This window comes from Echeneis naucrates, chromosome 10 (genome assembly GCF_900963305.1).
Source record: "Echeneis naucrates chromosome 10, fEcheNa1.1, whole genome shotgun sequence".
Lineage (NCBI taxonomy): Eukaryota > Metazoa > Chordata > Actinopteri > Carangiformes > Echeneidae > Echeneis > Echeneis naucrates.
The window spans coordinates 25811223-25883311 of record NC_042520.1 but is presented as its reverse complement, the minus strand read 5'-3'; the positions used below and the strand labels follow the sequence as shown (position 1 = coordinate 25883311).

Genomic DNA, 72089 nt, shown 5'->3' with positions numbered 1-72089 from the left:
GAGAGTTTTGTTTATGGCAATGAAGGTGCGTGGAACACAGTCACACTGATGTTTTCCTTGGCTGGCGGAGAGCAATCAGATCCACCAGACTGATATGCAACATTTTCATTAAAATATAAAACAACAACATCATGTTTAAGGCTCAAATGAAATGAATAAGATATTAATGATAAAAGTAAGACAGGGATAGAGACAAGCAGGATGCCATAGAGACAGGTAGAGAGAGAGACAGTTAAAGAGACACAGCCAGACAGTAGAGTGTAATGATTCCAGATGAGCTGAGTGCTCTGCCTGACAACTGAAATGAGCAGGAATCAATAGTGAGACCGTCTGTCTGGAGCAGATAAGACACACGCACACAATGTTGACTATTAAAGACGACAGCTTGAGATATTACACTATTAGTTATGCTATTTTTAATCAGCTATCATATTTAATTAATTCTTCGGGTCAGATGCTATCTGAGCGTTGAACTGTGGATATGTATTGCGGTGGGACTGTGTTTGTAGGTGGGTGGGTGGGTCAAGTGTGTGTGAGTGGAGGATGGGGGGCCATTACTTCTGTAATAGGAAAAGAAAAAACAGTAAAGCAGGAGGTGGAAGCAGAAACAGAAAAACTGAGCAATGCTGAATCACACTGGGATCATTCTGATTGATATAATTTTTTATAGCAATTATAATTTCCATATTATGCTTCAGACTATCTGAAAATTATAATGTGGTTTCTGCATGCTGCTTCTACCTCCATAGAACATAATCTATAGGCTGCAAGTCACTCTAGCAACACTATGTTATATTTATAAATTGTATGTTAATGTGACAGCTCCTGTGGTTTGCATTTTGTACTTGGTTGCATATGATTACATTTGAAAAGATTGTGTAGTTCTAAAACAATGTATTTAGATGAAAATACAGGCTGATGTGGGGAATTTTGCTGAGCAGAGCTTTTGTCACTGTTCAACTTTACTAACTACTTAACCTAAATACATTAGAAACCAGGTTTAGACTGCAATATGTTGAATTTCTGCGAACTGCAAGACAGGGATTGAAGCTGATTGTTGTGCCTCTCTTGCCGCTGTTTGACAATGACTGACATTATTGGAAGTAACTACTTGGAGCACTGGTGGTCGAGTGGATAAGAGCATGTGCCATGTAATCTTAATGTCCCTGGTTTGAATCCAGCCAAGGACCTATGCTGTAGGTCATTACTCTCTCTCTCCCCGTTTTTCTTCTTGGCCTCTCTACCAATTACTGATGAAAATGAAAGCTCAGAAATATATCTTTAAAAAACAAATAGAGAGCAACTTCCTGATAAGTGGGTGCCAGTGTTGAGCTCAGTATGAGATCATAGATTAATTTGATTTACAATAAGAACAGAATTTGTCTGGATTTTATTTCCACTATAATGCAAGCATTTTCAGTTATATATGACCAGTGTCAGCAAAAGTTATGTAAAATAAGAATAAATATACTAATACCACAAAGGAAGATACATGTGTGGACTGTGACTCAGAATGTATGATATCAATAGTAAAGTGTATCATATCAGAGGATGGCAGTGTGTGCAGACAGGTTTAGGTGTGAGGAAAGCCTCTGTATGGTCATCACCTCCCTTTGACCAGCCACCACAGAGACATCAGACAGCTCAAGCTGCTAATTATAGTAATTATGATTCATTACTGGCTGAGATTAATTTAATAAAGAGGAGGTTGAGCAGAGCTCGTTAACCTTCATTAGCATAATTATAGACACAAGCACACAGTGAGAAGGAGAACACACTGTGGAAACATGCACTGTGTGTGTGTGTGTGTGTGTGTGTGTGTGTGTGTGTGTGTGCGAAAGAGAGAGAGACAGTTTGAAGTATTAGAGGGTTTATGAGACTGATTTCGCATTTCCTCTCTCATCTCATATCTTAATTTTGGTTTAAAATACAACAATCTAACATACATATACATATGTTTTGTGTTTTTACCAATAATTATTATCAGTATTATTCTTTTGCTTTTGTTGCATTTTAGTGTCGTCATCATCATTATTAATTTATAGTTCATTAAATTGCTCTGTCTGTTTCAGGACACGTCATTGTGTGGCATTATTTAAGTGTTTCGTTGTTGTCTGTCTGTAATAAGAGACAAACCTGGGCAGTAGTCACCTCAGAGGACTCAGGTAGGGACTGACTGATGCCCCCCACCCCCCTCCACTCTATGTCCTTGTTTCATAGTTATTTAGTTCTGCTTCATAGTTTCCTCTACACTTCTTGAAATGATAATATTTCCCCTGGTGATGTGATGTTTAAAAAATTTGATCCACCTACTTTTTTAAAATAAAGTCATAAAGTCTCCAGCCAGAAAAGGGAAGTAGATCAAAGGGCCGATAATGGCCTCGGCTCTGTGATTGGCTAATCATGTCTCATTGTTTCAGTCATTATTTTGCTCAACTTTTAATTTTGCCGCCCTATGGATCATTGAGCAAGGCAATTACATGGAGCTGACCTTGTGTATCGGGGCGGGGGGGTGGGGGGGGGGGTTCTCCCGCAGCCTATCTCCCTATCTCTTCTAATTCCTTCCACAAAAGTGGCGTCAGTGCGTCATCACCTCCGTCTCTCCCTGCGCAGCACAACGAGAGGCAACGGAATATTAAGTCCTGGGCATTAGAATAAACACGTCGTGTGTTAAATCAAAATCCAATTCTGTGGTCTATTATTTTCTGGCATAGTAATGACTGCCAAGGATTAGGAATCAATATTTCACTGCAGCAGGGACATTACCGCCTTTATTCAGGCCGTAATTGAGTTTTGAGGAGGGCCTTGCAATGGAACCTGCATCCTAGATAAGAGTCAAATTCATTTGGATTCCTCCCGCACGAGCTTCCCATCAAGTCCACCTGAGCTCACCTGCCGCCGGCGCTCCACCCACGAAGGCAAATTTACGAACACAACAGAAAAAGAGTCAACTTGCACCCTCCCTTTTGGTTTCTTCTTCTCTGATAGGGAGTCGACCCAAAACGTTCCGCGCGCGCACCACAGATAATTGGCTATTAGTAAAAGTGGGATTAATTTGTTGCCCATTACAAGCTGCATAGTAGGACAGGAATGCATATATAGGGAAGGACACACACACACACACACACACGTGTGACAGACGTTGCTGGGGGGCCGGGTGAAGACCAAAAAAAGGAGTTGCGAGCTGCAAGACCCAGAGTAGAGAGAGCGAAAGAGAGAGGGGAATGGATTAACCATTTGAGACACGGATTCGTGCCCGTCCCGCCTTTAACTCCTGTCAGGCTCCCTGAGCGCGCACCCAGACAGAGCGCACGAGGAAGTCTGGACGTAGTTTGTGTGTGTTGTGTCACAGCTGGAAAGAGGCGCCGTCAAGCAGACTTACGGTAGATCCCTGGCGACTCTGCTGCGGTGGACGCCGAGGATGAACCGGAGAAAAGAAGTTTGAATTTTAACAGGACCGCATCCGGAGTCCAGCTACAGACGCATCAGTCCAGTGTAACCCATGGGGAAGTTGAGAAGCTGAAGCTGACCCGTCTGGATGCTGACCGGCCTGTGCTGTCAACTTCTGTCGCTAAAACACGCTTCACAAGGAAACTTTTCTGTTTACATGTCCCCTGCATTTTAATTTGGACCGTCAATTTATGGGAAAGACAGTTACGCGATGAACCGGGACAGAGCGGTACCGGGACCCGGAGCGGATGGGGCCCAGACCGTGATATGCCGGGACAGAGCCGTAGCAGGCCCCATGACGGACGTGGCCCATCCCGTGATGAGTCGTGAAAGAGCTCTAGCTGTACCCGACGGAGACGGGCTCCAGACTGTGGTGGGCCCGGACAGTGGAGACCTCCTGGATGGAGTTGCCGCCGGAGAGAAGCGGCTCTTCCCCAATGCAGTGAACGGAGACAGAGACGCTCAGGCAGTAGAGAATCATACTGAACCACCGCCTACGAACCCGGTGCTGGCGCCGCCACAGCAGGTAATGCATGGGGACAAAGTTGGGGGATTCTCTGTTGGGGCTGAACCTGCAGCAGCAAATGGAGCAGGCGTAAGATCCAGAGTGAAATGCTGATCCTGATTCTGCGTCTCAAAACCAGAAAATCCAGTTTCCGCACATGGGAGAGTTTAATGATGGTTATGGCAGTTTTTTAAACATTCCGCGGTCCTGTGTTGACCCCAATGCTGGCCCCCTGGGTCGGCCCCGTTTTGGCCCCCCAATGTTGGCCCTGTGTTGCGACTGATTATCAGTGAACTGAGCTTTTGTTTCTTCTCGGGTTGTGATAGAGATAATGTCAATTAACTCTGTCAATAAATTAATGCTTATTTTTCTCAGCGGCTAGACATATTTAGAAGTATGTTATTTAATATCGAATTTCTGTCATCGTAACTTAAAATTATGAATAATGCTATTCATACGAAAATTGCCTGAAGTTTTAGTTTGAGATATAATCTGAAGCCACCTCATGCATATGTCCAGAAATACTTAATTGCGAATTTCGTTTTATTGAAAGAGAGAATTGGATTATAATTATTATTTTAATCGGAGGATGAGTTTCTGAAAAAAAAAAAAAAGTGTAAAATGGGACTCTTTTGTGCCCATTGTGTAATGTGCCCATTTGACAATTAATGGGAAGATTCGTTTTTAATTAAGAAAAAATTGTATATTAATATTATAATTTACAAATGTTCTTCTTCTTCTTAATATTATTATTACTATCGTCGTCATCACCTATATGATTATAATTACTATAATTTTATGATTATCATCACATGACGAAAGAGAAGAACAAAAAATTTAATCATCTGAATGCATAGCAATGTCTGTAATATAATTATAAATATTGATAACAATTATAAAATAATAATTATAAAATTAAATATAAAATGATAATATTGGCTATTTAATCTTAAAACAGAAACCAGATCAAAAGGCTGAGTTCAGAATTACTGAACTCTGTATCTGGCGGGAAAAAAGAAATATAGGAAGCTCAAACTGAGCTATATTATTATGATGATGATTAGCATTGTTATGATATTATGTTACAATAATAATAATAATAATAATAATAGCCATAATAATCATAAAACTGTGACTCGCGTGTCGTTCGTCAGGGCCCCACTGGTCACCGGACCACCTCCTTCTCCGTGCTGGACATCCTGGACCCCAACAAGTTCACCAGCAGCCGACGACAGCAGCACGGGGGAAACCGGGTAGAGCGTGAGCTGAACGGAACTCTTTACGGAGCGGAAAACCGGAGAGGAGGCACGGGGGAGCGCGAACCCAGCCTAGAGCCCAGTAAAGGCTGCCGCGGTGCGGAGGAATGCCCAAGCAGTAAGTCCACGTGCATTCTCCCGCTCTTTTTAATCACTATTAACGTCATATTCGAATTTACTTTCACCAGGAGCCTCTCTCTCAAACCGAGACTTTTCATGGAAATATTCTATGTCGAAACAATGTATTATTGAATGACACAGTCGGTGCATTGCACTGCAATTTCTGACTATATAACAACAACAACAACAATAATAATAATAATAATAATTTAAATATATTTGTTAGCATATATTAAAATTATATTATTATTATTATTGTTGTTGTTATTTTTATTATTATATATTTAGGCCTGCTGGAGGTTTCCAGATCTAAATTTCCGGTTATTACCGCGTGCGAGTGGCGGTGTGGTTATGGGTGTGTGTGTGTATTTGTATCTAACTATAACGGAAGCTGACTGAAAAGAGGAAAGGAACGACATAATTTGTGAGTTCTGTGTTATTGATTGGTGAATGTACTTCAACCAGTAGTTCGTTTGTGTGTGTGTGTGTCTATGAGCATCAGCTGCTGTCACCTCTGTCTAATAAACATGTTTCGTGTCTTTTTTAATTAGAAAAAACGTTTGTTCAAAACATTAATACACAGCAGCAGTTTAACGTTCAACAAAGTCAGAAACAAGCGTTAACTTATTCAACAGGATTTTTAACCAAGACTAATTTGCAAAATGAAAACCCAGATTTTGCCGTTGGATCATGGAGAACAAATTTCAGAATATTTTTTAATTATGTGTATATATGGTATGATATGTCAGAAGATGAAAAAAATTATATGATATTATATAAACAGACTGATCAGCACATTGTAACATGAAGCACACTCTTAAGAGTAGAAACAGTGTGTGCATGTTTGTGGCTATATATGTGTTATAGTTCAAACGATGACATTTTTACACAGGTCCTGTCAACATGAACATTGGAAATTCTAATTATTTCATAAATTCAATGAGCTTGCTTTATTATATAAAACTGTATTATTTATTGTTGTAAAAAAATCTTAATGAAAACAACATGTCAACACTGTAAAAACATCAATATATGGAATACAAAGAAATGATAACCACTGATGATGGTGTATTTGGAGTTTTCCTCCATGTACCCTAAAAGTGCAGTATTAAAATTCAAAAAGATTATTCAATGATCTTCTGCCATACTTTCCACTTTTGTTGTGTCTGTCAGGTGAATATTGATCCTGTATTATCCATTTCGCAGTGTTTGCAACAGCCCTGAGTTTCCAGACCTCCTTGGCCCTCAAAGCCCCATTTTAGAATATTTAGAATTATGTTATTGTCAGCTGCAATAATCACAATCCTGAGCTCTCTCTGAACATTTTTTTAGACAGTGTCTTTGTTTGCTCACTTATGTCAAATGATTATAAGATATGTGGGGACTCACTGAAGCTCCACAGAGAAAGTCCTTGGTCTGTGCTCTTCATCAACATGGCTGTACTGAGCATCCTAGACTAAATGATGCTTAGGCACAGCTGAATTTATTAATTCCACCCACTGCCTTATTTACTCTTGTGTCTGTTTCTTTATAATTTAGTGTGTTTTTTTGTTTTTTTGCAAATTATTCATCCAGAGCCCTTAATTCACAGTAACTATGAAACAGATGTCTCATATACAGAAGGGTGGATAGTAATTAACATCCGTTGATGAATTAGTGTCTAAAACCTGTTTATATTCAGCGCTCTTCATCATTTACTAACTGCAACAAACCTGTACAGCCCGAGGTGTTTCTATGTGGTGAATCTCTGCCATCACAGACCATATCCTGGCTCAGGGTCAGGGTTTCAGTTATGTTTGTCGTACAGCAGCACTTAGTGGTCATGAGAGGAACTGCAGTTAATGGGCTCGTTTACTTACCTACTATTCACTTCATATAGAGCCACTCTCTGACTGGTGTTTGCTGTGTCTTTCCAGAGGAAGGCTTTGTGTACAGAAGCCACAATGAGGATGACTACCACAGATCTGGAACCCCAGATTCAGATGCACCAGATGGCCCTTACAGCAGTGAGGAAAGCAGCTCAGCCCTGCCCAATGGCAGTGAGAGGGACATGGGACAGCACAGCCAGCAGGACCCCTCCCGAGAGACCAAGAGCCCAGGAGTAGGGTCTGCAGGCCAGATCAGTAATGCTCAGACCAATGGGGCCCATGGTGCCAAACCCAAGAGGAAGCGCTCTGGCTCAGACTCCAAGTCAGGGAAGCCTCGTAGAGCCCGGACTGCTTTCACATATGAGCAGCTGGTGGCTCTGGAGAACAAGTTCAAGTCTACGCGCTACCTGTCAGTGTGTGAGCGCCTCAACCTGGCTCTGTCACTCTCTCTCACTGAGACCCAGGTCAAGATCTGGTTCCAGAACAGGCGGACCAAGTGGAAGAAACAGAACCCAGGCGCCGACACCTCTGCTCCCACAGGTGCAGGTGGAGCCGGAGGTACAGGGGGTGCAGGTGGAGGAGCAGGAGGGGGCCTGGGCAACCTCAGCCCTCTAAGTCCTTCCCCCCCAGTCAGCGGGCACCTGGCCATGCATGCTGGCTACGCCAGTCACCACCACCCCCCCACTGGCAGTCTGGTACAGCTGCCTTTCCTCACTGCTAGCCATGTTTTGTCCCCCTTCATGCTGGGAACACAGAGCTATGCTGCCCCCGCCTTCTACAGCACACATCTGTAGACAGATATGCCTGTCAGAGACGCTCTGACCCCAGAGTCCGTCAGACTGTGCTCTGCTCTTTTTACTACCAATGTTTGGAGACTTTGATTTCAGTGGATTATTTTGATAGAATGTGAATATCAACAGAACTGTACATAAATCTACTTCTAGCTCCTCTGAATGCTCTTTTAAACTATGTGTTAGACCGATAGCTGATTTCTTCGTTTTAAAAAAGTCTGTATGAATATTGAATGTTTATTTATGACTTAAGGAATGATTTCATCTATTGTCAGTACCTTGTAACTCCAGCCGTGGTCATTTTAATTTAGATGTTTTTTGTTACTTATTGAGTTTGTCGATGGTTTCCACAAAGTCCTTGGATGTATCAAATCCTCAGATCAACATGATATTGTCTTTGATATTAAAATTATAATACAATTAAACCCAGAAATCAGATGTCAACTCATTTTGATCTGTGGCTCAGAGCAGAAACATTCCTCCATGCAGTGACACGTCACCAAAGCTTTATGAAAAATCCATCTTTTATCATACCACTAACCCTGGTGGAAACACTTTCTGCATTTCTCTGTTACTCACAGAATGTCTAGTTGCTGATATGCATTCATAACATTGAAACACAACTACATTCCCTCACAATATTTATTTGATGGAAGTATTCAGATGTTGCAACTGGCATCAAGCCTGAGAACAGTTGCAACAAAAAAAAAATACATAAAATTTTTATAATATTTTTTTTTTTGTTTTTGTCTCAACAAACATACTTATCTGAAAATGTGGTTTTTACAATAATATTTTAGTGTTTTTTATTTACTTTTATTTTATTTATTTACTTGCTTATTTATTTTGATATATTCATTGAAGAATTTAGTTTTAAATGATAACACGATTGATCTTTTTTTAACTAATCAAAATCTAATTTAGAAAATGTTTTAAATAGTTTATTGATGCTTAAAAAAAATTTAAGAAAATTAAATGCTGCTTCCTGGCACAAAAGAAACATAAAATAAGCATACATTTTATATTTAGAACTAAAAATTATGGGGGGAAAAAAGAAAAGAAATACCACAGTGTAATGTCGTAGTTACATAGTAGTGTAGTAAAATAGTCAGCAGGGAGGTTATTCTAGGGAATTAAGGCTTTATATATCAACTCTGGGAACAAAGAGCAGGAAATAGAATGTAAGGTTGAAGGAGCTCAAATAGGTTTAAAGGAGAAACGCCATAGAACATAGAGCTTGATGCCATGAAAAAACTTTTAAGTCTGATCTGATGTGGAACTCGTGAAAAGGATATAAATTTCATGCAATTATTTAACATTATAGCTGCATTATCAAAACCAACTGAGGACATGTGAAACAAGATGTGACACCAAAAGTGTGAATTAAGATTTCAGCATGTGTCATGGACAATAAAGTCTGTATTTAAGCTCTGTTTCAGGTGAGAAAAGGTAATGTTAATGATACTTTTAATGCCTGGACAAAAGGGAGGATGGACTCAAATGGCACCCAGATTCTTGGTTGGCAGACTGGGAGAAGTAGGATAGTTGCCAAGAGTTACTGTCATCATCGAGCTGGTGTTTAAATCAGGTCAACCCAATCACCAGCATATAAATTTGATGTGAAATGGTGGAGCATATAATTCTCAGACACACAGATTTTCACAGCAAATAGACAGGCTTCTAAATAATTTACCTTAAGGGGCACATGAAAAAAGTTTTAATTTCTTTTTATTTATTTAATAATTACAAACTACAATGTATCCATAGCATCATGTCATGTTCAAAGTAATGGAGTGAGTCTGAGGAGTGTTTTTATTCCTGGATTGTCTCTAAACTTAGTTTTTGATACTGTGTCATCCACCTCTTAGGGGCCCTCATGTAGAAAAAGTTATACAGGCAGATACAGGCACAAAAATCATGTGGGATTGACTAAATTCTTGTATTATAGCCAATAATTCATTCATTCATCCTCTAACACTTATCCATTTCTGAGCAAATCCCCACTCACACTGGCCAGAGGACATGGTACGCCCTGGACAGGTTGCCAGTCTATTGTAGGATTGGAAAATCTGAGCAAGCATTGAGTGAAGTGATACTTTCTCCTTTTTTGTTTTACAATTTAACACCTGACATTCTGTGATTTTGTTCATCAAAGTGGCAAAGGTGTGAGTAAAAAATGGACAATGTAGAAAGCCTGAACAGATGTCTCCTCATCCGTTATACTTTTGCATTTCCTGCTGTGATGGTGTAAATCTGCACTGGTGCAGACTCTATCACTAACACTATCTGAGGGTTTAGCAGTCTACTTCCATTCTACCCTACTCGGTTTGACGTGGCTGCTCATGTGGTGGACCCTCCAGAGGCAAGTGGAAGGGTAGAGGGAGAGGAGAAAGGCAGGAGGGGGAGTGGGATAAGAGAGGGCTAGGGAGGAGGGAGGTGACAGTGAAAGAAGAGGGGGACAGGGAGAGGAGAGTGGGAGTGAGCAAATGTAAGGGAGGGGGGTGGTAGAGGAGAGAGCAAGGACAGATGGGAAGGGCAGGGGAGAGAGGGGAGGGGAGTAGGAGAGGTAGAAGAGAAAGGGAGAGAAGAGGGAGAGAAGAGGGACAACAGGGAGAGGGAAATGAGAGAGGGAGGAAATTAGAGCAGAAGTTTGGTTTTAAAAATTTATTTTATCAATCACTAACTGAAGGAAATAGATTGCTATCACATTTTGAACTTTTTTGAACCAAAAAACATTTCCCTCCCACCAAACAAACTCAGCTCAAGAGGGCTAGGGTTCAGACTAAAGTCATTGGGATTGTCTGTCATGTGAAAATAGGCATATTTGGCCCTCACAAGTTCCTTAAGAGCCCAAAATCTGGTTTTTACTGGTTAGCCATATGGCCAGTTTAGAAGAACCAGATCTGAAGTTCATGAAACTTCTTCATGGACAGTCTTCTTTGCACAGTACTTTAGACCATAAATAAATGAGGGAAAAGAGAAGACTTCTCCTAGTGCCTGAACTGTGAATTTAAAACCACAAACAAAGATCAAATCAAATCAAATCAAATCAGACTTATTTGTATAGTGCCAAATCATAACAAAGTTACATCAAGGCACTTTACATATAGAGCAGGTCTAGACCAAACTCTTAATAAATTTATTTAAAAAGACCCAACAGATCCCCCGATGAGCAAGCACTTGGCAACAGTGGCAAGGAAAAACTTCTTTATGATGGCATCTCCGGACAAATAAATGCATAAAGGGTTCATTAGAACAAAAAACGTACTCCCATCCTACTGCAGAGTCAATATGCCCTGTATCTGCTACTGCCCCATGCACAATCCTTCACTGGAGGTCTGCTGTTTGCTAGACAGCTTATACAGGCACCACCAGTTGTCTTTTGGGAAAAAGGCATGGCCAAAAAACTGTAAACCAGAACCAGAGACTCAGGTAAGAGCAGAGCTTGGGAGCTCTGTGTTTATGGGAACTACGAGTGGTAGCAGCAGGATCAATGACTCCCACTGTTCTCCTGACATAGAGGTTCTGGCAGTCTCGTGCAGACCTTTTTATCTCCCAAGTGAGTTCACGGTAGTCATTGTGTTTGCTGTTTACATCATACCCGATGGTAATGTTAGCACGGCCTTTAGCTTCCTGCTCGCCAGTGTAAACAAACACCAGCTGGCCCATCCGGATGGTGTCTGTATTGTTGCCGAGGACTTCAACCAAGCGTGTTTAAAGACTGGACTCCTTAAGTTCGTAGAGTACGTGAAGTGTGCCACCAGACGGGAGAATACTTTGGACCATGTTTATTCCAACACAAAACATGTGTACAGAGTCACTCCCCTCCCCCACCTTGCTGGATCAGACCATCTTTGCCTGTCCCTCACCCCCAACTACACCACCCTGCTGAGGAAGACAAAGCCACAAAAGAAGACAATTCAACCCTGGCCTGAGAGAGCCCCCTCTCAGCTGCAGGACTGCTTCCAGCAGACTGTATGGGATTTATTCTCCAGTCACAACCTGCTGGAGTACACCGACACCGTACTCTCCTACATCAAGAACTGTGTCAACACTGTCACCATCAACAAAAGGGTCAGGGTTTTTCCAAACCAGAAACCCTGGATGAACAGCAAAGTTCAGTACCTGTTAAAAAGCCGCAACCCCACCTTTAAGTCAGGGGACAGGGCCCTGTACAGGGCAGCCAGGTCTGACCTTAAAAGAGGCATCAGGGAGGTCAAGGTGGCCTACAAGAAAAAGATAGAGGACCACTTTGCTGTGAATGACCGCAGAAAGATGTTGAAGGGAATAAATCATATCACAAATTACAGAAGCAGCATCCCAGACAAGGCCAGGAGTGATGCCTCGCTGGCAGAGGAGCTGAACCGCTTCTTTGCCCACTTCAAGGCAAATAGACCAGCAGCCACTCCAAACTCACCACCCTCTAGCACCAGCACACTAACACTTCAGGAACACGAAGTGAAACATGCTGAAGTCGGTGAACCCCAGGAAGGCGGCCGCCCCCAATGGCATACCTGGTAAGGTACTCAGAGCAAGTGCCGACCAACTGGCCAGAGTTTTCACCACCATCTTCAAACTGTCCCTGTCGCAGATTCATCCCACCCTGCCTCAAAGCCTCCACCATCATCCCTGTCCCCAAGAAGTCAGCAGCGGAGAGCATCAATGACTACAGGCCTGTTGCATTTATGCCTGTGGTCATGAAGTGCTTTGAAAGAATGGTCGCTCAAAACATCAGGGCCTGTCTGCTTCACACTCTGGACCCCCACCAGTTTGCCTAGAGGGCAAACCGTTCCACAGAGGACGCTATCACCACAGTGCTCCACACCGTAAGCCACCTGGAGCACCTGGGGAGCTACATGAGGATGCTCTTCTTGGACTTCAGCTCAGCCTTCATTCACATCATCCCAGAGATCCTGGTCCAGCAACTGTCCCATCTGGGCATCTCCACCCCCCTCTGCCAGTGGATCAAGGACTTCCTCACAGACCGCCCACAGTCCATGAAACTTGGCCCGCACCTCTCCTCTACCATCACATTCAGCACCAGTTCCCCTCAAGGATGTGTATTGAGTCCCCTCCTGTTCACTCTTTACACACATTATTGCTCTCCAACCAATCACTCAAACACCATCATCAAGTTTGCGAATGATACCACCGTGGTTGGGTTCATCTCTGGGGGATATGAGTCTGACAACAGAGATGAAGACAACTGACTGACAGCATGGTGTAGGCTAACAACCTGCTGCTGAACATAACAAAACCAAAATAAATGATTCTGGACTTCAGGAAGGGCAGGGCTGACCCAGCCCCGCTTTACATCCATGGTGACTGTGTGTAACAGGTCAGCTTCATCAGATTCCTGGGAGTGCAGCTGTCCGACAACCTCTGCTGGACTGCCAACATCACAGCGGTGGTGAAGGAAGCCCAGCAGCAACTTCACTTCCTGAGGGTGCTCTGGAAGAACAATCTAGAGGAGAAGCTGCTGGTGTTGTTCTACAGAGCCACCATCATGAGCATCCTGGCACACTGCATCACAGCATGGTACGCGGGGTGCTCAGCAGCAGACAGGAGAACACTACAGAGGGTGATCAACACAGCCCAGAAGATCACTGGTTGCTCTCTGCCCAGCCTGGAGGACATTGGCAGCTCTCACTACGTCAGCAGAGCCATCACTGCACTGGGGCCACCAATCTTGCCAATTTGAAAATGAAAGAACATGGAGCATCCAGATCTTTCAGCTGGTAGAAACGAGACCGGACCAGGGTCCCCCTCACCTTCTCCACCAGGAAGGATCATAACTCCATCTTCTTTTTGGCAGCACAGAACCCAAGATGGAATCTGTTCTCCCATCCAGACTTCCCTCAATGTTTTTAATTTAGACCTCCAGTGCTCTGACAGCTTCCTTCATCTTACCAAAAGAGAAGGAAACGTAGTGCTGGCAGAAAACCCGAATTTGGGTTTGAGAAGAAAAAGTATCTGGTTTTTGTTTCAAAACAACTGTTACTGTGAAAATAACTGTAACTTATGCAACTGCATGTCATCAGAAATTTCTGTGTAGGAATAGTTTCCTGCTAGTCAACATAACTTGAGCCTGGGGAAGATGTGCCTTTGACCATTCATGTAGGGATGAAGTTAAAATGATCTGAAATCGGAATGTGTTCAAAATCCTCTGTTGTCCAGAGCTCTGTGACTTTGAAACACTGCTTGTATGATCCTGTGAGTAAGTTGTGTCTCCTATATTATGATACATATTCTTTCCAACCAATAAGTTTGTGTGTTACTAAATTGTTGTGCAGAGTGCTTTTAGGTAAAAAGTTCCACGACAGGTCTTTCTTACCTTCCACCATAGTTTAATATTTTTTGGTCCTCCAGTGACGCAAAAATAAGTTCAAAGCTTTCACAAAATGTGTTGTCATTGGAATGCCAGTAGGATTTTGTTCTTTCACCTAGTGACCTAGTGCCTACTGCAATCATCAAATTGACAAGTTAACAATTTTTCCTCAAAACTCTCATCTGACCATTACTTCATTACATTGGAGTTTACTTTAATTGGCTGCACAGCATTGAGGAATAAATTCAGCTATAGAAGATGTTTATCTGAAGATGCTGTGGCTACATTTAAAGAGAATATTCAGTCATCATTTGCAGCAATGCCATATCTAAATTCAAATGAGGATTTCTCTCATACACAGGTTGATGACCTTGTGATTAGCACTATGGCCACACTGTGTTCAAATCTTGATGATGCCGCCCCTCTCAAAAAGAAAGTACTCAAACAGAGGAGGCTGGCTCTCTGGTATGATTCTCAAATTCGTGCCTTAAAGCCTAAAAGAAAGAAATTGGCAATCTAGTAAATCGGAAGAGTCTCACGGAGCCTGGAAAGATAGCTTAAAAATGTATAAAAAAGCTCTCCGCAGTGCTAGAAGTTGATATTACTCAGCACTAATAGAAAAAAATAAGAACAACCCCAGGTTTGTCTTCGGCGCTGTAGCCAGGCTGACAGAGAGCCATAGCTCAGTTGAACCAGTGATCCCCTTAGTTCTAAGCAGTGATGATTTTATGAACGTTTTGACAGATAAAATTCTTGCAATCCGAGAAAGAATTCATCAGCTCTCAACTACATTAGACAACAATCTTCTACTGAATACAGCAACTCCTGAATCAACTGCAATGCCTATTGTACATCTGGAATCATTCTCTGAATCTCTGAGAGCTAGCTTCTATAGTCTCATCATCCAGACCGTCAACCTGTCTTTTAAACCCAGTACAAACCAGCCACTTTAAAGATATTTTACACTTAACAGAGCTGTTCATTCTGGATCTGATCAATCTGACCTTATCTTTGGGCTATGTGCCTCAGACTCTTAAGACTGCAGTCATCAAATGTCCTTTGTTGTTATGGAGTTTGAAATGATTGTAGCAGTCCTACCACCTCTTCTACCACTCCTGTTAAAGAATAAAAAATGGAAATTGGGTGGGGAAGCCTCAGTAAGAACAGCTGGTGCATCAGTGCCGAGCCATGTTTCAGTTAAAAACAAACAGTCTAATTTGTTACCTAAAATCGGGTCATTAATGATAAAACACTTGTTCAATAGAGAGCAAACATTAAAAAGTGCCATATTCAGGGTTGTAGTTCAGCTGGTTGATTGAGAGTCACTGTTGATGATGGTCCTGGGGCTGGTCCTGAGGCTGGTCTTAGGGCTGTTCCTGGGACTGGCTGTTTACGGGCTCGTTTTGGAGCTGGCTCAAGGTCAATGTCATCTTCTCATTCGAAGTCACTGTCAGCATCAGTCATCGCAATCTGCAATTTCTCTACTCTTCAAAAATAAGCTCTAAGGCCCTCTGAGCAGAAAATCTCTTCGCCATCTTGATCAACTATGATGTAGATTCACACAGCCAAAGCTATATGTTGTCAACGATAACGATATAGGTTACCAGGATACAGAGGGTAAAATGTGCGGGAATATGGGAGCAAACAGATATCGGCACTTAGAAATGTAACAATGTTGGAACCTTGTGCATGACAACACACACACAATAAGAGCAGGCCATTTGAAGCAAGAGGACAGAGTGAAGGAACACAGTACCTCCAGATTTTAATTTCCCCAGGTCCAGTGGACCCAAACACCACCACTCACTCACTCTCACTCATCTTCATCCGCTTGATCCGTATCCAGGTTGCTGGAGCCAATCCCAGCACACATCGGGTGAGGGGCAGGGTACACCCTGGACAGGTTGCCAGTCCATCGCAGGGCCAACACACAAGGACAAACAGAGACAAACAACCACTCACACCCGCATTCACACCTATGGTCAATTTAGAGCCTCCAGTTAACCTATGCATGCATGTCTTTGAACGGTGGGAGGAAACGAACAGGAGACAAACAATATATCGAAAAAAATATGATACAGTCTTTAGAAAATTGAACCAGGTGACCAGAACAGAACAAGCAGTTCATCTGTTTTGTCACACAAAGAAAAACAGAGATTAACAACCACTCTCACTCGCATTCAGACCTACAGACAATTTAGAGTCACCAGTTGACTCTAAACAGGATGTCTTTGGACGGTGGGAAGAAGCTGGAGTACCTGGAGGAAACCCACGCAGACACAGACAGAACATGCAAACTCCACACAGCAAGGACCCAGGCTGGGAACTGAACCCACGACCCTCTTGCTGTATTGTGTTACAGTGTACAGTGTACATAGTGTAACCACTATGCTTTTTTGCTGCCCATATTATTTACATGATTTCTAAATATATTTTTCAGTAGGACCACCTGGGAGGATTCAACATGGCTCTTTGGCAAGGCGGTTGATGTAAAAACAAACCACCAACAGGAAAAAAGATGAAGCTAAAGAATGGCAACATGTTGAAGCCCCATGATCTTCTTATTAATATTAATTATGATTGAAAATGATTTGCAATTCAAGTCATTATAAATCAAATTTCAGAGGTTACAGCATTTCCTCAGCAAGTCATCTGGTAAACATAATAACCTTGCTTTGTGGAGTAGGCTACCCACTGTACAGTAGTTGAGCTATATCATAGAATTACAACAGAACTATAAGGTAGTATCTTGCCCTATGTCTCGGATGTGTGAATGAGTGCTGGAGTGAGGACCCAAGTGCAGGAGCAAGCAGGAGAGGGTTGAAAGTGGTGGAAATATATGTATTTAATAAACAAAACCAAGACTAGGAACAGACATAAACATACTCTCAGGGAACAGAGGTGAGCAGGACAAGGAGAATAAGACAAAGGACAAGGTTAACCAGGATAACCAGGATAACAAGAGGACAGGAGGACAATAGACAACCAGGATAGCAGGGCGAGAAAGAGGACAACCAGACGAACAAGGATAAAACATGGACTAGACAGCCACCCAGACTTAAATACAAACTGAACCTAATGAGACACAAGTGAAACACATTAGGGCAGGGAAGGCAATGAACCAGCTGAGGTGGAAAACAGAACACAGAAGGGAAGTAATTGACCACACTAAGGGGAGACAAGACTTTCAAAATAAAACAGGAAGTGATGAACAAACCAAGTCAACAGAAACTAATTTGACTGGCAGACCGACCTTGACACCCTATGTCATGTAACATCTGGATATACTGAATATACCTTTTGATCAGCCTTAAGGCATATCAGTGGTACAAATAAAAGTGAGAACATTACAAAATTACAAAAACCACATTTTGTGGTTTGTCTCCTCCAACTTCTCCATATCCTTTTGCTCTCTGGGGGTCACCATTGTTGTTTGATTCAATATGCAAATGATGATGTGAAGCATTCTGGGAAAATTTCACTGGCCCTTCCTCGGGAAGACAGCATCTGGAAAACCTCAATATGAAGGGCTAGATTCATTGCCCCTATCCCCATGTGAAAGAAGGAATTCCACTACCCTCGAAGGATCATGCAAAATTTAGGGGAAAGGGGGTGTATTGGGACAGGGTCATTATCTACCATCGGATTTGTGTCTGTGCAGAAATATCTCCAGCCACCAGTTGGCGCTGTCTGTCATTGTTAACCGGAACCTTGCAGCAGCTCTGCCGGTTGTTTACATATGACTTTTTTTTCTTGAGCAATTGAAAATACAAGCTCTCAAAGAGGATAATAATGACAATAATACAGAGGAAAATTGAGTAGAGTATAAAGTGCAAAAACATAATGTTAGGGGATTCATAAAATAAAAACAAATCAAAAGCATAATGCCAAATAGTGGCAGGTGGGATAAGGTGTGAATCAAATCAAATAATCTGATTTATTTGTATAGTGCCAAATAACAAAGTTACATCAAGTCACTTTACATGTAGAGCAGGTCTAGACCAAACTGTTTATAAAATTATTTAAAGAGACCCAATGACCCTAACCCAATGAGCAAGCACTTGGCAACAGTGGCAAAGAAAAACCTCCTTTAGGAGGCAGAAACCTCGGGCAGAACCAGGCTCCAAGGGGGTGGCCATCTGTCTCGACCAGTTGAGTTGAGAGTGGGAGAGAGAGAGAGAGAGAGGTGCTCAGTCCTTCAACCAGAAGTCTAGGCCTATAGCAGCATAGCTAAAGAGTAGAGGACTTTAACTTTTTAACTATAAGCTCTGTCATACAAAAAAGTTTTAAGCTTGGTCTTGTAAATTGCTAAAGAGTCTGCCCCCCGCACTGATACTGGAAATTGGTTCCACAGAAGAGGACTGATATCTGAAAGATCTACTGCCCGATTTACTCTTGGAGACTCTAGGAACCACCAAAAGTAAACCTCCATCTAGAGAGCGGAGTGGCCTACTGGGATAGTAAGGAACTATGAGCTCTCTGAGATATGATGGAACTTGGCCATTAAGAGCTTCATATGTTAACAGGAGGATTTTAAATTCTATTCAGAATTTTACCGGTAGCTAATGAAGAGTAGCCTTCAGCAAGTTCATACATTTGTTTATGTATGAGATGTTTTATAATAACAGTTTTAGTTTATTCTTTTGTTTATTCTCGTTTTAACTGTAAAACTAAATGTCTAACAATGTCTTCAGTAAATATCTGTATTTAACTATAGGTTTTTTACTATCATTTACTTTTGCTGCCAGACTTTTTAGTTTGTTTTTTTTTTTTACAATTGTTTTACATTGTTTTGCTATAAAATAACAGAAAGTTTTTTTTTGCACAAGTCAAACAATCATAACCATGCATAAAGGACTATTCTATTCAATTATACATTAACAACAAGTCAACAGTCCTGGAATTCTGGGTGTTATTTCTGAAGGTCAACTAAATTGACAATTTAGCAGAAGCAGGCAGGAAGTTCAATATCTATTATTGTTATTATTCAATATTTTAATACATTACTATTAAAAGTAAAAAAAAATAATCATCATAATCATAAAATCTGACAATCTGAACTATCACTTACCTGATAGTTCAAACACACGAATCAAGTTGAATTTTTCATGGAAATGGGTGTACAATCACAGTAAAACTCTTTTCTGATGTATGTTTATTTAGAAATAAATGAGGGACAGAAATCCAGATGAAGTCACACCTCAGTCTTAATTCTACAACGCATATGTTTGGTGGGATCAGATGAGCAGCAGTTTGAAGTGACTGCAGATCAAGGAGCCACACTTTAAACTTGTGTCATGACAAAGAAAGAGAAAAACTCATCAGTTTTACATTCAAACTTGGTCTTGTTTATGAGCTTAGTGTTTCCCATACAATTGCCTTATTTTTGGTGGGCCACCACTGTTAGTTTAATTTTAATCAATACTTTATTTAAAAATGCAAGTGCATGCTAAAGCTTGTTCATATGCGTTTCTCTGTGCAACTGATTCACCTGTGATTAACTCCTCTGTGTGAGCATTGATACTAAACAATATTAAACTCCCCTACCCCATGGATGCCATCCCTGGACAGGAATCATTATCACCGCAGAGGACACTGATTTACAGTTGGTCCCGTGATTTCATAAAGAAAAAAACCCCACAAAAAATACAATACAATACAATCTAAAAATTAAAATACTGTTAAGAAGAGGAGTGGACAATAAAAAAAAAAAAAACATAAGCAAACTGTCTCCATCATTCACTGAGAAGCTGCTCAGGTGTGGTCTTAAAATTATTATCATATGATCAATCAATTACAACAGTTTTGTTCAAACAAGACACACAGGTGGATTCATACAGATGTAATATCAGATCCTTATGGTGACAATGTTGAGACGTGGCCTCAGTCCAGGTCAGTTCAGAGCATAGTTGAACTGATTGGAGAACTTGTCGTGTTTCTTTTGGTCAGCTTTACTCATTACCTGAGCCACTCTGCGCACGGTGCTCCTGGGGGAGGGAGGGGAAGAGAACACAATGCGGTTTAAGCATGTGATCTGGGTGTTATGGTCAAGGTCTTCAAACACAGCCCCTGCATCATGACATACTGGTTGAAGACTTTTCTTTGCAGCCTGGAGCGCGGCGTGTTAGCCCTTTGTTTCAAATCACTGAGGTTGGGGAACTTCTTCTTCCCTTTCCCTTTTTTAGCCACTCTGTCAGAGCCAAGGTTCTGACCTGTGGTCACCTCAATGTCTCGCATCAGCGCTGTATCACGCCAGTCTGTAACACACATTGAGACATGTATTAGGAATGGGCAATTGATCTCTTTTTATTTTTCACTATGGCTTTTGTCTTCCAATGATTCCAACATGAGAGCATCTGAATTAAAAAAAAAAAAAAAAAACTCAATCGGGCTGTCTAATCCTTTGGGAAAGTATATTGTGAGCTGGGACTGGCTCCAGGACCCAAACAACCCAGAAATGGATAAGCATTTGAAGATGAATTAATAACTGAATAGTATATATCTAGATAATCTACATTATTTATTCTTTCATGTATTTATCTTTTTCTATGATTATTCTGGGATTTTGTTTTTCATTGAATTGTTTTTGAGCCTGGGGATGTAGTTCAGTGGTAGAGCAGCTTGCTTTTTGTGGAGAGGCCCCAGGTTCAAACCCCAGCCACAATGCAAACCAATGTTAGGCTGTGCCAGTCCCGAGCCCAGATAAATGGGGAGGGTTTCAGCAGGAGGGGCAAATCTGTCATGCAAGTCACAGATCTGACTTGTTGTGGTGACCCCAAATAGGGGAAAAAGCCAAAAGAGGGGGAAAAAAAGTCAATTACAAAAGAACGGTACTTCCAGTGAGATTGAGTAATAACATTAAATAATGCCAATATTAATATTGAACAAAAATATATTATATATTATAATATATCAAATATATTATAGTAGTGCTACAAGTGTCAGCGATTTCAGGAAGTGGTGCAGATCTCAGCACATCATTATCATGTCATAATATATCTTTGTTTTCATAGTGCATGTACTATGAAATTTTGTACCCCTTGTTTTCCCATCTTGCAAACTACTCACACACTCACTGACAGTTCACAAAATGGAGGACTGAAAAAACTAAACCACCAACAATCTAATTAGAGGACAACTTCTCCACCTCCTGAATCACAATTGGCTCAGGCACTGCCACAACTGACACAAACCACAAATACACAGACTAACTTTTGGCCATTTATTAAAGCGTCCTCTCAAATTTCACCTCCTCTGTCTCTTCTTTTGTGTTGTTGTAAAGTCAGGACAGTGCTAATTATAATACTTTACAGAAGTAAAAGGCACAGCCATACTTGCAACGTCTCAACAATGTATTGACAGCAGTGAAAAAAAGGTTTAACACTGCCATAAATCAAATGCTCAGAAATTATTGTGAAAATGAAGACAAAATACTTCAAATGAGTTCTGAGTCTTGAACTGAGTCTGGTTTCATGTCCAGTCCTTATTCAACTGCTCTATCTGCTACAGCGAAGCGCTAAATTTGACAGGAAGTGGCTGAACTGAGAAGTGTAATGAAGTAGTTGAGTTGATATCATAAATAAGCTGACACCTCAACAGTTACACAGCAGGAGCAGCAAACACTATTTCCTACATGTTCATGTAAAACTAATTCAAGTGTTAATGAAAATTGTGATGCCATAATTCTATGTGATAGAGTAGAAGTGTTTGTAATGTGGCGTAATTACAGTGTAAACAGACATATACTTCCACTTAATGATGTACTTCAGGGGGAATTAGTGATTAAGCTGCAGTAATGCAAAGTAATTACACTGTGACTGTGATGGGCTCTGACCCCTGTCAGAATACTGACCCCTCTCAGTGTGTGTTATCAATCAGATGACCTGACCCTGGGTTTTGACTGCACCTTCAAATATCCCTCATTACACGCACACATAAGCAGAAGACCAGTAATTGAAAAGCAGGCGGTTTATTTAAGAGAATCATTATTGCTTTAAGAAGAGCAGCTGCATTTACATTGTGTGTGTGTGTCTAAAAGGTGTCCTCCTATGATGACCTATGATTACTTTGTTGTTTTGATCTTAGAGAGTTTGAGAAAGAAAACAAAAAGGAGATGAAAGTAGCAAAAGAAAAAAGCAATAAAAAGAATGAAAGAAGATAAACCCCAGAGAGAGAGCGAGCGAGAGAGACGATCATCTGAATTAAATCTGCTGCAGCAGGGCTCTCCTCTCTGTCAACACCTCTTAGCCCCTCCAGCTGGAGTCTGGACACACACACAAAGACATACAGACAGAGTAAGGAATCTGAAGTCTTTGATTTGTTCAGATGTCTCTCACCTTCAGTAAATGCAAGGACTTTGTGAACGGGTGTGCGTGCATGTGTGTGTGTGTGCAACAAACCTTCACCAGCAGACAATATCAGTCTCACTGCTATCAGGAAGCAAAATGCCCACACACCTCCTGCCTGGATGTGTTGTACATCTGTTCACCAGGATGGAGATGTGTCCTCCTATATGGACACGTCTTACTGTTTGGACATGTGTCCTCCTATGTGGACATGAGACCCCCTAGGGTAGAATATGTCAAACTCAATCACGAAAGGGACCAAAACTCATAGCACACATTAGGTCGTGGGCCAAACAGGGAAAAAAAATATTGAACAGACTAAAACTAAACATGTTTTGTAAAAAAAAAAAATTATGAATTTAAAACTGACAGAAAACTGTATTTTGCCCTCCAAAATAAAAAGACTTATATTTTGTTTGCCATAAAACTGTCTGGTGAAAACTTGAAAACATAAATAAAAAATGTAATTTTTAAATTCTAAAAATTACAGCCACATTAGCTCCACAAGCAAGACACATTTTGTACACAATTGAAAACATCCGCAGATGCCCAATTGGTGCATCGTCATTCATTCATTCATTCAGTCATCTTCTACAGCTTATCTGTTTGCGGGTCATGGGGGTTGCTGGAGCCAATCCCAGCTCACATTGGGTGAGGGCCGGGTCACCCTGGAGAGGTCTTCAGTGCATTGCAGGGCCAACACACAGAGACACACAGAGACAAACAACCATTCACACTCACACTCAGACCTACAGGAAATTTAGAGTCACCAATTAACCTGCTTCCCGGTGGGAGGAAGCAGAAGTATCTGGAGGAAACCCACGCAGGCATGGAGAGAACATGTAAACACCACAAAAAAAGCTCCCAGGCCAGACCTTCTTGTTGTGGGGCAACAATGCTAACCACTTCGTGCTGCCCTGATGTGAAGCTGATATTAGCCATTAAAAATTTGTCAACTGAAATGATCTTGCGGGCCAGATATGATTGTATTCCAGGCTGGATGTGGCCTGTGGGCCTTGAGTTTGACACATGTGCCCTAGGTCGATGAATCCTTCTGTACGGATGCGTCTAACTCCTGTATGGAGGCGGGTCCTCCTGTGTGGATGTGACATGCATATGTCCTCGTATATGGACGCATGTCCTCCCTCTGCTGGACTTACTGTCTTAGCACCCTTGTGTCTGTCTTTCAAATTCATGTGTGTCAGGAAGACAGCATTGATTTTAAACACTAGAGAAAAAAAACAAATCAAAAAACAAACAAACTACAAACAAAAAACAGGGCGGGTCAAAGGTCATGCAGCAGGAGTAAGCTGCAGTTTCATAAATGATTTGACCATATCCTGATAGACTGATATCAATACCAGTATTAATAGGTCACACTTGTTGCAGCTTCTTCTCTTGATCTTTTGACAGAGAGCCGCATTTTGTATTTTTTTTACTGGTGTCCTCCAGCTAACAGTATTCTCTCTCAGTGAAGCCGGTGATGTGGATGACAGGAGACAGAGTGTCAAGCTGCATCACACTGGTACCTTTTAAAACTCAACTCTGTAACTTCATTTCATGATATTTAAGCCTTGACACAGGCACTGGTGGAGACTCTGCTGGACCATTTTCATTTGGAGAATTCTGGTTTGACAGACACCTGACTCACCTTAACACAATCACATGTCTGAACATAGGGAAAGCACAGGTGCAAGAGAGAGATGACAGATTATTGGAGGCAGTTGTCTGAGATAATGTAGGTTTGAAGTCATGTGATCAATTGTACATTGTTGAAAGCAGAAAGAGCAGAGGCCAAAGGTCCATCAAGTTATTCATGTAACCATTTAAAACTAGTTATTAATAAACTGACAGCGCAAATGTTTGGTGATTCTCGGCCAGTTTATCAGTGTGTATTCAGTCTAGTAGTTTCAACAAAAACTCAAAAAATAAAAATAAATGATAAGGAATAAGATAAGTAATGATGGGCTGTCAGTCTGATAGTGTAACATCATGGTTTTTAAATACCTGGTGGGCCGGGCTCTAGCTAGAATTCATTCAGTGTTTATTTTTGGACAAGTAATTTTTTCACACACTGTTTAAGTTGAATTTGTATGTGTGTCACTCCTCACCTGGCTGCTCCTCCCTCCTCCTCTTCTCCCTTCGCTCCTCAATCACTCGGTCTTCCTGCCTGCAAGGTAGACCCTCCTGGTCCCGAGGAATGATTGGGCCATGGAAAGGACACTGGGGGAAACACAGCGTTAGCCCACAGACACAGAGACAGACACACACCCATACCCACAGACAGTACAACAAGTAGAGGTGTGCATGTCCAGTCACCTTGAGCCGGTCCTGCCTATGACACAGCCTGCCATCCCCAAGTGGAGCTTTGCAGTAATGGCTCACAGGAATGAAGATCCCTGGGAAGGAGATGTATCTGCTCCTGCTCTCTGCCAGCAGCTGCTCATTCTCCACCTCCTCCTCCACCTCACAGGGAACCCAAAACTGATGCTGGGAAGCGGCCCTACCCCAACAAGACAAGCAGAATCAGTTATCCATAGCAAACCACTGAAAACCTGGTGAGGAACATTAAACTTGTTCCATTTCAGCACATGTACATACTCAGATTGGGGGCAAAGAGACTCTGAGTGAGTGTGTACCCATAAATGAGCCTTGTACATGTTATAGACCTACGCATATTTGTATGTATGGGTATATGTGTAGAAGAGACTGAGAACAACATCTTTGACATCACACATAAATTTTTTTTCTATTTTACCAAAATGAAACTTTTTTTTTATTCTTCTTAGCGCCTTTTCTTGACAAGCACACAGAGGGTGTACGCACACAAAGTGATCAGCAGTTAACTGTCAGATTCAGATCATGACAGATGTACCAGTCAAAAGTTTGGATACACTTTCCTATTCATTTGAATGAGAAAGTCTGCCCAAAAAAGACTGGTAGTGACATAAATTTGCAGTTGTTTGTTCTCAAAGATCGGGAGCATTGACTTTTGTGTTTATATCACTGCCGATCAAACCTGAGAAATACCTGTGTCTAGTTCAGTGTCTCGTGACCTGGGTGTGAATGCGGATTGGACCCCTGATGTTGGAGGAGCTCAGCCGTGGAAGAGCAGCTTCAGTCAGTATTTTTGTACAGAGAGGCAACAGAAAAGCCCTCACCATCATTCATCAGGACAGAACAGAACCACTTTCCCTCTGATTTAACTCAGATTCAGTTGTAAAAACAACTATTCTGTATCTGCACACAGATGTTTGTCAATGTGTGACCTCACACACTAACATGTTTCCATCAACTTGCTTAAAAAGCACTTGGTTTCTTATAGGTTCATATGGTTTCATATGGTTCCTTACACTTCTCCAGTTAAACCATTGGCGACCATCGTCGTTATGGCAACAAGAAACAATACGTTTCGCAAAGGTGGCATGTAACATACGGTGACATAGTTTGTGTTCATTCAAACATTTAACTTTGCTAAGCAGGACACTTCAACTAATTCAATTACATTGCATGACATACAACAAGGGGATAGTCAGATAAATGTTACTGACAGGTTGAGGTTGATTAAGTCTCTCCATGCGATTGGCTGAAAGCAAACACACCTGATTGGCTGATGAATCTGTCAATCAGAAACATACATTTGATGGACAGCTTTATCAGCCAACTATGTCTGTTGACATATTGAAAAGTGGGGAACCAGCCTCTTTCTCTCTCTCTCTCTCTCTCTCAGCAACAAATGTGAATTTCTACAGATTTATTTGAAAGGTTTCAAAAGTTTTGCACTAACAGTTTTACTAGCTTAGAACCTTTATGATTCTAGTCTCAGCGCAAGCATTGATCTTCATTCACATACTCAAATGCAGATGACAACTCGCAAAGCAGTCATGTGTGTATCAGTGATAAGAGTGTTTGTGTTTTTCTTACTTGATGATTTTGCCAGCATTGGGCTGCTCCTGACCCCAGTAGTACAGGTCTAAACCAAATGGAACCACAGGCGCATTAGCAGATTTCTGAGCTGAACTGGGTCCAGTGTCGCTGCTACAGGTGCGAAGGGCAGGAATATGGAGGAATAAGGCATAGAAACAAGTTCAACATGGTGCTACACAATAGCAATGACCATCTGCTCTGGGTTACTATGACTACCAACACACTCAATTGACAAGAGACAAGCTGTTGCATTACTGCCTCAGCATCAAACCCACAATCAGACACACATCTGGAGAACACTATTGTAGTTGTCTACACTTGTGGAGACACACATCTAGACAATTGTTTTTAAAAGACTAGAAAGAGTCATGACATTTCTTATATCACCTAAAAGCCACCATGATTTCTCTTTTCACTCTGAAAGGGGCCTTAACTAAAGTCACCTCCCATGCAGCTTTGAAATGTTCCAAGCTACCTTTCAAACAATTATTCATTCATCTTCAAATGCTTATTCGTTTCCGGGTCGCAACGTTTCAAACTTTAACCCCAATTGCATTGTTATCCATACAGTTAAGATCTGGATTTAGTCTACAAGATAGCTGTAGTTTACAAGCTGTACTGGGCTGTCAGTTGCTGCCAGTGGCAAAAAACGCATTTTCCCCATCTGTAATTGATGAAGCCTATGATACCTGGCCAAAAATTCTAGATTCAAGAGGCTTTATTTGTCACTTGTGGATGTACAGGTCTACCCTCATTGATATGTACTTGCAAAAAGCTCCCCTGTTCAAACTGTTCATAGCTTAATAAAAAGAAGACGACAAAATAAAGAAAAATTAAAGAAAACTAATATATACATAGAATACAATATAAATATAAAATATACATACAATTTACATAAAGGAGGAGTAAAAATGGTGTGTGTGAGTGTTATGTGGGGGGTTGAAAGTTCAGTGTCCTGAAGGCCCAGGGGCTAGAAGCTCTTCCTCAGCCTCTCTGTTCTGGCCATGCAGGAGCAGAGTCTTATGTCAGAAGGCAGCCACTGAAAAAGTTTGTAGTTGGGATGGTCACAGTCTTCCAGGATCTTCCAGGCTCTGGTGCTGCAGCACCTGGTGTAGATCTCTTGCAGGGTGGGCAGTGCTGTCCTGGTGGTGCGTTCAGCACAGTGGATCACTCTATGCAGAGTTTCCTATCTGTGGCAGTACAGCTGCTATGCCCGGTGAGCACAGACTTGACTGCTGAAGGTCCTCTGCAGCGCTGTTGTGCTCCTCACATCATGCTCTGAGATGGACAGCATGCAGGTCTCACCAGTGTTGATGCTAGGAACCTCCAGTTGTGATTTTGCTGGGTCACTTGGTATTTTCATCTCATCTCGATGTTTCAAACACAATGTTTTTATTAAGATGTGAACATGCAAACATATTATTTTCATTCATCTCCTGCTGTCATGTAGGCTAGACCTACTATTCTATTCTAACATGGACAGACACCTGGCAGCGCTTCTGCCCACACAACCTAGCCAAATTTGGCCTTATAGAGCTCACAGTGGAGACCCGTAGTACTGCTTCAAGGCGGGCATCAGTAAGTCTAGTCCTAAATTTAGATTTATTAAAGTAATAGAGAACATTTACTCACACATATAACTACTTTCAAAAAGGCACATTATCCACCTCAACACTATGGACAACTCTAGGAAGGCTGGGGGTAATTCTCTCATTCTCTCATCTCGCCTTTCCCTGTGCTTCTCTGAATTTTGCTTTGAAATCACTTTTGCATTGTAAGACAATACGTTCCATTTGCAGCTCACTTGGGACACTCTCCACATCAGCTGAGAAGGGGTCTCCAAACAGCTGGAAAGTGTCAAGCCTTGCCCTGAAGTCTGCAAAATGCTGAGCAAATTCCTGCAACAGTTTTTCAATAGCACAGACATACCCTCCAACGTAAGACTTCTACAGGCAGGAAAATGTTAGACATAACTAGGAAGTTGAAAGGAGGTGGAGTTTGCTGTATGGTAAACAACTCGTGGTGGACCATCAAATGCCGGCCGTTTTACTCACGTTAATTCCCATCAGTTCTACTCACAGTGGTATAAATCCCTCCCCAAGCCAGTGCCAAGGCAGCCCTGGAGGAGCTCTGCGACACTGTCAATAGATGCAAGAGGTTGCACCCACAAGCCCTGTTAATCATTGCCGGTGACTTTAACCACAGCAATTTTAAGTCAGTGCTGCCGAAATACTACCAACACGTCAGCTGTGTCACGAGAGGCAAAACAAAACAAAACAAAACTCTCGACCAGTGCTATTCAACTATTAAGGGAATTTATAAATCTGTACCCCGGCCTCATTTTGGGAAATCGGATCCTCTATACTGCTGCTCCCTGTGTACGAGCAGAAGGTAAAGCAGGGAGAAACCCATTGTGAAGTCAGCACAGCGCTGGACTGCTGAAGGTGAGCTAATGTTACAAGGCTGTTTCGAATCTACTGACTGGTCAGTTTTTTGTGACTCTGCTACCTTACATGAGTACACTGGTGCAGTTACTGATTATATGTGTGGACAACTGTATTCCCACACACAAATTTCTAATGAAAAACGGTGTGTAAACAGGGACGTACGTGTTGTGGAGGTCCGGTCTATCACACCCCTCAGGTTTCAAAGAGACTGTTGCCTCCAACAGAGGTTTCCCAGATCTCTGCTAAGTGCCATGCCGGACTCTTATCTGACTGTTGCATCGAAAGACCCTGCTTTCCCAAACAATAAATAGCAATTCATGCCACAAATCAGCAAAACCTGCCTAACCCCTCCGCTCCCCCCCAGAGAGGTACCCTCCTCTGGCCCTTTACTCGGGTTGGCCCGATAACATTATCAGGTGACAGCTGTAAATTACTGGAACCATTGGCATATTGCCTGAGCACTTTAATCAATGTGCTTGATTATCATTGTCATATGATGTCATTCCATTTACACATCCAAGTTCACCTGTTTTATTTAGTTTATGCTTTGATCTGCACCTGTATATAATGAGTACATGTTTTTGATTTATCCCTTATTAGTTAGTAAAAGGCAATAATATACACAATCCTAGGCACAACATGCGTATGAAAGTGCATGAAAGAACTGTGGCTTTTAAATCTGCTCGTTACAGGAGAATAGAGTTTCATTTGTCATTGTTGCAACACAATGAGAAACAATTTCAGCAGCATCTCTCTCAGCAATACGATATCAAATCATCTACATATCATACATATAAAAGAGGGGGTAGTGTGGTCCCTGCTACCCTCTCTGCTGTTCTCACCACCTGCTGTAGAGTTCTCCTGTCCTCTGCTGTGCTGCTAGCAAACCACACAATGCAGCAGTAGGACATGAGGCTTTCAAAAATGGCCCTTTAAAATCTGACCAGCAGATTTTGAGGGGGCTGCGACTGCTTCAGCTTCCTGAGGAAATAGAGTCTCTGTTGGGCTTCTCCCACCTGATCACTGATGTGCACTGACCAGGTGAGATCAGCTGTGATTTCTGCTCCCAGGTATCTCAAACAGTCCACCATCTCCACTCTCTCCCCACAGATGTCAAGTTCAGAGTGCTCAGTCCATGTGGTTTTCCAGAAGTCTATTATAATTTCTTTAGTTTTTGAAGTGTTCAAGTCCAGGTTGTGATTGTAACACCACTGTGTCAAATGCTGAATCTCATCTCTGTAGGTTGTCTCGTTGTTGTGGATCAGTCCTACGATGACTGTGTCATCAGCAAATTTAGCAATGATGTTTCTGGGGTGGATGGGTGAGCAGTCATGAGTGAAGATAGAGTAGAGGAAGGGACTAAGAACACGCCCTGAGGTGTTCTGGTGCTCAGGGTCAGAGTGGACGAGGTGTGGGGTCCCATCCTGACCCTCTGTGGCCTGTTCCGGAGGAAGTCCAGCACCCATGTAAACAGAGAGTTCCAAGTTGATCAGTTTGACAAAGAGCATTCTAACATATGTATTGTTATCGTCCAGATGTGAAAGTGCTGTGTGCAGAGCTGTTATAACTGCATCATCAGTGGATCTGTTTGACTGGTATGCAAACTGGTGCTGATTACAAACAGTAGGTATGGCAGTTTTAATGTGCGAGAGAACTAGTCTGTCAAAACATTTAGTAATTATTGGTGTAAGAGCAACTGGGCGGTAGTCATTCAGGCAGCTCACTGTGCTTTTCTTGGATACTGGGATGATTGTGGTGGACTTGTGGGGCATGTGGGGACAGCACACTGCAGCAGCGAGAGGTTGAAGATGGTGAACACTCCTGCAGCTGGTCAGCACAGATCTTAAGGATGCATCCAGAGCCCCCATCTGGCCCTGTTGTCTTCCTGAGGTTGAGTCTGTTCAAGGTGTTCAAGTTGATGGAGCTGTATCTGGTGGTCCCCCTCTGGTAGATCTGGCTCACAGTTGGTCTCTGCATTCTGTTAGTCAAATCAAGCATAGAACTGGTTCAGGGTGTTCGGGAGGGAGCTGTCTATGGGACTTGGGGCTGTTCTGCTGGCTTTGTGTCCCATGAGGGTTTTTATCCCCTGCCACATGTTCTTGGAGCTGTTGGTGTTGAAGTGCTTCTCTATGTGCTGTTTGGATCTGTGCTTAGCTTCCCTGATGCCCCTCCACAGCCTCTTCTGTGCCTCTCTGTACTCCCACTGGGTCCCTGATTTGAATGCAGGATCACACCCTCTGAGCAGATTTCACACTTCTTTCCAAATCAGAGACCTTGGCTCAACAAACACCTTGACAGTTTTTGTCTCTATTACAGTCTCTGCACAGAAGTTTATGTAGGAGAGGACAGCTGTTGCATGTCCCTCCAAGTCTGTTGCTGTAACAAAAACTTCCCAGTCAGTAACATAAAAAAAGTTGCTACTTCATTCCACACTCAAACTGTTTTGGTGGAAGGTTTCTCCCTGCTGATCAAGAGTCTATATGCTGGGATAAGAGAAAGAGAAAAGTGGTATGAGAGTCCAAGATGTGGAAGAGGGATGACTTTATAGGCCTTCTGAATGCTGGTGTAAACCTGGTTGAGAATGTTCACATTTTTGAAGAACTTTGGCCCGCGTTCAAGTTGGCATGATTTAAGTCTCTCGCTATCTGGTCTGTGGCAGATAAAAGGTCTAAAACTCAGGATCATATATTCAATGTCTTTTGAGCAGTGAGTCTCAATTATCCTGGCATTGATGCACCATCTCTTGTGTATATTGATGCACAGACCCCCCTCTCTACTCTTATTGGAATGAATGTTGTGGTCCGCTCTGCAAACAATGCGGCCTGCTAGCTCGATAATAGAGCCTGGCACATGTGAATCCAGCCACGTCTCTGATATTATCATCACACAGTGTTCCAGGGAACTTGATGTGATCTGCAGTCTCAACTCGTCCATCTTGTTGTGGAGTGACCATGCGTTGGTGAGGAAAAGGCTGGGGATCGCTGGTGTGTGAGGGTTGCTCTTAGCCTAGCCTTTAGGCCTCCTCTCTTGCCTCTCCTACGCTGTCATTTTTGCAGAGCCTGCAAGGGGGTTGTTGTTCCCCAGTGGGGATACCGAATCTCTGGGGGAATAAAGTCCCAGTTTTTAAGCGGCGTGGGGACTTTTCCTGCTATTGCTAGCAGATCAGCAAAAGGTGCTAAGGCGAGAGCACTTAGTGTCCGACTGCGCTGCCAAGAGCTTTGGAATGCAATCAAGTCTGTTAAAAAACAACTCAGGGACAAGATAGAGTGATACTGCTCTGAAGGGGATTCTAGGCACGTTTGTCAAGGCCTTCATGCAAGCTGCAAGACCAAACCTAGTGGCGTCACAACAATCTCTGCTTCCTTCCCAGACGATCCTAATGGGATCTCTCTCTCTCTCTCTCTTACTGACACTACACACACGTGTGCGGACACTTACACATCCATTCAATCGCGCACAGTTTGCACTGCACATCCAAACATCAGATAATGCCTGCATAGCACCGCCTTATCCCTTTGTTATCTACCATCAGATTTGTGGGTGGGCCTCTGGCCACCAGTTGGCACTGTCCACCATTGTTAATCGGAATATTGAGGCAGCTCCATTGGTTGTTTACGTGTGACGTAACCTCCCTCGGAAGCCACGTCATCTTGGACCACGTGAATCTTCACATGATCCAGGCCGGCCATTTTGACACGCAAGATTTGAGATTTCAAAATAAAAACGAAAAAATAAACCATTTCCTGAAATGGATTGTTATCCATTATCCGTTCTCTGTTATCAGATTTAATTTGTGTGTGTGATTTAATGTGTAAATGGATATTGGGAATTAAAATACAACCGTGAAAAACTCCTTTCTCTATTTCCTGTTTGTTCCTGTTCAGGGAGAACAAAAATAATGTGGTAAGACCCCAAGCAGTTAAGGCAGATGGCCACCCATCGTATACCTGGTTCTGTCTCTCGTAGGAAGTTTTTTTTCCTCCACTGTTGTCAAGTGCTTGCTCAGAGAGCGATTTGCTGAGTCTCTTTAAATAATTCTGGACGCAGTTGTTGTAGACAACAACTGCGTCCTATAGTACTATAGTTGAAGTGCATTGATGTAATTGTTATGATTCGGTGCAATAGAATTATATTAGATTTTTTTTTTTTTTTATTATTTGAGGAGGTAGATCAATGAAAGGACTTGTCACCTGGAGTCTGCTGGCTGAGGCAGGTTCTGTCTGAGGAGCCGAAATGTTGCAGCTGCACAAGTTGGATCCTGTTCCTCTTCTGTGAGCTGCTTCAGATGCCCAACGGAGGCAAAGGAAGAGGATTGGGGGAGAGGAACTGCTACCTTCGCAGGAGGTTTTCTTGTGACTGTTGCTGCTGAGGTGGAAGGAGACAGATCCAAACCTGATGACAGAGACAAGAAAAAAGGAAGCTCAAACTGTGACAGTCGCAATACTATTGATAAAAGGCTTGTTATAATGAATGGAATGGTTCCGTTCTATATAACCAGCCTTTTATCTCCTGGCTGAATTGTTTACTAATATAAGGCACAGGTACAACCATATATATATATATATATATATATATATATATATATATATATATACTCTCTCTCTCTCTCATCCACTCTTCCCATTGGTGTGCCTCTTCCAGCCCTGCTCATTATTGGTGTGACCTGGGCTTCGATGAGTTGGACCAACGTAACCCAATGTTCATGAAACATGCAGTTTGCCAGATGGTTGCTCTGAGCACAACAGATATTACTTAAAGAGAGCCCTATTGTTTTTATGCAGTTTTAAATTTAACTACAATTTAGAAATTTCACTTTACAACTTAACTACAACAGCACATCCCTCTGGCATAATTTATTTCCTGAGAACTTCAACACTAATGTTATCCCATACCTTTTGCAACTCAAATCTCAATCCTGCTCTCAATAATTTGCATGCATTGCACAGGTGTAATTTTGGCCCATTCTTCCACACAAACTGTCTTCTAATCTTGAAGATTGCATGGGCCTCTTCTATGAACTCTAATCTTTAGTTCTTTCCACAGATTTTCTATTGGATTCAAGTCAGGTGATTGGCTGGGCCATTTTAGCAGCTTTACTGTCTTTCTCTGAAGCCAAGTTAGAGTTTTCTTGGCTGTGTGTTTGGGATCATTGTCTTGCTGAAATGTCCACCCTCGTTTCATCTTCATCATCCTGGTAGATGGCAGCAGATTTTTATCAAGAATGTCTTTACATTTTTTCATTCATCTTTCCTTCAATTACATGAAGTTTGCCAGTGCTGTATGCTGAAAAACAGCCCCACACCATGATGTTCCCGACACTAAACTTCACTGTTGGTATAGTGTTTTTGGGGCGACGTGCTGCCATTTGACCTCCAAACATGGTGTGTATTACGGCATCCAAAGAGTTAAACTTTGTCTCATCTGACCAGACTATATTCTCCCAGTATTTCACAGGTTTGTCTAAATGCTGTGCAGCAAACTTTAAACAAGCTTCAACATGTTTTTTCTTCAGCAATGGAGTCTTGTGTGGTGAGCATGCGTAGAGGCCATGGCTGTTGAGTATGTTACTTATTGTTTTCTTTGAAGCAATTGTACCTGCTACCTTCCAGGTCTTTCTGAAGCTCTCCACAAGTGGTCTTTGGCTCTTGGACAACTCCTTTGATAATTATTTTGACTCCTCTGTCAGAAAACTTGTGAGGAGCACCTGGTCGCATCCAGTTTATGATGAAATGATGTTTCCATATCCAGATTATGGTCCCAACAGTGCTCACTGGAACATTCAGAAGTTTAGAAAGCTGTAACCAGTGCCATCAGTAAAGTATGTTTTGCAATAATAATGTTGTGACAGTCTTGAGAGAGTTCCTTGCTTTTACCCATCATGAGATGTTTTTCGTGTGACACCTTGGCAATGAGACCTTTTTATAGGCCATCAGTTGGGACTGAACCCGCTGATATTAATTTGCACTGACAAGGGGCAGGATTGCTTTCTGATTACTGATAGATTTCAGCTGGTATCTTGGCTTTTGGTGCCTTTTTGCACCTCTATTTATTCATGTGTTCAATACATTTTCCCTGGTGAAAATTTAATGTCAGTAGCACCTTTAGAAATATATTTACTGAGAAAAATTGTGACGTGTTCAATACTTATTTTACCTCCTATATATATATATGTGTGTGTGTGTACACTTATGTGTTTGAGTAGTACAAAAAAAAAAACAAATACTTCTGAAAATGTCTTTTTTTAATTTACAATGTTGTATAATAATAAACTGCAAATAGTGAGTAAAAAGCTTTCTTGCTCATTCTTAAGTAACAAATTCAAGCCTTTCAATGAACTAACAAATGAAACAAATTGGTACTCTTTCTGGCCAGATGCCACAGCACTTCTGCTCATATTTTTGTCATACTTACCAAAATATCATTATTATTTGACTGTTAGTGCAAATAGTTTTCCTTCCAAATGACTTTCCCTGAACTAAGACAGGCAATTACTAAACATATTTGTACACATGTACTTTACCTCTTACTAGACACAAGGGATGGGCAAGAATTTGTAATCAATCAACAACTTAAAAAAATCAAACAGTTCATGTGACAATCATTTTGTCCTTACAAAGGAGGCCATTGTTATTTCCTTGTCCCAACAGCACCTGAAATATAGTGTTATTACTTAATATAACACATAAGGCTTGATAATTTTTTTAAGGTATATGATGTCAAGTCAGGGCCAAGCACCATTAATATGAATTGTTCCTGAAATGTTCTGTGAAAGAGAAATAACCTCTATCTATGCACAGGGTTCTTTATCTTTTTTGATGGAGATGCTTTGTCGGCCTTTTCCCCTCAATTAAAGAGACAGCTGAGCAGCTTCCCGCCTTCTCTGTCATATCGGGTGCGCAATGTATGCGGGTGAAGTTGATGTTGAATACTCCTGGCAATGACATGACATTTTCCTTTACAAATATTTTACATCTAAATAATAAGTGTTTTTCCCTCTGTTTTTTAGACTTTTTTTTTTTATTTTTAAACCTCAAGCTGAGTTACACTAATATTTTGAGATCAACCATTGATATTGTCTGATAATGGTGTATGAGCTCAGAGGGAGGAAAGGTGTAGAGAGGTATTGATTTTCCTGGGTTAAGCAGGCCCTATAATTAAAATGTTAATTTGAAAAAGAGAGAGAAAGTGTCCTGAGAGCAGAGATAAGATGACTGATTATCAGAAAGACCGAACAGGACAGGGAGAGGAGAGAGAGTGGGAGCAATATACACTCAGTGATCACTTTATTTGGAACACCTTCCAAAGATCACCTCACCTTTTCATGGTATGTCATAGAGTCACCAGATATTGGCAGCACTCCTTTAGCCTCTGCCCCATGTTGACATGTCACAATAAGCAAGTCCCCACAAACCCGCTACAGACCACTAGCATCTGGCTCTAACAATGAGCAAGGTCCCATAAACCCTCTACAGACCACTAGAGTCTGGCTCCAACAATAACAAATTACCATGAATCCTCTATAGACCACTAGAATCTAGCTCCAATTAGTAAGCACCCATAAACCTTCTCCAGACCAGTGTAGTCCCCATGGACATTGTCTATCAATGGGTTTTCATAGACAACATATTTAACAGACCTTTAATAGACATTTAACACTCATGTTAAAATGAACATTTTCGCAGAAAAACATATTTACAGCCTGGACCGAAAAAAGTTTGGTCGCTACTGCTTTATGACAACTGTATGGGTATATTGTTTTTATATAACTTACCTGTTTACAGTTTTATGAAGAATTAAATTTACTGAGAATTAAAGGTGTGGCCTCTTTAACTTGTGAATGCTGTCTCAACAAATGGGAGTTTGGGGTAGAGTCTTGCACTGCCAGAATAGCAACAAGAGCTCAGTTTGAGCATTAGAAACCTGAGGGTGATGTGATGGAGCCTGTTTATCCATCTTTAGTGAAAGTCTGTGGGTCAAAGTAGATTTTTCATGTGAGCATGTGATGAAACTCCATTATATCAACACTGACCTCTACATACTGATTGTCTTGGTTTTTTTTTTTTTTTTTTACAATTTCCATTGAGACATTGTAGAGCTGTGTGCAGTACACCCATCAAAACACTATGGTGGACAGAAGAAAACAATGCTTTTAGCTGCTATTATAACTGCCTTAATGTTGCTACTCAAATTCTATAACATAAACATGAATGACAATTCTTTTGTCGTACTTATTCTGGCCTTCTCCAGAGCAAAGACAGTAAACACAGCTCATAATCAAAGAGGCTGGAACTAATTTTTGTCAGAAAACAATTAAAGCTGACAACTCCTCTGGACTCGCGTTAAAACTGAAAATGTTTTGCCAGGATTAGCGTGAGTATAACTTGTTGTGTGTGTCTACTATGTGACAAAAGAGGGCACCCACCTGTTAAATGTCACATCGTAGTGTATAATGTGGAGAAACCAGCCTGTAAATATCATGTAAATCAGGAAGCGTTTGCAACACTTGCTGTGTCCAACAGGTGTCCCTCATGTCCTCATGTTTAAGGAGGGGATCTGACCATGTGTTCAAAATCAGGCACAGATTTGTCTATCAATGTTGGAGTAATAAAGACACAATGAAATTGGCGTCAGCATCACACCTTGCAGGTCTGTAATTCCTTTCTCATGGCAAAAACTCAGCATGGGAGCAAGAGGCCAGACTCAGATATTTGAAGATGGCACTTTAAAACTATTTTGTTCTAGGCAGGCATTTAGAGTGACCAATCAACCTAAACACATGGTTGTTAATTGGTGACCCTAAATTGCCCGTAGGTCTATGTGTGAGGGTGAGTGGTTGTTCATCTTTGTCTGCCTCACTATGTTGGCCCTGCAATGGACTGGTGACCTGTCCAGGGTGTATCCTGCCCTCACCCAATGTGAGCTGGGATTGGCTCCAGCACCCAGCGATCCCGGAAACGAAAAATAAGCAGTAGAAGATGAATGAATTAAGATGCCGTGTTAATCAGAAGCCACTTCAAGCTGCAACTACAATCCTGGTTTTATAACCAAGTTCTAATATCATCAGCAAACATATGAGTTAGAGTCTGAGCTGTGACTACAGCTGGATTTACTGTATAATGACTACTCAGACAGGAAGGTAGATGATCATTAATTTCAGCTACTGTGGGGTCAGTTTAGAGAGCTGTGTGATTTTGATATGCTGGTTTGAACAAGCTGCTCAAATGAATTAGATATTACTAATATACTTGAATTGGATTGAAATGCACTTTGATTGATGTCTTTTTATCATTTACATATGCAATTTACTGAATGTTTGTTTTATTTTGTTCATTTCCATGCTTATGATTTATTCACTTTTCTTTCACACAAGGAAGGACACTTCTCTGAGGAGGAATAAATTCATTAACCTTTAGACAACTGATCAATCACCTGCATGAGTTAAACGGCATTTGGCCACAAGTTACAGCTTGGGAACCACAGTAATAGACACATCAGACATCTATGAAGATGTGTCTGCTTCAGTGAAGGTGCAAAATTAGCACCTTCCTGTTTTTTGCTTAAAAGAAATAGCAGAAAAAGCTAAGGTGAAAGATATATATATATAAGTTCAGGCCTCAACAATTTATACTTACTGTATAAATAATTTATACTACAAAAATTTATAAGACAGGCGTGTGGGGGTAAAACTTAGGTTCAGAGCTAATAGGGGCTCATTAAAGAGGTTATATTGTTAATTTGGCATTGCCCTTGTAGATCAGAATGATCTAGCCCACTAATCACCCTGACCGAGCATGCACGCAGGCAGATACAATCTAATTACTTTGTTTATAATTGATTAGTAATGGAGGGGGTAGTTGGAGGGAAGTGAGGGCTTGCAGGTAAAGAAGAGGCTCAGTGTGAATGTAATCAGTCAGTGAGCTGTTCAGCGGTACACATCATGGGTCAAAGGTCACCTCACAGTCAAAACCACAAAGCTAACAGAGCAAAAACAGCATTGCTGGCATTTTGTGTTATAGTGTCATTAACACATACATAAATACAGTCCATATGTGAGTGTGTATGAGTGATGAGAGGAGCCTGAATGTCGCTGACAGTGCAGTACTGTTATTGTTACTGTTACTGTTGCCTGGAGCCTCCGTAGACTTCCTCAATAGGATATGAAGAAGATTCAAATGCAGCTCATTCTTTACTACTACTATACTGAACATGTGGCTGTAGAGCTGACATAGCAATACAATGAACAGGGCATTGCATAATTTAACCTCTGACCTACTGCAAAGCCCTGAGGCTAGACATGATCCATAAGAGTCCAGTATTGCAACACTCAAAACTAGGTGTGCTTACATCAAATAAACAATCATTCTCCATTAAATGGTTAAACTGAATCCAGATAAAACTAAATCATGTTCTCACTGTGACCCTTTCAACCTCCTCACTTCATCTTCAATCTCTTAGATCTTTGGTCTGAGGCCTTGTTCACATCAGCTGATGTTTCTCCATTTGTCCCACGACCTCCAATCTGGTCTCACAGAGTCCAGGTCTGATAAGAGTCTCCAGTCTGGTTTCACTGAGTCAAGGTCTGATAAAAACCCCCAGTGTAGTTTCAGTGAGTCCCAGTCTGATAAAAATCATAAGTCATGTTTCACTGGGCATAGGTCTGACACATACCTCCAATCTAGTTTCACTGAATGCATCCAGGTCTGGTAAAAATTTTAGTCTGGTCTCACTGAATTCATGTCTACTAAAATGTCCAGTCTAAAGGTCTGAGAGATAGAAACAAAGAGGCAGAGAGAGAAGGAGAGAAAGAAACTGAAACAGAGAATGTATGACTGTGTATGTAGGGGTACTTGGACCCACCATATTCAACTCGTAGGTGCTCTGGTATGTTGGGCTCATATCCCTCTTTCTCTGGAACTTCATCAAAATCATTGTCATCGTCATTATCCTCTAGGTCTGAGGAAGCCTTCACCTGAGGAAGAGGAGGTACAGTTTAGTTTAATTTGTATCCAAATGAGAAAACAGACTGGGACTTTGGGACAACTACATTTCAAGAAACTGATATGTAGAGCTGAGACCATGTCAGTGCTTCACACCACCTTCTCCATATCTTCCCCTGTGCTACTGACACAGCCCACTCACACTAATTTTTTGTAAATTCTTATTATTGTCTTATTTCTTACTATCATATTATTATTATTTACAAGCCTCTAGAATGAAGATGTGGAACTGTTGGATTTGGAAGAACTAAAGAAACCCTCTTGACTGTACAGTGATATTATGAAGCAATCTTTGATATATACCCACTGACAGCAGTTTATACCGAGCTGAATTAGATAACAGTCATTAGCATCAGAGAGGGGTGTATTGTTCCAGCCTCAGTTTGACTCCCTCCCATCAAGACTGTTCCATACATGATGATATAAATTGTTGACACAGCAGGACACTGTGAAGCCCAGCTTTCTCAAAGCACAGGTGTCATGGAGCTCAGGATGGAAGACCCAGAGTCCCCATCCCGAAGCCCAACTGTCCAGTACCACTCAATCCGACTGTCTAACAACAAGAACAACATAATAACTTGTGTGGTCTTACATTCTGTTTAATATTTGATGACTTGAAAGACAGGTCCAGTTATTGTTGTCCTGCTGCTGTCGACTAATAAATGATACCATCTGAATCCCTTCTGTCTCATCCTCCAAGCTCAAATATATCTAATCTTTGAAGAATGTGCCTCATCTAAAACTCCATTCGATGAAGGGCTGAGCCTATCAGCTGTCAGGGGTGCGGTGTACAATATCATCAACCAAACCACACAAACTGAGGAAGAGAGGAGTTACACACAATTTCAGTCTCACCCGTTTATGCACTTGGCTCTGGCTCTGTTTTCTTTGGCTTTTGGAAAACTAACATTACAATGATTGTGCATATGTGAGTGTCTGTGTATGTTTGTTCAGGTGCTATTAACGCTAAGCAGAATTTATTGTTTTTAATTTCCCAGTGAGGCTGTTAGCCATTGACCGGGCTAAAATGAAGAACACAACACCCCTATATACATAGGAGTTGTTTTCATAACAAAAATGGGTCTGTGTGTGTGTGACTGTTAGCTTAGCTATTAAAGGAGTAGAAGCTATCACTCATACACTCACTCACTCATACACACACACACTTGAGGCCAGTGGCACAATGATCCCAGTGATTAGTGTTATGACGCACAGTAAAACTTAATGTTAAACTAACCTCTTATTCCTAACAGCCTCTTCTTCATTAGTGTGAAATACCAGTATTTGTGTGTGTGTGTGTGTGTGTGTGTGTGTGTGTGTGTGTGTGTGTGTGTGTAGGTATTACAAGGTACTGTGTAATTGCTGTTACTGATGAAGTCCATTAAAATGTTAGAATTGGTTCAAACCGAATGAGTTCTCCAATGATTAATCAAACATGTCCACACACGACTGAAGCACATAACACTGCTTAGCTCTACACACATGCACACGCGCACACACACACACACCAATGAAAACATCTCATAATAAGTCCCACTACATCATTAACCAGCAACTAAACAATTAATGCCAAATTAGTTGTCATTAATATAATAACAAAGACAGAGACATGGTAGGAGACCTCAGACAGACGTTAGCCAGATCCATAAAACCTGAACACGAAGACAGTTGTTTGTTAAGTTTCTGTGTTTCAGAATACAGGAGGTTGTCCCAGCTGTGCTCTTAATGAAACATGTTAATCCCTAAATCAGCCATTAGCAAATTATTACAAATACTGGAACTGTTATTTGGTGTAAAACCCATTAGCAGTGGCTGCTAACTGACTGACTGAAATTCAATAATTCAGTAAACCAGCTCTGATGGTGATTTCTCAATCAATGTCTGTTCCTGCCACTGACTGTTAAAAAGATAAACATGTCTGTTACCTTGTCAACAGGTTTCTGAAATCCCAGAAAACATAAAAATTACGATTATGTTACAATTTTATGTTAAAAAAGTGTTAAACGAAAGATAACATAAGATTGCAAATTTGAGAAGTCTCTGCAGAGCTTCAATCTTAGTTTTTAACTGATGTTAAAAACTAACCCTAACCCTAACCCTGTCAAAACAAGTGTGCAATAGTTGCTAACCAGCTAATAGCCAGCTGATTTCAAGAGCTCATATATAGTCTCAGATTTCTAGTTCTGTGTAAAACACATTTAATTATACAGTATGTCTTACATTTAAAATAAAAAAATGTCATTGGTTCAAAAGAGTGAAAACTATTATTTTATTATTCATGCCACAAAATGGGGGCGAGAGAGTGGGGAATGACATACAGCAATACGTCACAGATGAGTACATGTAGCCTGCTGATTATGGGACGCTCACTTTACCCCTGACGCCACCAGCAACCAAAGACTATTATATTAACAATAGGACTGTCTTTTTTAGACAATATAAATCCCACCAAGAATGATCATAATCTCTACATGGCCATGTGCAATATGAAAATTCCATGATACCACATAATATAGGTAAAATGTGTAAGACCATACCTGAAGCTTTGTGGTGCTATGCCATAACCTACAAACCATGTCCTTCAGATGTTCAGGAGCAGACCCAACAAAACCACTCAAACATAATTTTTAGATTTTACTAAAAAAATAAAAAAAAAAATAAAAAAAATCATCACTGGTTCATCACTGCTTCTGAGCTGCAGAATCAGAGAGAACAGGGTGCTTATCACGAGAAATTATCTGTTACTCCAGATGTTACTCAGAAATATTTTAAATCTTAAACCAACTCTCTTCCAACATCACTTCACCCTCAACTTCACATATTTATCCCCACACTACAATAGATTCAGACAGCACACAGCACACACAGAGACAGATGCAGTCTCGATAGGTTTTATGCCTGTCTGCTTTAATCCTGCCTGGTTTATTCTGCTCTGATCAATGACCTCAGACTAAGAAGTGATCACCGAGGTGTAGGAAAATCCTGCCCTAACATCACCCCCCCCGCCGCTTTGTTTCTAATTAACCTTAATTTAATCCTGATAGCATCGAGTGCTGTCAACCAGCCTGGAAGAGCTGTAAGTCTCTCAGGAGAATTAGCTTTCCTCCACAAACATTTTGCTGACGGGGATCATGGCTAAAAAATGGCCTTTATTCCCCCACATGGCCACACAGGTTGCTGCTTTGCATTTTAACAGAGCTTTAGTTTACTCTAGAGGACACATAAGGGGAACATCACAGACAGTTCTCTGAAGGAGATGAAACGGCTTCTTAAAGTGAAACTCAAGATTTAGCAGACAAATTAGAAGTGATGTTCTCAGAGCAGTCAGGCCATGTGTCACTGTAATAGGAAAAATTGGAAACTTCAACAATAAAAAGCACCACAGATAAAAATAAAAAGAGTTCCTGAACAGAGTAGAATAAATAAGAAAGTTGTTTAAGTAAAGAAAGGTTATATGTTGGTGTAATGATAAAACATAAAATCTAAGAAGCTCCTAAAAACCTTCTTTAACAGCCACACAAAACAAAGACCAGGTGGCTGAAGGCAAAGCTGTACATTACATTACAGACTGTAATTGATGGAGCAGTAACAACCATCTACAACTATCACCAACTGCTAGTCAGGAGCAGGGTGAAGGTGGGGTGATTGAAAATTCAATTCTTTTGTGTCTTTTCTCATGTACATGCTTGTGACAGAATCCCTCCCTGTCACCAATCAATGTGACCTTTAGTCGGTTCCCTGAAAGCAGAATCTTAAAACTTCTGAAAAAGCTTGTTGTTCTGCAAGTGTTTTAATGAATTTCAGGCTGACAGCAATTTTCTGCTATCAAGAACCAAGCAGTCCAGTAGGGGTGGGAATTATTGACTATCTCACGATTCGATTTGATTAAAATTTTCGGGGCTACGATTCAATTAAAAATCAATTTCCTATTCAAAGCGATTTGATTCATAATGATTTGTGCTTCAATCTGTAGCTGTGTAAAGGATCCTCATGATCTACTCCCGTCTACTTTGTAAGAGAATGACACATTTATTAAGTTTTAAAAATTTTTCCATGCTTAGATGGAATTGTTGCAACTGTTGAATAAAGGTAAGTAACAAAAAATAAGTGTCTCTTAAAAAAAAAATGTGCGAGGACGGGCGCGATATTACAAATCCTAAAATCATGGAGGGCGATGGTCGAATCTCTCTTTCCTCCATTATTGTAGTTTTTTCCTTGTTTTGGTGCTTGCATATCTTTCAGAACTGGCTGTGTGGTGACGTCAGGAGGACCCGTATACAAAACAGAGGCAGACAGCATGCAGATGTTTTATTTTTTAAAATTGATTCTGAATCTTAGTGAATGAGAAACATGTGTCAATCTTTTGGCACACCCCTACAGTCCGGACCTGCTGAATGAGACATACACAAAAAGGTTGCCTCCCTTCACTTGTAAAAATGTATTTTCTACTCAACTGGGTCAGGGTTGGGGTATGTGTCTTTTCAGTTCGACTTTACCTCCCAGTCTCAGGAACGCCTAACGCCTTCAATAACACTTAGGCGGATCTTCGACTTCAAATTTGGCACAAGCATTTACTTGCGTGTTTTGAATTTGGTCATCAAATCTCATACGCACTAATTAAAAAGTGATGGCATTTTATATCTAAAGGGACAAGGGCCAGCTTCTCTGTCCCTTTGTTGTGACATCATAATGTTGTGTTAAAAAAAATCAAACAGACATCAAATTTGCAGAGGTGAGGGCGGGTTACACCCTGGACAGTCCATCACAGGGCCAACAAATAGAGACAGACAGAGATGAACACTCATACCTAGAGGCAAATTAGTCAGCAATTAACTTAAAAATGCATGTTTTTAGACAGTGAGATTAAACTGGAGTACCTGGCAGGAATCCATGCAAGCACGGCGAAAACATGCAAACTGTACAGAGAAAGGCCCCAGATCTTCTTCTTGTGGGGCAACAGCACTAACCACTAAGCTGCCTTACTGACTGAGAGGGAATTCATGTAACACAAAACATTTACAAGACAATTCGAAAACACTGGCTTGTTTTGTGCAGAAATGTGACTCATTCTGCACTTGTGGCTAAAAGGTTGCAAGTCCCTGCAGAATGCTCAACTAAGCCCATTAGTTAAATCATTGTTTGGTAGTTGATGCAAATTTAGTAATTTTGTATCTTAAGTGGATCATGGTCAAGACAAATGTGTGAACAGGTTTAAAATGTTCAGTTTGCTCCTGTTTCCACAGGTGTTTTGCTTATTGAGCTTCTAAAGTCTCTATCCTCCCCCTCCTCCCGCCAAAATAAGACCTTTATCCTTTATAAAAATGATGTGAGGGCCCTGCCTCAGACAACTCCTCCCTGACTTCATTTGTCTCTTGGCAAGTTTGATGGCACTGCATTTAAAAACCCATTCAATCTTATAAACCAAAAATTAAATGTAGTCGACTGTGATGGGCACTCAGTGCATCTGCTATTTATATGCTAATGCACACTCAGCCTGCCAAGGTCTGGCAAATTATTACTGCACAGCCATAAGTCAGGTGCATGGCAGAAAGGGGAACGGTGTATTAACCATCACACACACTCACGTATAGAGGAGAAAGAAGAGGAGGGAGTGGAGGAGGAAGTAGAAAGGGAGGGGAGAACACAAGTAAGTGAAAAAAACTTTAAAGATGTCTCCATTGTCTTCCCTGACAAGTTAATATAGCTCTCCAGCTGGCTACACACACTAGGTTTCTACATTTAGGACTGAAATGGAAAATGTCTTCTTGTAAAAGTGAGTTTCTCCAATGCCACCATTATCACAGCAGAACTTATTACATACAGATGATTTTATAAACACACATATGCATCCTCCTGACAGAATTACAGATCAATGACTAACATACAGATAAAAGAGTTAACTAAACGGATGTAGCAACTTTGTAGTATATGTTTTGGAAAAAAGCTTCACTGCTGAGCCCTCATCTTTATTACAACAGTAACCATATGTTCTACAGAGCACTTCCTCTGAGATAAATGGAAACGTGTTAGCTGGGCAGGTTAGATACTAGCAACATGGAACTAACTACAAGCAGAGGGTTTTTGAGATTTGTCAGAAGTCTTATAGTTTGTGCAATTTGTTAAAAACTCTTGTAAAAGGTCATCCAAAACATAATGTGGTCCTCTAATTCAGATTCTGATCCTGATTTTGAGTCAGAGCAGGGAGAAGTTCACTTTATGATATGTGAACTGTCAAACGATCCTCAAGTGTGCCATCAATGATTGTGATGGGGAGAAACTGAGCATCTTATTGTCTACATCATGGCTACACAGTGTTTATTCCTTGAAAGTCACTTACTGCTCCACTGACACTTGCATGTGGATGGATCATGGATCATGACCAAGCAGGTTTGGTTCATTCTTACAAAAAAAAAAAAAAAAAAAAGATTTGTAATATTAAAAGAATGTGTGAGTGAAGACGCAATGGTTTATATAGAGCTGCAGGTCTGCTACTTCTGATTGATTTCAACATGTTTACAAAATAATTAGGCTTAAAGCTTCCACTGGACTCTGACCTATTCACAGCCTGATTTGCCTCAACATCCCAAATCTCTATTACCACCTTGCACTGCTATTCATTACTACACAGAGAAGATCCCAAGGGACCCCAGGCTAATGAGAAACCCTCCTCCCATGGCCTCTCCTCTACTGTTTCACCCCGTTATACTCCTCCATCCCCACCTCCCACACACTCACACAGGCGCATCCTTTGTCTCTGGGGAGCAGTCAGTTTATATGATGTATAAGGTGACATCTTTATTTCACTAACCTACCCTGGCAGGTCTATTAGCCAGTCCAGAGCTTTCCAAACCTTTCCCTGTCAACGAGCTTTTTCTCAGCTGTCTGCTTCACTTCCCCCTCCTAGCCTGTCTCAATCTGTATTTAAAATGCTCATTATTATACATTTTCACCTAATGCCATGATGAAATTAAACTATGCTATCAAGGGGCACGGACACCTAGCATATCTTTAAATGGTTCTTCAAAGACCCCTTGGGAGTTTAACATGAAGCCCATGAGTCCAGCTAGTGGTTAGTAATATCAGAATGGTCCAGATATAGATTTTCTTGAACCTTTCACACCCTCAAAGAGCCCTGATGAAACCCAACCACAGTGTTTCTGTAGATGTCTGTAGATCTGTTTGTCTGAATGACTACTAATTTAGTCAAAAACACTTTTTGTTAAAACTTAATTGTTCAACTTGCTCATTGTGAAAATGGTGATTAAAGCCCCAAAGCCCCGAAATGTTTAACATTATTTCCTAACTAAAGAAAGAGAAAAATTATATACTGTGAAGGACATTGTCAGTTGAGTCTCTGAGGGAGGTTCACAGGAGATAGGTGTCATGATGATGGAGTTAGAGCCCCCACATCTGAGGCTGAACTGGTCTGATATCAGTTATTTGTGCTCATGAGGCTCTCACATGCTCTGCAGCTCAGAGCTCATGAAAGTACCCTAATGATACACTTCACCTGATCCCAAGCAGCCCCCTACCAGTCTGACAGTGTGCTGCAGTCTCCAGCTTCAGTCAGTGGTGCGACATAACACAATGAAAACATTGTATAATTGAGTGATGAAGAAACTGTCTTCATGTGGTTTGGTAACAGGATGACATTCATTTATCTACTCGTCCAGCATCAAAGATCCCACAAGGCATCATTGATTACATTTCACATCCATTTTCCCTTGGAATGGATTGCTTTGGGGAAGGATGATATACACTACCTTTTTGTATTTCTGCCAGAAATCATTGTGTGGGGTTCTGTCAGAAGTCACTCCAATTCAACGTGTGACTGCGTCGTATTGTTGTTGACATTTGAAACATCCAAAAGTCCTGAAAGCTGGTTTTAAAGCACAGTTTCTGAATACAGGCTGTGACCATTTCTCTGTGGACTCAACACTTTAATAATTTCCTAGTATTAGTACAGACCCCAGACTTGATTTAAATTCCACATGGACCACATGGACTTTATAGGCCTTTAACGTATACCTCCAGACTGTGTGGACCTTCAAACTATTGTAAAGCTTCAGATTCTCGCTGATTTTTTTTTATGTTCTTTTCACATGAATGCTGTGGAACTCACATTTACTGTTGTTTTACTTACCACTTTTTTCCCACTGATTAGAGTCACTGATTATACTTAAACTAAACAGCAAAATGACAACAAGAATGGTATTTGGTATGGAGGGATTCAAAGAATCAGAGTACAAATAAAAGGGTGGGAAAAATAGAGGGATAGTCCTTCTTTTTTTATCTCCAGTGAGAAACAGGCGGTCACATCCATTGTGCTGTGATAAGATGGGTTATCAGCAGTAAACAAGGCCTGGGCCTGTTTCAATGGAGCCCAGAGTGACTGAATACACTCTTAAAAACAGATATGCTCAAATAAGTCTGCACGTCTCATCCTTTTCTAATCACAAACCTGTGCTTTTTATGAGCACTACCCACAGATTCTTTTAGGCTCACTTGCTAGGAAGTTATTTCGTTAAAAATAAAACAAAAACGGCAAAGCTTCACTTTCAGATTTCAGATAGAAAAAATAAATTTAATTTGTTTCTTCAAAAAGAATCAGTTCGCTAATTAATTTCTAAAATGCTGTCATCAACATGTACTGGAACAATGTTGAATTACATCATAACTTAAATGTTTTTTTGTTTTGTTTATTCCTTTTTTACAAAGTGCAGGAAGAAGAAAGTACAACCTGTTCTGCCAAGTGAAAACTCATACAGATTTTTACCACATTAACAAAGTGAGGAGTCAGCGACCTGGTCCTGTAAAGCTGAATGACCAGTCAGAGCTGTTGCATGTTTTCATTGGTCCTTAAAAAGGGCCAAGGAATTCAACTAAGTGAGACTGGAGAGCATTTTAAACCCTCCATCAACAAACTGAACCCACAGACTCTATTTTCAGCAGCCTTCAAGCTTCATGCAGATGCTTCTTCTCTGCCCCCTCAAAAAAAGCAGCCTGTCCATCTGCTTACATTACCCTGCTTTCTCTGATCAGCTCCCCGTCTGAAGGACTGTATTCAGAGGCATATGGAGGCAGAAACCAATCACATGGTGTGTCAGGAGGCCGATAGAGAGGGACCAGTAATGGAGGGTCTTTTAAGGCTAAAAAGGAAAAGCTAATTATGATAAAGGGGCTGTAAGTTGTGTGGTTATCACAGTGCTGGGCCTGCTGGTGCAGCAAACTGGTCCCTGACAGTGATAACCAGGCAGAGTGAGACGACTGGTGCTCTGTCACTGTCACACTACCGATCTGTTCAGCTAAAGATGGATTTACACACTAGAAGTATGTCTTTCTTTTCTTTTTTTTAATAAAGCAGGTCGCTTTCAGCGGTCCTTTGAAATAATATGCAGTTTGTCAACTGCTTTTCTCTGATTTTCCTCATTCTGTTTTCTTTGTCTCAGCACCATGAGGAGGAACAACCCATTGCTTCGATATATTTTCACGGCATTTAACCATCTCTGCACATTTAGGCACATCCAGATATCACTGATCTGGTCATACTGTGCCTCTATATTGCGCCAGCTCAAACTGTAGCAGACTGATGACGCTCAGCTACAAGCAATGACAAGCATAGACAAGCATATACTGCCAGGCATGGACCACACCAAGGGTAGTAAATGGAACAAATGGTACATCCTCCCTTTACTCCCAAGGTCTGATTCTTATCCATTCTACTTTATGGCTAAGCTTCTCTATCTCCTTGCTCCAAAATGTTATTACTACTAATATTTGCATCATCTTTGCCTGAAGAAATGCAAGGAGTAATAGTTGTTTAAAAAGGAAACAGGAAGATGTCATGTTTCAGTGGCATACTTAAGTGATCACTTACTAACCTATATAGGAAGCAGCCTAAAGGTGACCATTTTGTACTTGCCCTGATGAAGGCCTCAATGGTTGAAACGCATTGGAATGTTTTTGTCTATGATTAGGTAGCCATGAAGTATAAAAGGTTTTTTAATTCATTATCCTTCTGACTGCCTCAGATCTTTTCAGTAACTTTCACCCAATTATTTCATTTATCTTTGACTTAAAGGAATCAAAAAGCTGAAAGGGTGTGGATTCAGTAACAGGTGGATCCCATAACTGAGTGGTTGCAGTTTTTATCAACAGTCACTAGATGGTGGCAATAAAAACAGATTGTGACAGTTAATTATATATGCTCTACTGGATAGCAGACCCCAGAATAAGCTGCTGGCCTGCTTGTCCCGATTCTGTGTTGCGACAGACTGCAGTCAGTTATCAAATATACACTATATGGACAGAAGTATTTGAAAACCTACACTGTTTTACTTCAGTGAAAGGGTATTTGATGGCATTAAGGTCAGGACTCTGCAGGACCAATCAATTTCTTTCACACCCAGCTCTCTTAGCCATGCCTTTAGGGACTTTTATTTGTATCGTAGGGCACGGTCATGCTGTAACAGCAAAACTGTCCCACTAAAGATGGAAGCATATAATTGTCAAAAAAAATAATAAACATTGATAATCTTAAGCATTAATATTTCCCTTCACTAGAACTAACAGGCCTTGGCCAACCATAGAAAAACAACCTAACATCATTTCCCACTTCCACCAATTTTACGACCAGCACCATGTGGTCAAGAAATTAACATTCTACTGGCATTTCTTAAACCCAAACTTTCTCATATGCCTGCCAGGTAAATAAGCATAAATATTCACTCCACATAACCCATTTCCATTAGAGTTGTGCATCTCTGTTCTGTGGCCAATATAATACATATCTCGATACTATGGAAATTATCCAATAAATTTACGATAGATAAGCAGCATCCTCCAACACGACATGTTACGATTCACCAGTCACAATGTAGTTTATACACAGCTGCCCTACCAATGTGCTTGCTAATGGGGGATCTGTTGGGTCTCTTTAAATAATGTTATAAAGAGTTTGGTCTAGACCTGCTCTATATGTAAAGTGCCTTGATGTAACTTTGTTATGATTTGACGCTATGAATAAATCTGCTTTGATTTGATCTGCTGGGAGCTTGATTTTACTCACCTGTGACAATGGGACTGAATTTTATGATGGAGAATTGTACTTTTGATCATATAATGCATCTATGGCACTGCTCAATCAAAGAGCTAGGTTGTGTAACAGCATCATCAACGAGTTGCAGACAGTCTGTGGTTCATAGCCGTTTTGGTGTCTCACCTCTGCATTGTGGTATAGAGCTGCCATCTGCTGGTCAGGAACAGTACTAATTATACAGGCCACTGATAAACACATTGAATAGGTCAACCTTGCTGAAACACTGCTTATTTAACTGACTGCTACAGAATCTAGCAACTAATAAATAAAATAAATATTTGTATTGGACTGTGGATGCAAATTCAGGTTTGTATTGAAAACGCTCTTGAACAACACAAAGATTCTGGAAAGGAGGTGACAGCAACAGTTGCAGAATATATGTCTTCTGAAATGGTCAACTGTGAGTCTTTATGCGAGGCCATCCTACAGAACTGGAGCACTTCTGAGCAAGAAAATCCAAACTGCAAGACTGAGACAAGTACCATTCTGATAAAGTAAAGCAAAAGATTGGAAAGAAGCTAACTTTTCTACAATAATTTCCTGCATCTGCGCTACATTGCTTTCCTTGCCGACCCACCACTTTAGGAGACCCAAACAGGTCCTGAATTTGTTAATTCCACTGGAAGAAATTAATGTCATTACAGATAATAACTGATTCTTTTAACTGAGAATAAACTGAAATAAACTTTCAGATGCAATGCTGCATGACTTACCACTCTGCGGACCCTGGCCTTGTAGTCAATATGAAGCTCGTTGTGTTTCTGCTGTGCAGCCTCCAGAGACCTCTTCAAATCCAGGGCTTTCCTCAGCAGCTGCTGCTCTGCCCTTGCCTTAGTAAAGACCTGAACACACCAACACAGGTTAGACAGGTTCTGAGCCACTGTTTGTATCTCACCATTATTCTGAATAAGCAGTACAAAATGCCCTGGGTGTTAGCGTTAGCCCTTTGTAAGTTTTTCACCACAGCCTTTAATATCAGGTTAATGGCATGTTTTGAAATCCAAGTTTTGTGTGCTGACTAACCTGAATCCAGCCCTGCACAACTGGCAGATGCTTGGTTGTTATCATTCTATAGAGGTCTATCAGTGTGGAAACCACTGCCTCATTATCCTCTGTCTCCTTCAAATGAATACCTGGAGAAAGAAGAAAAACAGCATTTTAGTGAAGCAGCTGTGAAGATGGCTAGATCCTATTTCCTGAGTTAGTTTTCAAGTGTTTCCACTGAATGGTATGGTCACAGTGTAGTCATTTTATAACTACATCCAGTTCATTCATTCATGGATCCATTCATCTAGTAAGCCTGATGATGTGAATAACTTTGTTAACGTGATCTGGTCCAATAAATCCCTAATGTCACACTTCAACTAAGAGACTAAGTGTGTTACTTTGTGTAGTTTTTAAACTGGTGTGCCAGTGAGTTGTACTCACCAGGAGTGAAATTTAGATCCAGATTGTAGGCATGAGAAATAAGTCCTGAGTTACGGATAAACAAGTCTTCCTCATAAGGCCCCTCTTCATCACAGCTTTCCTTTTCCTCTTCTCCTTTGTTTCCTTGTCCCTTGTCAAACTCTTTCTCCGTCTCCTCTCCATCTTTTGCCTCCAATCTCCTCTTCTCCTCCTCCCTCTCATCTTCAAGCCTTCTTCTCTTCTCTCCTGTCCCGCTCTTTTCTACATCTGGTTGCCCTCCTTCTTGCCTGTCACTCTTCAAGTCTTTGCTACAACAGGGCTGTTCATCATCTAATGTAGAGTTGTGCATTGTTTGCATATCTGTGAGGTCAAACTCAGGGGAAAGCAGCCTCATACAGGACTCCATCTGTGTCAGTGTGGCTTCGATTTCCTGGTGGGACTCTGATAAAAACATAAATGTAGTGTTGTTTAGTGTTGTTGTAGGTGTTCCACTCATTTATTCAGTCATTCATTCATCTTCTATTGCTTCTCCATTTCTGGATCACGAAGGGTGCTGGAGCCAATCCCAGCTCACATTGGAGGAGGGTGGGGTAACACTATGGAAAGGTTGCCATTCTATCCCAGGGCCAACTTAAAGAGTCAGACAGAGACATTCATACCTTCGGGCAAATATGAGTCACCAGTTAACCCAAAACATTAATTTTGGACGGTGGGAGGAAATCGTTTGATTTGTATTATAATATACGCATAAATCTGGTGAGAACAGCCAATGACAGTCATCCCTGTTTTTGACATTAATCATCAAAATCAGTCTCTTAGTGTTCTGCTGTCTTCAGCAGTTACTATTTAGTGCCTAAATCTACTCTACTCTAAGGGAGAAGCAACAAAGTCTTCCACAGTACCCATACTTATTCTTGTGTGTAATACCAATGCAACAAAATTAAATCTAAACTAGTGTAGAGGCCAAACCTATGGCACAAACAAGTAAATCGAACTGCTGGAAAGGAGGAGGAACAAATTAGATGTTTGCAATTCTTCACAGATAACTTTCTGATCAGTATGAACAGTGAGGTGTTTACCTTCCATGTCTCTGGAGGCTGCCTCCACTCTCTCCCTGTAGATCCTCTCCAACTTCCTCTGTCTCTCATCTTCCCTCCTCCTCTCAGCAACAGTCCTAGCTTCAGTATCATGGAAGTCAACCTGGCAACACAGACACAAACAAGTCACATGTGGATTACAAAGAAAATCAGTCAAAGTATGACTCTCAACGGGTAGAGAACTGAGGATTTTTAATTTGTTTCCTTGTTCAGTTAGTTACAAATTGTAACAGGTGAAATGAATCCTGAATGTAGTGGATTGCCTGTTGCTGATACACATTCATATTTATGGCCCTAAACCACTGTGATCTGGGAACCACTGGGAATTGAAGGCAAAGGTTTTCTCTGTGGTCCAATGCCATGTGAAAATCTTAACCTTTGATCAAATTACTTCATTAAAATTAAAAAGACATAGACAACCTAAAATGCAATTTAAATAACAGTAAAAGTTTATAACTTAAAGTGTTGAGCTATAAGTTCACATTATATCACCCAAGATCAGGTGAGAACAACATTTAAAAAACTGTTGGCAACATATTATAAATCAATTGCTTCAATTCCCTATCCGGTCAAGTGACCCCCCCAATTAAGTATGCTCTTAGCAAAATGGTCAAGTTCAACCAATGAAGAGCAATAGTATTTTCTAAAGACCACCGGGATAAAGCTGTTGAAAAACCCAAGGTCAGAGAAGGTCACAAGGAGCACAGGTGGGGTAGTGGGTGGCACTTGCAATCCTTACACAGGAGGCTCCAAGATCCTCATCAGTAATGCTGGTTCATTTCCAGCCATTGCCATTTGTCGCATGCCATTCCCCATTCTTTCTCTCCTATTTCCTGTCACTCTTCGACATTTCCTAACTAATAAAGCCAGAAAGTTGCACACAAAAAAAGTTAAGGGCTAAGATGCTACTGTCTACTGGATGTCATCCATAAGAGTACATTGATAAGAGAAGCAGTTGAAAAGAACTTTCAAGGAACTTTAGGCCTTTATGGTTGGTATTTGTCAGTCTGTGCATGTGATAACAATCCACAGGTATTTGGAGAAGAGTTAGGGCCATTCAGGCACCCAGGTGGCACTGCATTAAAAACAGGCATGATTCTGTACTAGAAATCATGGGGGATCCATGGTCTCAGGAACACACAAATCATTGTGAACACAGTTCATCATATCGTTCACAAATGTTAACAAAAGTTAAGGCTCTATCATGCAAATAACAAGCCATATATGAACATGATTCAGAAATGCTTTTCTCTTTTCTGGGCCAAAACTCATTTAAAATGGACTGAGGCAAAGCGGAAAACTCTTCTGTGTCCAGTAAAATTAAATTTAAAATTCTAATTGAAGATGACGGACGCCACAGTCTCCAGACTGAAGACGAGAGGGACCATCCACCTTGTTATAAGCATTCAGTTCATAAGCCTGCACCTGTAATGGTATGGGAATGCAAGCATGCATATGGCATTGGCAGCTTGCACATCTGGAAAGGTAAAATCAATGCAAGAAAGGTGTATACAAAGAACAACATACACTCTGATCTCTACAAACACCATACCCTGAAACATTTTACTGTTATGTTATGGATATTGCACTAGGCCAAGCTTTATAGCTTCCTGTTTGCATTTTAGTCAGCATTATGGAACCATAGGTGCGCATAATTCTGGAGAAGTGGGTGGTTCTGACTCCACCAGACTTCTGCAATACCATGGGAAGTCGCTACTAAGTCTAGCGGTTGTGATTCAATGTAAATTTTACATTTGAGTGCTTAAGTAATGTTGAGTAATTTAAGTTAATGATTAAATGCGTTAAACTGTTTCACTTCTGTTATCCACTTCATACCAAGCTCAGCAGAATTCAAGAATACAGTGCTAATTAGAAACAACAAGCATAGGCTTCCAAACTGATAGGTTGAGGTTTAGTGGTCAGTCAGCAAGACAACATGTGGTGATTGCAAACTCTTTCTCACCTTCTTAACCTGTTTAAGGAAATGGTACCCAAGAGCTAACTTCTTATATGCTGTCCCATACGAGGCCTGCCATGACTGCATTGTTGCGATGGCCAGTGACCTCAGTTTCCTGGCTACTTCTTTAGGAGGAGGGAGGGGCTGGTCAGAGTCAGTTTCAATAGTCAGCTCCAAGAACCCCTGCATGACAGAGAGGGGTTGACAGAGGTTAATGCAACTGAGCACCTTCAGAAAGCTGAAAACCTGCTGATGTACCTTAAAGTTATCCACCAACAGCGTCCTGAAGTAGTGTGACCTGGAGAAGAGCTCGCTGGCTATTTGGAAAGCTGACAGTCTAATCTCAGAGTGTTCTTGGCCAAGTTGGGCCATCACCAGGTGGTACATGTGGTCAATGCAGTTATTTGATATTCTGGGATGAGCAAAGAACACACATTATTGACTATTTTCAATATAGTGGACAAAATAAAAGGAACATATTTCAATATAACACAATACAGGTTAACAACACAGACTTTATCTTTCACAATCATCACACAGATAAATCAACACCGTGTTAACAGTTTCAGAAAACTGAGACTTTGATTAAGTATTTCAAGGATGCTGTGGTATTAGTGGAGGTGTCCCTCTTCTCTTAAAGAACCTGTCTTCAGACTCATTCTTTTTGAGGGCCCTCCTTTCCTAACAACATTTCATATCTAACAGCTGCAACTGAGACTTTAATTCCTTTATCTAATCTCCTTTACTGATTAAATACATCATTTCAAACTGAATCCTGATACCAAGATGTCCTAGTGCTGTGAAACGCCACTGGGAATAAAAGACTGACACGAGTTAATGTACATATTGTCTTAGCTAGCTGTTTCCAGTTAACTCTTCAACATGGGGACATACTTGCAAATCTTCTTAATTTCCTTCATCTTGTCCTGGTTGAGCTGAGGCTGACCTGAGGTGGTCAGCTCCTCCACCAGCTGTGACAGACGGTGCCTCTGAGCCAACTCCATCATTGCTGCTTGACGCACCTGTGTTCAGGGATCTGCTTGTGACCAGAGAGGTTTTACCCGATCTGAAGACGTCAAACCACTTTACTTCGCGCACGAAGACTACGCATGGGAAGAGCCAATGATATATCCCATGTAAAAATGGACTGGGGAAATTGCATATAATTGTTCACAAGACTACACTTCATTAATCTATACAGTGCAGTGTGGTTAGATGTTGAATTTTTAAATAGGTTTATGATGTGTTTGGTAGAACTGAAGCAAATCCCGTCCGTCAACATAAATTTAGCCGTAAGGACACAGTGGTTATTATTATATTATGACTTGAGTAGGTTAGTCTTAAGGTTAGCACTCCACTAGCTGTTGAAATGTTAATATACGTAGCTAAACACACGCAAAACTCACCAGCTGTTATCTTGTTTTGAAATGCTTAATGTAAATACTAGCCTTCACCCACTTTCTTCATTCATGACAACGTGGACTCTTTTGGGCCAAACACGTCTTTCTCGAATGTGACCGGCTGATTCGTGCAATTTACACATTTATAACCTCTGTTAGCACTGCAGTATCCTCGAAGTGTGCATATTTATTTCCGCTGTCTTCTTCTTCTTCTTCTTCTTCTTCTGTCTTCTTCTTCTTCTTCTTCTTCTTCTGTCTCCTTTTCTTCTTCTTGGGTTTCATGACGGTTGGCAAAAAAATGTTATGGTGCACTTCCGCCACTGACTGGTATGGAGTATGGACCGAGATTATTACTTAGTCGTTCTAGCTAAGGAAACTTATACAATCAAATAAAGCAAAGTGATATTATTGCAATCAGTCCAGTTCTTCTAAAATATTGTAACAAAGCATCATGCCATTAAATTTCATCAAATTTGTTTGGGGGGGTGATGTATAAATATCCAAAATTACAGTTGGCTGAGTCTCCACTCTCACTAAAACCTTTTTATATAACCCAAGTGACACAAATGCAATGCCAAGAGCTAATCATGAAATGAAGTAAAAAGTCCACGGTAGCATAAAAAAGTTTAAATATGATTATGAGGTGAAATTTCTGCATAAAGACCAGGCCAGAAGCCATTATGAGCGGCAGAAGCGACAGAGCAGTTTGTGTTTGTGAGTGAGTGAGTTTGTAAGTGCTTTTTCTTTTTCTTTTTCTTTTTTTTTGACGTGATGAAGATGTACTGCATTGTTACAGTTGTAGATGTGGTTATAGTTATGGTTAAAGTTGTTGTTATAATAAAAATTACTCAATTTGAAGACAATTTATACATTTTGATGTTATTTTTGATTGATTTTTTTGTGCACAATGATAGAAGTTGATGAAGGACAAGGTAAATGTCATCATTTACCTTGATGTCATCATCAAAAGATGTAAATAGACTCCTGTAATAATGATAAGTTGTGTTTTATAGCTAGTTTCCATTAGAAGTGGATAGATACCAATTTGGCATACTTGGTGCCAAATAGTGGCAAAATGAGTATTAACAAGTGTTATCCTTACTAAAACCTTTGCAAAAATTCTTTTCAATTTGGTAAATCTGTAGTCAGTGAGTGGCTGAAGGGGAATATGTAGGCAAAGGTAGGTGGTTTATAGGTTTATTTCCATTTTCGTAGGCATAGTAAAAAGCAAAATATCATTGACACTGGGAATACGTTCTCTGAGGTCCCTCGATGTCCCTAGACACCAAGAACATGCATATGAACCTTATCAATGCGGGGGAATTCTTCATTTACTTTGGGTATGTCTTCTTAGAATTTTTTTCCCTGATAGCATGGTCCTGTCTTAACAGGTTAACAGGACCTTTGTCTCTGATTGGCAAGTGAAATAGTCATTCAATCAATGTCAATCTGCATTTATCCTATAGACTCTTGTCAATAAACTACTGGTGTTAGGATTAACACCTTTCCTTTGGAACTGGGTCCTGGACTTTCTAACATACCAGCCGCAGACTTGCGGTGAACTCGTATGGAGATAATAACCTTTGCATTGGTGTGGACAAGCCGAAGGAGCTGGCTGCAGATTTTAGGAGGAGAAGCCACAGCTACATCCCACCCACCCACCTCCCCATCAGGAGGCCGAGGCAGGCTGGCCTCAATACCTCAGTACTGGCAGCTTTCTACAGATGTGTGGTGGAGAGTACATTTAACTTCTCCATGTCAGAACAATGAAACTGACGGATACAAATGCAGGCAGGTGGGATTCAGTTCTCAGGGTCTTAAATTCAGTCTGAGGTCAAAACCTATTTAAATGGCAGGCAGTTTGTAATACTTAAAATCTAAATATCAATGACAGTCAAAAAAGCGCATTCACAAACTCAACACATACCTCCCCTGTCAACCACTCATGTGGCCTCAGTGTGCACAGCTCTGAGTGGTGGATAACGAGGTTCTGCCCCTTCATCTGTGAGGGAATCACTGCAACAACCACATCACTGTCCCTTTTTTTCCACAGTAGAGTTAACTGCAAATCAGGATTACCAAAAACAAAGCAAAAAAAGGCCATGTTATAAATATATTGAGATACGGGATGGACCAGCGATGTGAGAAAGATTTATGTATAAAAAAACAATGTTAATTTGGGCCTGGTTATGTATCTGGGTCATCATCTGTCTTGCCTGAACTTGTATTAAGCTTGTCCAAAATCTGCTCTGGAAGATTTTGTTGCATGATGTGCTCAATATATCTTACCTGAATTGAGGCACACATTTTGGAAACAAACTCTGCTTGTCGTAAATATCTCTTCTTTTGCAGGATGGAGTGCTTCACTAAACTGAACCACAGCTCAATGTGGCAGTTTGTTTGTCTTGTTTTAGGCTTTCCATCACATTTTTTTAATTCTTTCTTCATGTGGCATGAAAGATCCCCAAGAAGGAAACTAATCCATGTATTTTTTAAGTGGCACATCGATAACACCAGTACACTGCTAGTGTTTTTTAGTGCCAACAGCATCATCAGAAAGGACGTCACATTCGGCTTGGTCTCTTTGGAGTTGAAAAACTTGTGTGAAAGACGAGTTTTCAATAATAGTGTTTTTAGTTTTGTCCATGAGTATCTTCTCACCTTCCATCATTTCTTCACTTTACTCCACTTTAAGGCCCTTGTTTTCCAGAACACACACATCAAGGTATCTTTTGCTCTGGTTCACCACTTATGTGTCCTCCTCTGCATCAAAAAGCACACACGTGATAAAACACTTCCACAGCTATCTTCATGCTAGTACAATTTAGAAGGCAAGCAAAGGTGTATAAGACACACTCTTTTATGCCTTTGTCAGAAGTTTTCTTCACCAGGGTTTGTAATGCTGCCTTCAAAATGTGGGCAGAGCAAAGATGAAGTACTATGAAGGATGGAATTTCTTTGGTTTGTCCCATTCCAATTTCATATGGTTCGTAGACAGAAACATTTTCTTTATTAAATGCAATTAGCACACTATTAATCAAAGCCCAGCTATGATCTGTTTCAACCTGTGCTATTAGTTTTTTCGTTTTGTTTGATATTTTTCTTTTAAATTCCATAAGCCAGTGTGATTAACAGGAACTGAATGGCTGTTTGACACAAGTTCTGTAACATGTAGAGGAGGGCCATCCTTGCCCATGCCGGGCAAACTACTGTGTATTGCAATACTTTTGTTTTGATCAGGTATTTTCTGGATAACACTGCCTGTAGCATCAAGGTAGGGAGTGACAGGTGATGGTTTTCTTAGATGCTCAGTCAGAATGTTAAGCCCACCCTCTGTGTACAAGTGCAGTGCAAATGAATCAATTTGGAGATGCTGAAAATAACCTTTAAATGAAGCATGACTGCTGCTCTCCTGAATTTTTTGTGTGAGTGTTAGTTCCAGGATGACATCACTGTGAAGCCTTGTACTTTTATTTACTTTATAGGATATTTTCTTTAAAACATCCTTTGTCAGGTTGTGTGTTATGTTGCCTGCTGTTATTTTGTTAACTGGTGTAACTTTGAGCATGGCATAGTGGAAATTGCTGACACCTTTATTAATTGGTTTTGCTATTTTCCCTCTGCACGGGTACTTCACTGGTTGAAATCTTTATGTTTTTTGCATGTGTAACCGCACCTACGCGAATCACTTGAATACCCAATTTTGTACCTGTTGATTTTGGCTTGTTTCTCTTAGGGAACACTCATCAAAAGTGCATTTTGCATTAGCACTGAAATAGTGACAACCCTTTTTGTGGCTATTCCTTTTTTTGACATGCTGGTACTTAGACACAAGTGTACAACATTGATTCTCTTCCAGAAACTCATGATATAAGGTGTCAGTCCATGAAGATCTGAGTTTACTCATGTCATGTTTAGGTTTTACTTTGTTGTTATTTTGAATTTTTCTCGTCCTGATTTGCAATGTCGGTAGTCAGTCTCTTCATCCTGTGTCAGGGGAAAAGACTGCGTTTGTCACGCAACGCACACGCACTCCACGCCTTACGTTGTTTTGTTTTTGTCTTTTTTTGGGGGGGGAATTGCAGCTTCTGATGCAAAATGTAAATATGGAAACAACATGATTCCGACAGCTTGCCAACTATCCCAATAAATACATAAACCAAAATAACATAAATTGAAGTTGAACTATGTAATAACAGAGCACAGTTCAATACCAGTAGTTCAGTTTGGCTCGCCACCCAGTTCACATGGGAATCTCTGTGTCTAAGGATCTGAAACTTCCCAGGAATCCAGCAGGAGGTACTGGCTGCGTCCCTTTAACAGTATCACCGCAAAAAAAAAAAAAAAAAAACACAACCTGATCGCTGAGTCAAAGTACGAGTGAGCTTTGCAGCATTTCACTTCGGCAGACCCGCGAAAATCATCGGCCTCTCGCGCCACTCTACAAAGCTCAACGGATGACAAAAGATTTTATTTCCCTGTGTGTCCCGACAGCGCTTGAGGTAGCCAGTGTGAGCCGCTTCGTAAACAGGAAGTGATAACAAGTTGCGGAATCAAGGCTGATCACCTGGGGCTAATGGGGTTCATTGATTTGACATTTGGGGATCGTGTCATTCTGACCCCTTTACTGCTGCTCGGATTTCTGAAAGACTTTTTGTGGTTCATCATGCAGCCTATTACCCATCAAGTCAATAATTGATTTTAAAATCCTGTTCCTGGTTCATAAAGCTTTACATGGCCTTGCACCTCAGTACATAACATGCTCACCAACTACACTCCACCAAGAACTCTCAGATCTACAAATAATTGCAGTCTAATTAACCCACTAGGCAAGGGGAGGAAGCTTTTTGGATCTACACCCCATGCATCTGGAACAACCTGCCCCAGACAGTAGAACAGGCTACATTAATGGCCACATTCAAAAACAAGTTAAAATCCACTATTACTCCAGGTGAATGCCCCAACAATGCAGGCTTCAGGGAGGATGGGTTCAGGGTCAGGAGTCCTGGCGTCGGGCACATGCATCCGGGACAGGACGTCCGCCTTGATGTTTTTGCTTCCTGGGCGATATGGCAATGTGAAGTAAAAGTGGGAAAAGAATAGTCCCCACCTGGCTTGGCAAGCCAGTATATATATGCTCCTTTGTGTCATTATGGGAGGTCTGTTCTGTTAACATCTCAGTTACTTTGAGTTCAGTTATTCTTTGCAAAAATGTTTCATTTTTGGGCAAATAAGAATCCTATTTCTCTAATTATGCTCCTGTCTCCTGTTGCCTCACTGCTTGGTCCCTAACACTCTCTCATGTGCATTTGGGAAGTTACAAATACATCTGATCACCTGTTTCTGAAACCATGCATTTGTCTAACCTGTCTACTGAAATCATACACACTCAAGAAAAAAGGCTTCTAATTTTCATACCCTCTTCTGTAGGAAAGGATAAGACACTCTGAATCCCGATAACCATTATCACTCAGCTTTGCAAAGCTTTGAGTATCTTACTGAGGTTATAGATTTTTCTGGTATAAACCATTCTCCTGTGCACTGCTATTTCATCTGGGGTGGGTTTTTGTGCAGAAATCAAAGCATTTTCTCATCATCCATAGTCTCTCTGACATTACTTACATCCAGAACAGTTGTGTCTTGACATTTTGTGAAACTCTTGGTCATTTTTTAAGTCATTTACTTGCTCACGAACTGCATACCTTGTGGTCAGTGTTGTGCAAGTTCAGAATTCTCATGAACTAGTTCAAAGTTTAGTCACACAATATAAAAATGAATAGTTCACATTCATAGTTCATTTCAATTTTGCTGTTGCATACATACAATTGATTTACACTAAGAAGAAACATGAGTATTAACAATAATGACTGTGGGCAATGAATCTCTAAAGCTATTGCTATAGAGTTCCACTGACTGCATGCAGGGTCCCTATGCACTAATGAAACCAATGTTAATCATAATTACAATGATACTTACTATTCCTTACCCATTTTCCTGAAGCCTGCCTGCACACTGGAATCATTCAGTTGTATGAAACATTCAGATGAGACACTTAATAACAACGGCTGCATTCATTTTGGAGGACACATCTGGGGTTAATATTGCTGCACTTCAAAAGGTTCAATTATGACAGCCCCCCTCCAAAATGAAAAAGCAACTAGTGTCCCTCATCCTTGAATCACATGGAGCTGACCCTAGGCCTCTGTTGGCCCTCTGTGCTTCTCAGCACAGAGGGCCAACAATCCCAACAGTCCATCGGTCAGTGTCAGTCTGTGTGATCCTCTGCATGGCAGAGTCCCTCTGTTCAATCCTCTGGCCATGCTGTTTTCATTCTAACCTGAAGTGCATCTATGAGTTTTGCAATCTCTCTATAATAGTCCCTCTCCTCTCCTTGAATCATCTCAGACTGAAACAGGTCCTTGTACTGGTCTCGAAGAGACAACAGAGAGTCCTGCAGAGAACTGTCTGAGCGGTACTGATCCAAACACATCGAAGCCATGGCCAGTAGAGCCTGGAGAGCCTGAGAGAAGAACAAAAGCAAAAGTCAGGACCAGTTGATTTCAGATCCATGTTGATCAGTTCAGCCAGTATGCAGCTCATACAGGTTAAACCTGTTCATGTAGTAATACAAAAGCTTCTAATCTATGTCAATCCCTCACACTTCATCTACAATGAATCACATTTAGATCACCTTCTCTCTGTAGTCATGCTCAGTGGATTCAAGCAGTTGTGGGACCAGACTACACCAGCCTGTCTCCATTAGATCTCCATCCAGGGACACTTTCGAGTACTGGCGCACACGCTCCTTGTAAGAGGCATCAAGGACTTGATCAAATCCTGTCTGAGAGATAAGCTCCTGGTGGAACAAAGCAGGCGAGCTTCAGCATCAACTAAAACAAACCAGACTGTTCAACAAAGACAGGTTAGCTTTTATACCTTTTCGCTGATCATGTCATATAACATGGTAACAATGCGTATTCGCAGAACTCCAGCACCATCTGCCCTGAACAGCTCTGACAGGACCTGTAGTCCTCCATGTGAAAGAAAGTTCTGCTGTGCATAAGGAAAGTGACGTAGAAGGGAGGCCACCGCAAACAGAACCTTAAAAGGACAACAAACCCACAGACTATGTGTAAGATGAGCTCTGACTGTTTGACTCTAATCATGTAGTTGTGACATCAGAGGTTGAAGACCTTCTTCTTGACTTTAAGTGGCTGGGCTGTAGCCAGTACGGTCAACAGTGTGTGCAAAGTGCCAACTTCCAGAGCTTTCACCTGGACCACTGGGTTACTGCAGGATAAGTACAGCTGTTAGAGAGTTGCTGTTCATAGCTGGATACAAATACATGCACTAACTCAGTTTGGGCATCAGACACAGAGTACCGTCATGTCACCATGCAACGTCTCCCCCAGTCACAAACATCCAAATACAAGAGAAGTAACAGTAGCAGTGTAGGTTTAGTTAGAGACCATGAGGCATAAAATCTAACTGTGAAAAGTGTGCTGCTGTGGTTTTGAGGGGCTGTGTGGCAGTGGACATACAGGTCTTACCTGGACAGGGCAGCCCCTAGAACAAAGGCAGAGTTCTCCTGCAGCCTGACATCAGAGCTGTTCAGACCTGCTAGAACCAGCTGGAGACCTCCCATGGAGCACAGAGTCTGAGCATTATCCACCTAATCCACCCCCCAACACATTCAAACACACAGTTACAAATTGCCATCCTCTGAGTGGATGGGAGGTGTGGGACTAGCTAGGTTTCTCACCTGGTGGACCATGTACTCCAGCTCCAGCAGGATGTTCAACCTCTGCTCTGCATTGGTGTTGCTGCTGTTGAACTGCTCCAGCAGACGCCTCATTATCTGGACAAGAAAGCACAGTTCAGTCATGAACGGGAAACAGGGAGAACTCTTAACCAGACATACTGGTTACAACCCCACATCTCATAACGACAACTTCACAACTCAACCTCACAAATGAACAGGTGAGGAAGTTACTGATAAGCAAAAAACAACAATTAATAAGAACACATCAACATAAATTTGATAACATATCAAATATCAAGAGCTGTTGAGTTTGGAACAGGGGAGTTAAAAGCATCTTCTGGTGGACAGAAAGCAAGTCACTCAGTGTCTAAACCAATACACTGATCCTTAGTAAGTCTTTTCGTTCCCTTGGAAGTTATCTGGTGGAGAAAACAAATGCTGCAGTTGAAGAGCCAGTTAATGTAAAATGAGACTGAAGCGGCAGGCTAAGTAGAGTGGAGTTGGCCTTTTCATGTGCACTGCTGGTGTCTGTTTACTTTCCACAGATGTAAGTTCTTATTAGTGCTGCTACAGTCATTGACCACATTGATCTCTCAACAGATGGTATCAATCTAGCTATTCTGTCAGGTTCTGTGTGAACCTGGACACAAACTGATGTACCTGAACATCTGTCTCTACCAGCAGGTCCATCTGATCCATTTCTCTCTTTAATTCCTCTAGGCGGTGCCTGGAGGATAAAACGTCCTGCTGACCTGTGTCTTTGCTCAAGTGTTTCATGTCCTCCTTGATCTTTTTCATGGCCTCTTTTAGTTCAGCAGGACTGAAGAAAGATTCAGCCTCCTCTCTGTGTAACAAAGACTCACTGATGACATTGTTCTCATACTCTTTGAAAATTTGTCAATTTGTCAACATTTGTCCAGTGTAAAGCAGTCCTGTGCCTGTACCTGTGCTCCTGGGTCCAGTATTTGAGCTGCTCTTCTCCAAGTCTGACCTCCCTCTGGCCAGTTTGCAGATTCAACCTGGCATAGGACCCCACTGGAACTGTCTGGCCTATAAGGACGGACGGACAGACAGACAGACAGACAGACACACACACACACATCAATCAACAGCAGGCCCATATTTCATGTGACTGTAAAAGTGTCATGAAGTGAAACCTGGTTTGAGTGTTTGCCACTGCTCAGTAGGCTGAACCACCAAAGCCTCCTCTTCATTCGGTCCACCTTCTTGTCCTCCCTCTGAATTCTCTACCACAGTCAGGGCAGAGTCATCCTGAAAAGATGCAATAAAATCTTTGAACCACAAAACAGGCTCATTCATTACAACAATTTTAATGACGTGTATCTTACTATTAGATTCTGAGCCATGGCTCAGTTCTATTTCCCAGCTGTTGTCTCAGCTCAGTATAGTCCAGAGGACCTACTATTCAGAGTCTGAGCTCCCTCTGGCCACATTGTAGTGCATTATCCTCTTATGACATCTGAAAAAGGCATTTTTCCTGTATCAAATAAAATTTTAATTTTAATTTTATTTTATTTTTATTTTTATTTTATTTATTTTTAGCAATTTTTTTTTTTTGCCACTGACATCAAGTATGAAAAATTTTAATTTATTTGTATAGTGTTATATCATAACAAAGTTACATCAAGGCACTTTACACACAGAGCCGGTCTAAACCAAACTCAAGAGATCAAGAGATCCAACATATCCCTCCAAGAGCAAGCACTTGTCTATAGTGGCAAGGAAAAACCTCCTTTAAGAGGCAGAAACTTTGGTCAGAACCAGGCTCAGGGATGGCAGCCACCTGCCTTGACTGGTTCGGTTGAGAGAGGGCATGATGAGGAGGGGGACAGAGAGAGAAGCAAAGGCAGTAAGAGCAAGTGTGAAGGAGGGGTGAGGTGGACTCGATAGAGGCATGGAGGGAGAACATGAACAATGTTATGGAAAATATGTCATGGAAAATACAAACAAAACATAAAGAAAACATACAGTGACTGCAACCTGGTAGTTCTAAATGTGCTCTAGTAAATATTAGAAGTAGGGGAGAAGAAGAAGTTACAATGGGAAGTGGTAGTGTGTAATGATAACTAAAGGTAGCTATTGCAGCAGCAAGAATTGAGCTGTACCTGTAATGATGATTCAGTACCTGTAGGATGGGGACAGGAAGAGAGAGGACAGGAGGGACAAAACAAGGACTATGGAAAGAAACAAGATTAGGGACATGCAATGTTGTAATGTGCAGAAGAAGAGAGAAAGGTGCTTCGTAGTAGCAGTTTGTCATAAACCGATACTGGGAGTTGGTTCCATAGAAAAGGAGCCTCATAGCTGAGAGATCTGCCTCCGGATTTACTCTTGGAGGGTTTAGGAACCACAATTAAAACTATATCCAGAGAGTGAAAAGACATACTGGAATAATAAGAAACTATGATTGGAGAGAAGAGGTTTGTGGGGAAATATTATTAAGTGGTCAATTTCAAAGTCACATAACACCAGACCAACGTTGTGACTGAAACAGTGAGTAGGTTCATTCAAGTGCTGGGAAAAACCAATTGTCCAGTCCAGTAATGTCTTAAATATATAACTTAAGATGTCACTGACAACATCTACATGAATATTGAAATCACCCACTAAAACGATTTTATCTGTACTAACTCTGACAGGAACGCAGTAAACTCCAGTAGAAATTCTGAGTAAGGACCAAGTGGACGAAATACTGTAACTGGCAAAACGGGTTTTTGAATTTTCTAACTTCAATGGAAGAGACTGAGAGTAAGGCTTTGAAAATATATATAGTATAACCAGATATTTGTCTCAGATGGATTAATAAGCTGGAATGAAATATCGCAGTAACGCCTCCTCCTCAACCTATGGTATAAGTAATATTAAAGTTAACATGAGTAGTGAGTGTAGCAATATGCAATAATAAGAGTAAGAACTGTGTAGAGTGCAACATGCAGCACGGACCTATATCTATGTAACACACAACAGGGTATCATGCTGTATGTTCCCCACCAAGACTGCCAGTAAAGCGTGTATGACCACTAAATGACGGGACATGATGTACCTCTACTATGTCATATAATACTTCGGGAGGGTGTAGATTTATTTACAGTAATAATAATGATCATTTTGCTGAAGCCAGGTTTCAGTGTTACACAGGTTTCAGTGTTAAATTCATAATCTGATTAGTGGTCAGATCATTAACTAACAGTGATTTACATGATATTGATCTAATATTCAATACTCCACATGAAATTTTTGTATATTTAGATCCAAATTGGTGTTAGTTTTAAATTCAATCAAGTCCTCGTTTTTATCTCATCTTGTGTTTACTTGGTTTAATATATCTATTAGCCCCAGAAAGAAAAGTATTGATTAAATTTAGGAGGTTGGGGGACAGACAATTTCTATAGACATTGGTTAAATTCTATTCTAGACAGGCAGTGACCAGTCGTGTGCTGTTACTGCCGACGTGAATTGCCAATTTACCATATTTCCGCTTATCCTTAGCAGAATTAAGCAATTTACTTAAAAAACAAAAATTGTTTTAGTTACTTCTCCCAAAAAGTAACTCAATCAGTTACAATTTAAAAAAAAAAACAAAAAAAACCTAGTTGGGTTAGGGTTAGCTGCTGCGGAAATTAACTATTGCGTTACTTTCAAGTACACTTTTAATCGCTCAAATGTCTAGGAATTCGGACCAGCCTCCACCCCTCTTTAGCGGAACTTAAAATGCATGTACATGTTCAATTATAAGATGTTCGAGTAAGTTTGAATTACTTGGCACAGACATGGAGAGTCACTTTGATTCAGGACATAATGTGTATTTGATGATTAATTTCGTTCCTTTAATTTCTTGGAGAAAAGTAATGTCTATACCGTAATTTCCGGACTAGAGAGTGCACCTGAATATAAGCCGCATCCGCTAAATTTGAAGAGAAAAACAGTTTTGTACATATATAGGCCGTACTTGTTTATAAACCGCAGGTGAAGAAATGGCATGTGGCAGGAATTATGTTACACAGAAGGATTTCGCCTTTTCGCCAGATCGATCGCTTTTAACTTGAAAGCTGCATCATATTCTTTGCTTTATGAGCTTTCCATGATAAGGGTGTGGGCATGAAGCGCAAAATAAATAACCGATCTGAAGAATTTAGTGTGAGTGTGTTTAATTTAATTCGAACAATTTCATTGGTCTATTGTGACCTGTTGGGTAATTTCACTGGTCTGATGTGATACTAAATGTATTATCGGCATGAAGCTTGTTATCCGTAAAAATCCATAAATTAGCCGCAGAGTTCAAATAGTGTGAAAAAAGTAACGGTATATAATCCGGAAATTGCAGTATTTCCATTTAGAGAGTGCTATTTTTGGATTATTTGGGCTGCCATTCCTGTTTCTCGTTGACTGACTCACTTGTGTCATTCATCGTGTGTCCAGACTATGCTTTAGAATTTCTGTGAACACCCTCCCACCTCTACCTCTGATTGGCTCACCATGAAAATTTTACTCTTCCTCAGCCAATCGTCATCATTTATGCGATTGTCTCGTGCCCACTTAACAAGCAAGAACAATAAAAAAGTCTTTGCCTCTCGCTTTAGAGATCTAGTTGGTCTGGTGCAGGGGAAAGAAAAAACAAAAAAGAAACAGTTTCAATTATAGTAATGCACCACATTTATTGGCAGTAACAGCATTATAAAGATGGGAAGAATAACCAATTACTTCTTACTGAAAAAAGTTATGCCGTTATTCCCATCACTGATCCTTAGCCAGCAGTTTCAGATATGACTGGATGTATCCCCGCTCTGGGCCCACGGGCACACTTAACTATGGCTGCTGGTGTCACTAACATCATGTTCCTCAGAACAGAATCACCAATAACTAGAGTTTTTCAGCGGGTGTGTCGCTGAGTGGGGTGAACCTGTTGGAAACATGAACTGGTTGGTGGTGAACCGGGGGCTACTGCCTACGACTATGCTCTTGTCTCTGACCGTCACCCAGCTGCTTGGGAACTTGTCTCCTACCATTTAAACTAAGGGGGTAACATCCTTAATAATGAAGGGTATCTCAGTGTCTATCTCACCATGTGTCCACGAATCCTGGCCAGGTGATGGAAAAGCAGCACCAGGAGCAGAGCTGGAGTCAAGCTTCTAGAGGAAGTTCCTCTGGCACAGCTGGGCGGCCGCATTATAGGGACTGAAAAATAGGACGACACTACTTCTGTCCTCTGTCGTGCAGACCTTCTGGTTTGATGCACACAGAAACCTCATGACCCTGTGACTCACCAAACTCCACGATCTGACATTCTATTTCCTCATCACATTACTCTACACCAGGGGCGATTCTAGGATCAGAGTTCTAGGGGTGCTGGCTGACCAGACAAGATAAATTTCACAGTTTTGTACATTTTAATGCAATTTTGGACCATCATTCTCACATTTGTGAAAGAAAAGCAGCATTTTGGGTAGAGGAAACACTGTGGCTAAACCAACAAATCTAAGAAAAGTTATATAAATGCTGAGCTACAGCAAAAGAGGAACGGATTAGAATCATAAAAGAAATATAAAACTTAGAAAAGTAGACAACATGTAAAACACAATAACAGTAATTGACTTTTTCTAAGTTTTTCCTCTTCCTTTTTCCTTCCTCTGTATTATATTACACACATACATACATAAAAATCTACTTCTCAAAAAAAAAGAAAAGTCCTTGAAATCTCCAAAAAATATAATTAATGCTAATAATAAATAATAAGATAATAAAAGAGACGTAACCCTGCCTAAGGTACAATGTTGACAGACCACCTGTAACGTTTCCTAGCAAGAAAAAACGTCAGCTAACTCCTACCTTACGACGTAAACAGCGATCTATGACTCAATGCAGCAGACATAAGGACTGGTGATGATAATAATGTGTTGGTATTGAGTGGTAGAAGTAAAGAAATGTGTCACATATCCTGGTTTAGGCCAGGTAAAACACATCACACTCTCGTAGGGCATTGTTAACTCTCTCTGCAGATAAAGCGCTCAGAGCCGGCGATAGGGAAAGGTGGGAGGGATGGGGTGGATCAAACCATTTTCGGGGGCTGCTGTATTTTTGTTGTTAAAATATTACGTGTAAACCATATGCTGTATATGGTTTTTGGCATTTCTTCAGCTTATTAAACATGTACATAAAGTGAAAAAAAAAATCTCTTTAATTTTACGGATGCTGGGGTTCAAATTAGAGGTGCTGCAGCATCCCCAAACGGATTTGAAACGCCTATGCTCTACACAATCTGTCAGCTCTTGTTAGAATAAGGGTTCTATGAACATTAGAACGACGATGAGCACTAACGGAGTCCGGATGTCGAAAGGAAATTGGTGCGCGAGAGTTGAGGAGACTACGAGCTGTCTGTCAGAAGAAACAGCGTGACAGTGATTGTACCAAACGAATACCACACAGCAGCTGGACTTTGACAGCACACACTAACCTGTTTCTGATGAAAGAGGTGAGTCCTTGGGCAAGGACATAGTTTGTTCAGCACCCAAAAACGACCAGAGCGGTTTAAACACTCAGGGTTTCCATCACCGCCCACACGGGACACGTCACACATCTGACACGTATCAGTGAACAGCAACTGTATTCGCTACTGCCACCTACTGGACCGGAGACATGGTGTTCTTGTATGGCCGACCTGAGCAGCAGAGTTGAAGTTCAATATGGCTCAGGAGATGTTTGTTCCTGCCAGGAGAACAGGAGCGAACAGACAGCACAAATAATACGGGTCGGGTCTCGTCGGGTCACGGGAGAAATAAAACTAAAATTATTAATTTGCTAAATTTCTGTCTTTAGCTAATAACGTTTTTCCAATGCTAATTAGAGCAACATTTGAGTTGTCAATTGATCAGTAATGGCAGTGCCCATGCTCTTTGACAATGAACCAGCAAATTTCAAATTTCCCACCTTTATAATTACATTCTCATTTGTTTCCATTTTGTTAAGTTAGAGACACACCAAACACGTGTTGTTTCTAAAATTCATGTTCATCCATTTCAAATGATTGTCACCAAAGAGTATTGCAGTGACTGTGACATCACATTAGTATATAGATATCTTGTTTGACACTGACATCAAGTATGAAAAATAGGGCAGACTGAACAATACATTTTTGAGGTACATAAACGTTACTTCATGGCAAGCCATCAGAATTGGTCACACAAACAGTTCAACACTTGTCTGAAAATCTGCTTTGCTATTGGAATCGCACCTTTACTGAAAACTCTAAATGTTAACAATTTAACATCATCAATATATGTCATTCATTCATTCATCTTCTACCGCTGATCCATTTC

At 41.0% G+C, this 72089-nt stretch overlaps 3 protein-coding genes across 6 annotated transcripts; 1 reads left to right on the top strand and 2 right to left on the bottom strand.

The window, feature by feature from the left end:
- The first annotated feature begins 3661 nt into the window (after positions 1-3661).
- nkx1.2lb (NK1 transcription factor related 2-like,b) lies at positions 3662-7993 on the top strand. The gene is made up of 3 exons (XM_029511995.1): positions 3662-3976; positions 5110-5329; positions 7248-7993. The coding sequence occupies exons 1-3, from the start codon at positions 3662-3664 to the stop codon at positions 7991-7993; spliced, it is 1281 nt and encodes a 426-aa protein (XP_029367855.1).
- A 10339-nt stretch (positions 7994-18332) lies between these two features.
- On the bottom strand, positions 18333-57220 carry uvssa (UV-stimulated scaffold protein A). 4 transcript variants are annotated; one of them, XM_029512038.1, is made up of 15 exons: positions 57000-57220; positions 56488-56696; positions 55852-56005; positions 55600-55776; positions 53619-53739; positions 52561-52980; positions 52156-52265; positions 51846-51974; positions 39895-40006; positions 33228-33429; positions 26588-26701; positions 24983-25166; positions 24775-24886; positions 20404-20575; positions 18333-20305 (listed from the first exon to the last, which is right to left on the bottom strand). In XM_029512038.1, the coding sequence occupies exons 2-15, from the start codon at positions 56598-56600 to the stop codon at positions 20212-20214; spliced, it is 2214 nt and encodes a 737-aa protein (XP_029367898.1). In that variant the 5' UTR covers positions 56601-56696; positions 57000-57220; the 3' UTR covers positions 18333-20211. The 4 variants fall into 4 exon arrangements, with proteins under 4 accessions (XP_029367898.1, XP_029367901.1, XP_029367902.1 ...); XM_029512041.1 differs by having other exon boundaries at positions 56488-56629; XM_029512042.1 differs by having other exon boundaries at positions 56488-56615.
- A 5436-nt stretch (positions 57221-62656) lies between these two features.
- On the bottom strand, positions 62657-71364 carry sil1 (SIL1 nucleotide exchange factor). The gene is made up of 11 exons (XM_029512818.1): positions 71228-71364; positions 69839-69951; positions 65913-66027; positions 65700-65805; positions 65416-65599; positions 64756-64851; positions 64544-64665; positions 64187-64283; positions 63930-64094; positions 63685-63849; positions 62657-63513 (listed from the first exon to the last, which is right to left on the bottom strand). Exons 1-11 carry the CDS (start codon positions 71265-71267, stop codon positions 63298-63300), a joined length of 1419 nt encoding a protein of 472 aa, XP_029368678.1. The 5' UTR covers positions 71268-71364; the 3' UTR covers positions 62657-63297.
- Positions 71365-72089: the final 725 nt, after the last annotated feature.

Bases quoted from the DNA above. Each gene is read 5' to 3' on its own strand.
- sil1 (XM_029512818.1), bottom strand. From the start codon at position 71,267: ATGTCCTTGCCCAAGGACTCACCTCTTTCATCAGAAACAG. The intron at 69,952-71,227 runs GTTAGTGTGTGC...CCTATTTTTCAG, and splicing joins ACCTCTTTCATCAGAAACAG to TCCCTATAATGCGGCCGCCC. The intron at 66,028-69,838 runs GTGAGATAGACA...GCATCTTTTCAG, and splicing joins CCAGGATTCGTGGACACATG to GATGACTCTGCCCTGACTGT.
- uvssa (XM_029512039.1), bottom strand. From the start codon at position 56,600: ATGATGGAGTTGGCTCAGAGGCACCGTCTGTCACAGCTGGTGGAGGAG. The intron at 51,975-52,155 runs GTTAGTCAGCAC...TGGTGTGTTCAG, and splicing joins TTGTGCAGGGCTGGATTCAG to GTCTTTACTAAGGCAAGGGC. The intron at 25,167-26,587 runs GTAAGAAAAACA...TTGTTGGGGTAG, and splicing joins AATGCTGGCAAAATCATCAA to GGCCGCTTCCCAGCATCAGT.
- nkx1.2lb (XM_029511995.1), top strand. From the start codon at position 3,662: ATGAACCGGGACAGAGCGGTACCGGGACCCGGAGCGGATGGGGCCCAG. The intron at 3,977-5,109 runs GTAATGCATGGG...GTCGTTCGTCAG, and splicing joins TGCTGGCGCCGCCACAGCAG to GGCCCCACTGGTCACCGGAC. The intron at 5,330-7,247 runs GTAAGTCCACGT...GTGTCTTTCCAG, and splicing joins TGCGGAGGAATGCCCAAGCA to AGGAAGGCTTTGTGTACAGA.